Genomic DNA, 72,089 nt, shown 5'->3' with positions numbered 1-72,089 from the left:
GGATGAAAGGCTGGAAGAAGATTTACCAAGCCAATGGCCCCCGAAAACAAGCAGGAGTAGCAATACTTATCTCTGACAAAGTAGACTTCAAACCTACATTGATCAAACGAGATAAAGAAGGACATTCCATACTAATAAAAGGGGAAATAGACCAAAAGGAAATAATAATCATCAATCTGTATGCACCCAATGTCAACGCACCCAATTTCATCAAACATACCCTGAAAGACCTAAAGGCATATATAAACGCCAACACAGTGGTTGTGGGAGACTTTAACACTCCATTATCATCAATAGACAGGTCATCCAAACAAAAACTCAATAAAGAAATCCAAGATCTAAAATATGCAATAGATCAAGTGGACCTAGTAGATGTCTACAGAACATTTCATCCAACCTCTACACAATATACATTCTTCTCAGCAGCCCATGGAACCTTCTCCAAAATAGATCATATCCTAGGGCACAAAGCAAGCCTCAGCAAATATAAGAAAATAGAAATAATACCATGCATACTATCTGATCACAATGCAGTAAAAGTAGAACTCAACAACAAAAGTAAAGACAAAAAACATGCAAACAGCTGGAAACTAAATAACTCATTACTTAATGAAGAATGGATCATTGATGCAATAAAAGAGGAAATTAAAAAGTTCCTAGAAGTCAATGAAAATGAAAACACAACCTACCGGAACCTATGGGACACAGTTAAGGCAGTCTTGAGAGGAAAGTTTATAGCCATGAGTGCATATATTAAAAAGATTGAAAGATCCCAAATCAATGACCTAATGATACATCTCAAACTCCTAGAAAAACAAGAACAAGCAAATCCCAAAACAAATAGAAGGAGAGAAATAATAAAAATAAGAGCTGAAATCAACGAAATAGAAACCAAAAAAACCATACAAAGAATTAATGAAACAAAAAGTTGGTTCTTTGAAAAAATAAACAAGATCGATAGACCCCTGGCAAACCTGACTAAAATGAGGAGAGAAAAAACCCAAATTAGTAGAATTAGGAATGCAAAAGGGGAGATAACAACAAACACCGTGGAAGTCCAGGAAATCATCAGAGACTACTTTGAGAACCTATATTCAAATAAATTTGAAAATCTAAAAGAAATGGACAGATTTCTAGATACATATGATCATCCAAAACTGAACCAAGAGGAAATTAATCACCTGAATAGACCTATAACACAAAATGAAATTGAAGCAGCAATCAAGAGTCTCCCCAAAAAGAAAAGTCCAGGACCTGATGGATTCTCTGCTGAATTCTATCAGACCTTTAAAGAAGAACTGATACCAACCCTCCTTAAACTGTTCCATGAAATAGAAAGGGAAGGAAAACTGCCAAACACATTTTATGAAGCCAGTATTACACTTATCCCAAAACCAGGCAAAGACACCTCCAAAAAGGAGAACTATAGGCCAATCTCCTTAATGAACATTGATGCAAAAATCCTCAACAAAATAATGGCAAATCGAATTCAGCAACACATCAAAAAGATTATTCACCAAGACCAGGTAGGCTTCATCCCAGGGATGCAGGGGTGGTTCAACATATGAAAATCAATAAACGTAATAAAGCACATTAACAGAAGCAAAGACAAAAACCACTTGATCATCTCAATAGATGCAGAAAAAGCCTTTGATAAGATCCAACATCATTTCATGATAAAAGCTCTAAGAAAACTAGGAATAGAAGGAAGGTTTCTCAACATTATAAAAGCTATATATGACAAACCTACAGCCAGCATTATACTTAACGGAGAAAAATTAAAACCATTCCCTCTAAAATCAGGAACCAGACAAGGATGCCCACTATCTCCACTCCTATTCCACATAGTACTGGAATTCCTAGCCAGAGCAATTAGGCAAGAAGAAGGAATAAAAGGAATACAAATAGGTAAAGAAACTGTCAAAATATCCCTATTTGCAGACAACATGATCCTATACCTTAAAGACCCAAAAAACTCTACTCACAAGCTTCTAGACATCATCAATAGCTATAGCAAGGTAGCAGGATATAAAATCAACATAGAAAAATCATTAGCATTTCTATACACTAACAATGAGCAAATGGAAAAAGAATGTATGAAAACAATTCCATTTACAATAGCCTCAAACAAAATCAAATACCTAGGTGTAAACCTAACAAAAGATGTGAAAGACCTCTACAAGGAAAACTATACACTTCTGAAGAAAGAGATTGAGGAAGACTATAGAAAGTGGAGAGATCTCCCATGCTCATGGATTGGTAGAATCAACATAGTAAAAATGTCGATACTCCCCAAAGTAATCTACATGTTTAATGCAATTCCCATCAAAATTCCAATGACATTCATTAAAGAGATTGAAAAATCTACTGTGAAATTTATATGGAAACACAAGAGGCCACGAATAGCCAAGGCAATACTCAGTCAAAAGAACAATGCAGGAGGTATCACAATACCTGACTTCAAACTATATTACAAAGCAGTAGCAATAAAAACAGCATGGTACTGGCACAAAAACAGACATGAAGACCAGTGGAACAGAATAGAGGACCCAGATATGAAGCCACACAACTATGAGCAACTTATCTTTGACAAAGGAGCTAAAAATATACGATGGAGAAATAGCAGCCTCTTCAACAAAAACTGCTGGGAAAACTGGTTAGCAGTCTGCAAAAAACTGAAACTAGATCCATGTATATCACCCTATACCAAGATTAACTCAAAATGGATCAAGGATCTTAATATCAGACCCCAAACTCTTAAGTTGATACAAGAAAGAGTAGGAAATACTCTGGAGTTAGTAGGTATAGGTAAGAACTTTCTCAATGAAACCCCAGCAGCATAGCAACTAAGAGATAGCATAGATAAATGGGACCTCATAAAACTAAAAAGCTTCTGTTCATCAAAAGAAATGGTCTCTAAACTGAAGAGAACACCCACAGAGTGGGAGAAAATATTTGCCAATTATACATCAGACAAAGGACTGATAACCAGAATATACAGGGAACTTAAAAAACTAAATTCTCCCAAAACTAATGAACCAATAAAGAAATGGGCAAGTGAACTAAACAGAACTTTCTCAAAAGAAGAAATTCAAATGGCCAGAAAACACATGAAAAAATGCTCACCATCTCTAGCAATAAAGGAAATGCAAATTAAAACCACACTAAGATTCCACCTCACCCCTGTTAGAATAGCCATCATCAGCAACACCACCAACAACAGGTGTTGGCGAGGATGCGGGGAAAAAGGAACCCTCTTACACTGTTGGTGTGAATGTAGACTAGTACAACCACTCTGGAAAAAAATTTGGAGGCTACTTAAAAAGCTGGACATCGATCTACCATTTGATCCAGCAATACCACTCTTGGGGATATACCGAAAAGACTGTTACTCCAGAGGCACCTGCACATCCATGTTTATTGCGGCACTATTCACAATTGCCAAGTTATGGAAACAGCCAAGATGCCCCAGCACTGATGAATGGATTAAGAAAATGTGGTATCTATACACAATGGAATGTTATGCAGCCATGAAGAAGAACGAAATGTTATCATTCGCTGGTAAATGGATGGAATTGGAGAACATCATTCTGAGTGAGGTTAGCCTGGCCCAAAAGACCAAAAGTCGTATGTTCTCCCTCATATGTGGACATTAGATCAAGGGCAAACACAACAAGGGGATTGGACTATGAGCACATGATAAAAGTGAGAGCACACAAGGAAGGGGTGAGGATAGGTAAGGCACCTAAAAACTAGCTAGCATTTGTTGCCCTTAATGCACAGAAACCAAAGCAGATACCTTAAAGCAACTGAGGCCAATAGGAAAAGGGGACCAGGACCTAGAGAAAAGGTTAGATCAAAAAGAATTAACCTAGAAGGTAACACCCACGCACAGAAATCAATGTGAGTCAATGCCCTGTATAGCTATCCTTATCTCAACCAGCAAAACCCCTTGTTCCTTCCTATTATTGCTTATACTCTCTCTACAACAAAATTAGAAATAAGGGCAAAATAGTTTCTGCTGGGTATTGAGTGGGGGGAGCAGGAGGAGGTGGAGTGGGTGGTAAGGGAGGGGGTGGGGGCAGGGGGGAGAAATGAACCAAGCCTTGTATGCACATATGAATAATAAAAGAAAAATGAAAAAATAAAAAAGAAACCACTGTAAGAAAACATAGGGAAAATTCTGAAAGATATAGGCATAGATAATTAGTTTCTGAATAAGACTCCCGGGCGGGGGGGGGGAAAGATTGAGAATTGACAAATGGGACAGCATCAAATTAAAAAGTTTCTGCACATCAAAAGACACAATTAGCAGAATCAAGAGACAGCCCACAGAATGGGAAAAAACCTTCACTAGCTACTCAAAGGCAAAGGAATTAATATGCAGAATATAAGAAGAACAAACAAATTAAGCAACAAATGTACAAATAATCCATTTAATAAATAAATGGATAAATGAATTGAATGGATGGTTCTCAGAAGAAGAAATGCAAATGGCTAATAAACACGTGAAGAAATGTTCAGCACCCTTGGCCATAAAAGAAATGCATTTTGAAACTACACTAAGATTCCATTTCACCCATCAGAATGGCCATCATCAAGCAAACAAACAAAAACAAATACTGGCTAGGATGCGGGGGAAATAAAGGAACCCTCATACCTCGTTGGTGGGAATGCAAACTTGTGCAACCACTACGGAAATCAGTATGGAGTTTCCTTAAAAAACAAAAAATAGGATTACCTCATGACCTTGCCATACCATTCTCAGTATATACCCAGAGTGTAAACCAATATAGAAGAGAGATATTTGGATATCTATGTGTATTACTGCTCTGTTCACAATAGCTCAACTGTGGAATTAGTTGAGGTGTCCAACAAAGAGTGAATGGAAAAAGAAAATATGATATATGCATACTATGGAGTATTATTCAGCCATAAAGAAAAATGAAATTATGTTGTTTACAGAAAAATGGATGGAACTAGTGATCATCATGTTGAGCAAGATACACCAAGCACAAAAAAGCCAAATCTTTCGTATTGTCTTTCATTTGTGAAATCTAGACCTGAAATGATAATGATGAGAATAATATTAATAATAATAATTATTATGGGACATGAATGTAAAAGGGGACTATCAGCAAGAGTGGAGAGGGTAAAAGGAAAGAACACTGAGGGGTGAAGACAAAGTACATTTTATATATACTTTTTTTATATATACATATATATACAGCATAATCAAACACTTTGAAAAGGGGGGAGGAGGAAGGGTGGGTACTGGAAAATAATAGAGGGGGTGAACTTATTCAAAGTATACTGTATGCATGAGTGTAATTATCACAATGAAACTCCCCCTTGTGTTACTATTTTATGCTAATTCAAAAATAAATAAAATTTAAAGAAAGAACATAGAAAAAAAAAAAGAATTTGGAGACACACTTGGGTAACTCTAACTGTTTCTAGCTAAAATAACTTCTGTTACAATAGGTGCTGGAAAAAATTCAAAGAATGACTCACAAATCAGCCTTTAATTGCACCTAACATCTGTGACCTGCTGCACAGCCAGCAAGGCAGGTCTAGCCCTGCGGAATCCCTCCTTCCTCTTGGTGATTATTTTTCTTCTTTTCTTTTTTCTTTCTTTCTCTTCTACTTCCTGCATCAAGTGAAAATAAAACACCAACCAGAATCAAACTTTTGACACCCTGAGCCCCTAGCCCATGGAGAGCCTCCTCATGTGATGTCACACAGAAAATTTGGAGCCATTTCTCAGTGCTGTCACCATGACTGCTGCTGCCACTGCTGCCACTGCCACCACAACCACTGCCTCAGCTGGCTCCAAACCTGCCTGGTGATCATTTGACAGAACAAAAAGGTGAACACCACACACCATGCAGAACTTCCCCAGCCACCCCCAGGAATATATACCAGTTCAGAACCTGGGCAGACTGGTCCCCCTCAACAAAACTGAATAGCAAACAGTGGACTATAATCTAACACAACAGCAGAGGGTTAAGTGGAACACTGAAAGTGCACCAGAGAAAGTGCACCAAGGAGCTAATCTCACCACGAACTATCAGTAAACAAACACTGGAAAGGTAGTGAAGACTGAGACTGGGGGAGCAGGGTAATAAATCATTCCCTGAAGCAAGGCATGTAGTGGGTCACAGAGTTCATCTCCTGAGCCAGAGAACAGCATCCACAACCTAATTACCCTAGCTCGCTGGAGGTAACTGTGTTAACCCAAACAGCTGCAGCTGAAGTGTAACACAGCTATGAGCTGGTGAAATCAATAGCTCTGATTACCCTGCATGATCACCTCACAATTTCAATTATACTATTAAACAGAAGAACAAAGCACTACTCACAGCCAATCACCTGGTGAGACCACATCAGGCTTCTGCTTATATGCCAATACCAGGACTGAATGCCGGAAGAGTAACCCCAGAACATAAATGAAGATTAAAATTCAATTGTTCCTGAACCTGGCCTTTTGTTTGTTTATTTCTTTGTCTCCTGTTTTTTGTTTGTTTGTTTTGCTATTGTGGGTTTTCTGTTTTTATTTCTACTCCTATTATCTTTTTTTCTTTCTATACCACAAAAATCAGCAGCCCTCACACTGTTTCCTCACTCAACCATCCCACTTCCCACCTCCCCTTTTAGTGCCACCCTATCCAACGCCCCAAAATTTTATAGCTAGCCTAATAAACATTAACCTGCCAACTCCCACAGTTTATAGATACTACCACCATGGGGTCATCTATATAATTATAAATGTATGGTTGCATATTGAACCTGTTAATTAGTTATTGCTAAATTACACACAGACCAGGGACACAAATAGCACACCAACCTAGCTAAAAACCAAGACAGCACAAAACAAAAATAAAGGGAAAGAAAACAGGTGACTAAAACTATGAACTAGCCTATCGAGAACATAGTTGCACAGCACCAAGTAGAGTGATGGAAAGAAGATAAAGGGATGGAAATTACTCTCCTCAAAACAAAAAAAAATTAGAATAGGAGAAGGGGACCAGGAACTAGAGAAAAGTTTAGATCAAAAAGAATTAACCTAGAAGGTAACAATTCACTGTATTGCTAACCTTATCTCAACCAGCAAAAGCACTTGCTCCTTCCTATTATTGCTTATACTTTCTCTTCAACAAAATTAGAGGTAAGGGCAAAACAGTTTCTGCCAGGTATTGAGGGGGTGGAGGAGACAGAGAGGAGGTACAGTGGGTGGTAAGGGAGGGGGTGGGGACAGGAGGGAGAAATGACCCAAGCCTTGTATGGACATATGAATAATAAAACAATAAAAAAAATTAATACAAGATTCAGAGGGAAATGAAGAAAATGGATACGCAGTTCCTAATCCCAATAAAACAAAGATAAACAACACTAAGGAACTTAGCAATGCCCACAAAAACATCCTTAAAAAAGAAATCCTGTAAGTAAACACTGAGAATTTCATGGAGAAGATATGAGACACAGTTAACCAAATGTACAAGATTCACTCAAGAAATTTCAAGACACCAAAAGTAAAGAATATGAGAAGACACAGTAACAAATGAGTAAACTAATAGGAGCCCTAAATAAACACCAAAGTGAAACAGAGAATACTATAAATAGAGAGGTAAATGAATTAAAGATGAAAATAGAAAATTATAAAGAAGAAGTGACCCAAGATATGGAAAAACTTGGAAGAAAGAATCAAACAGAAACACAAAACAGTTGAAATCCACTCCAGCTGACTAGAAGAAGTGGTAGACAGACTCACAGAACTCAAAGATAAAATAGAAATTAAAGAAAAAAACTAAAGAACTGTTAGTCAAACAACTCAAGACCTGTGAAAGGACTATACAAGAATTCACTGACTCCATCAAAAGACCAAATCTGAGAATCATAGGCAATGAAGAAGGAGAAGAGGTCCAAGCAAAAGGTATTCATAATATATTCAATAGAATAATAATAGAAAATTTCCCAAATATTGAGAAAGTTATGCCCATTCAAGTACAGGATGCCTCCAGGACACCAAAGAGACTTGACCAAAATAGAGCCTACACATGATATATTATCATAAAAAAACAAGCACAGAGAATACAGAAAGAATATTGAACATGTAAGAGAGAAAAAACAAATAACATAAAGGTAAGCCCACCAAATCACACCAGATTTCTCAACAGAAACCTTAAAAGCAAGAAGAACATGGACTGAGGTATCTGGGGCACTGAATGAAAGTAACTTCAACCTTAGGAAACTCTACCCAGAAAAACTATGTTTCAAAATAGATAGAGCAATATAAGTCTTCCATGATAAGCAGAAACTAAAACAATATATGACCACCAAGCCACCACTACAAATGATCCTCCAAGGAAATCTGCACATAGAAGATGAAAGCAAACAAAACCACAAGAGGATGGGCAGTATCCAACCACAGGATAAGAAAAGACAAGGAATCAGAGAGTAGCACTGATTCAGCTACACACAATCAAATCATTAACAAAAACAACTAAATGGCAGAAATCATCACATATCTGTCAATATTAACACTGAATGTCAATGAACTCAACTCCCAAATCAAAAGACACTATTTGCCAAATTGTGTTAAAAAAGGATGATCCTACCATATGTTGTTTACAGGGACCCATCTCATTGACAGAAACAAACACTGGATTAAGGTGAAAGGCTGGAAGAAGATTTACCAAACCAGTGGCCCCTGAAAACAGGCAGGCATAGCAATAATTGCATCAGAGAACATAGACTCAAATGTACATTGGTTAAACAATATGAAGAAAGACACTTCATACTAATAAAAGGGGAGATACACCAAAAGGAAATAATTATCAACCTATATGCACCCAATGCCAATGCATCCAATTTCATCAAACATACCTTAAATGACTTTAAAGCACATATAGACTCCAACATAGTGAGTGAGAGGCTTCCAGGATTTCTTCTTTCAGGGTGTTCTTGTGGGCTTTGTTGGGTTCCTTGGTGTAGGTTATCTTTGTTTTGTTGGAGTCTGGGTCTGGGTATCTGTTTTCTTCATTTTGCTCTAAATCCTGTAGTACTTTATTTTTTGGGGGAGAATGGTTTCCATTCCTTTTTCAACTACCCATATTTCCACTAGGAACTGTTTCTGTCACTGGACTATGTGTAATTTAGTATTAGCTGGCTTACAATATTAATACTAACAAAACCAAGAGATGAGAAAAAAGAAAAAGAGAAGGAAAGATAAAAGAAAGAAAGAAGAGAAAAAAAAAAGTGAAAAAATGGGAGAGATTGTGGGTGATCAAACAGCAAACTGGACAGCTAAACCCTTAAAGAAGGGGAAAAAAACTCACCAGTTCTGGAACAGTAGAACTGCAGTCTCAGTTGTTCCGATGTTATTCCTTTAGCATCCAGTCCTGTCTGTCTATGTCTCTTAGGCAGGTTTGGAGCCCTCCTGTGGCAGCCTGAGCAGGAGCCTGGTGGAGAGGTTATCTGGAAAGCATGTAGAGCTGGGGCCCGGGTCAGCTTGAGGGGCGGGGAACCTGGCAGGGCATGGATCTGGTCATCCCATGTAGAGCTGGGGTAGCAGGGCCTGAGCGGTGGGGGGAAGCAAGGGGTGGGGATCCTGGCAGAGCATGGATCTGGTGTGGATCTGGGGCCTGGTGTGGCTTGAGGGGCAGAGAGCCTAGCAGAGTGGAGCAGTGGCTCCACAGGCCTATAGGGAGGGGACTTGGCAGGTTGGTTTTTCTTTTAGTAGATCATCGTGGTGAAGCCTTCCATGATCTAGGGGCTTAGAGTGCCATGCTTTCAGCTCTCCCTTGTGATTTACCTCAGCCAAGTGTGTCTCGAGCATCTCAGCAAAGTCCCTGGTTCATGGAGCTCATGCAGATTGCAGCTGTGTCCCAGTCGCCATCTTGTTTCTGAGTGGAGACTTAAATACCCCCCTATCACCAATAGATAGGCCATCCAAACAAAAAATTAATAAAAAAATTCTAAAACTAAATCACACCAAGAACGAATGGACCTAGCTGATGTCTACAGAATATTTCACCCAACATCTGCACAATATATATTCTTCTCAGTAGCCCATGGATCTTTCCCCAAAATTGATCATATCTTTGGGCAAAAAGCAAGCCTCAGAAAATATAAGAAAACAGAAATGATCCCCTGCATGCTATCTGATCACAATGCATTAAAAATAGAACTCAACAACAAAAACAACAGCAAAAAATATACAATCAATTGGAGGCTGAACAACACATTGCTCAATGATCAATGGGTCACTCATGAAATAAAAGAGGAAATTAAAAGTTTCCTGGAAGTTAATGAAAATGAGAACATGACCTACTGGAACCAATGGGACACATCAAAGTCAGTCCTAAGAGGAAAGATTATAGCCATGAGGCCAAAACAAGCAGAAAAGGAGAACTAATAAAAATAAGGGCCAAAATTAATGAAATAGAAACAAACAAAAAAATCTATACAAAAATCAATGAAACAAAAAGGTGGTTCTTTGAAAAAATAGACAAGATTGACAGACTCCTGGCAAATCTGACTAAAATGAGGAGGGAAAAAACCCAAATCAGCAATATCAGAAATAAAAAAGGTATATAACAACAAACACCAAAGCGACCCAGGAAATCTTCAGGGGCTACTTTGAGAACCTATCTTCCAATAAATTTGGAATCTATAGCACAAAATGAAATCAAAACAGCAATAGTCTCCCAAAAAAAGAAATGTCTAGGGCCTGACACATTCTCTGCTGAATTCTCTCAGAACCTTAAAGAAGAACTAATACCAACTCTCCTTAAACTTTTTTGTGAAATAGAAAAGAAAGGAATACTGCCTAACTCATTCTATGAAGCCAGTATTACACTCATCTCCAAACTCATTCAATGAAGCCAGTATTACACTCATCTCCAAATTCATTCTATGAAGCCAGTATTATACTTATCTCCAAACAGGATAAAGACATATCCAAAAAAGAAAACTATAGGCCAATCTCCTTAATGAACATTGATGCAAAAATCCTTAATAAAATAATGGCAAACTGAATCCAACAACATATCAGAAAAAAATCATTCACAATGATCAAGTCAGCTTCATCTCAGGGTTATAGGGTCATTTGACATATGAAAATCTGTAAATGTAATAAAGCACATTAATAGAAAGAAAGACAAAAAAAATCATCTCAATAGATGCAGAAAAAGCCTATGAAAAAGTTCAATACCACTTAATGATAAAAGCTCTGAGAAAACTAGGAATAGAAGGAATGTACCTCAACATTATAAAGGCTATATGACAAACCTATAACTAACATCATACTTAATGGAGAAAAACATTTTCCCTAAAATCAGGAAAGAAACAAGGGTGCCCACTTTCCCCACTCCTATTCAATATAGTCCTGGAATTCCTAGCCATAGCAATAAGGCAAGAAGGAGAAATAAAAGGAATACAAATAGGTAAAGAAACTGTCAGAGTATCCCTATTTGCAGACAACATGATTGTATACCTCAAAGACCCAAAAAACTCTTCCCCCAAACTCCTGGATACCATAAACAGCTTTAGTAATGTGGCAGAATACGAAATCAACTTACAAAAATCATTAGCTTTTCTATACACCAACAATGAACAAACTGAGAAAGAATATATGAAAACAATTCCATTTACAATAGCCTCAAAAAAAAATACCTAGGAGTAAAATTAAAAATGTATGTGAATGACCTCTACAAAGTAAACTACAAACCTCTGAAGAAAGAGACTGAGGAAGACTACAGAAGGTGCAAAGATCTCCCATGCTCATAGATTGGTAGAATCAACATAGTAAAAATGGCTACCAAAAGCAGTCTACATGTTCAACACACTACTCATCAAAATCCCAATGACATTCATCACAGAGATTGAAAAATCTACCCTAAAGTTCATTTGGAAACACAGAGACCATGAATAGCCAAAAAGTGCAATGCTGGAAGTATCACAATACCCAACATCAAATGATATTATAGAGCCACAACAATAAAAACAGTATGGTACTGGCACAAAAACAGACATGAAGACAAGTGGAACAGAATAGAGGACCTGGATATGAATCCACACAGCTATGCCCACCTTATAATGGACAAAGGTGCCAAAAACATCCGATGGAGAATAGACAGCATCTTTAATAAATGTTGCTGAGAAATGTGGTTATCTGCCAGCAGAAACTGGAGCTAGATCTATGTCTATCACCTTGTAGTAGTATCAACTCAAAGTGGATTAAAGACTTAACATAGACCCAAAACTCTGAAGTTAGTACAGGAAAGAGCAAGGAATACTCTGGAAGCAATAGGTGTAGGCAAGGAATTCCTAATAGAACTCCAGTAGCCCAGCAAGTAAGAGAAAGGATGGACAAATGGGATTACATGAAATTAAAAAGCTTTTGCAGAAAAAAAGAAATGGTCTCTAAACTGAAGAGACCACCTACAGAGTGGGAGAAAATATTCACTGGCTATACATCAGATAAAGGACTTATAACCTGAATATAGAGGGAGCTCAAAAAACTAAACTCCTCCAAAATCAATGAACCAATAAAGAAGTAGGCACCTGAACTAAACAGAACTTTTTCAAAGGAAGAACTCCAAATGGCAAAAAAACACATGAAAAAATGCTCACCATCCTGGGGCATAAAGGAAATGCAAATCAAAACCACACTAAGATTCCACCTCACTCTTGTTAGAATAGTTATCATCAAAAACACCACCAGCAGTAATTGTTGGTGAGGATGTGGGGAAAAACGAACCCTCATACACTGCTGATGGGAATATAAGCTAGCATAACCAATTTGGAAAATAATACGGAGGCTTCTTAAAAAACTAAACATAGATCTCCCATGTGATTCAACAATACCATTTCTAGGGAGATACCCAAATGAATGTGACTCAGGTTATTCCATAGGCACCTGCATACCCATGTTTATTGAGCACTATTCACAATAGTCAAGCTATGGAAACAGCCAAGATGACCCACTACCAAAGACTGGGTTAAGAAAATGTGGTATTTATACACAGTGGAATTTTACTCAGCCATAAAGAAGAATAAAATCTTGGCATTTGCAAGGAAATGGATGGAACTGGAGAACATCATCTTAAGTGAAATTAGCCAGGCTCAGAAGGCCAAAAATTGTAAGTTCTACCTCATGTGTGGACTTTAGACCTAAAACAAATGTAGTAATATTGAACATGGGTCACATGTTAAGGGGAGAAGGTATATAGGAGGAACAGGGAAAGGTAGGAAACCCAAAACTTGAAAGTGTTTGGTGTTCCCACTGTGGAGAAGCTAATATAGTAATCTTAAACTGACAGAGGCCACTATGGAAAGGTGACCAGGAAGTAGTGAACAGGTCTGGAATAGACGAACCAATTTGGGTTGTAATACATATGTGCATAGAAGCAATGCTGGGAATCTCTCTGTATCGCTATCCTTATCTCAACTAGCAAAAATGCCATGTCTTTCTTGTTATTGCTTATGTCATCTCCTCAACAAAATTGGAAAAGAGGGCAGAATAGGCTCTGCATGGAAGCAAGGGGGTGGGGGGAGTCAGAGGGGATGGGGAGGGGGGAGAGATGGCCCAAATGATGTATGCATCAAAATTAAAAAAAGAAATAAAAATAACTTCATGATTGAAAAGTTTCAAATTTTACTCTATATCCTTAAAAGAATTATCTTCTATTCAGTAAAATTAGAATAAAGAAAAATTCTGGGTTGTAGTTGACCGAACAAAGAGGGTACATGTACAAAATAACTGAAATAAGAAACACAAATAAATGTTTGTACTCCCAGGGTCATTTTAGTGATGGTCACAGTAGCCAAGATGTAGAAATTAGCTAAATGTTCATAGATAAACGAATACATTCAGAAAATGTGATCTGTACATGAAACATAATACTAGTCACAGCTACAAAAAGTTAATTCTACAATGAAAAATAATAGGAATGAAACTTAAAGACATTATTCTAGGTGAAATAAGATATTCACAGAACAAATATTGCATGATTGTGCTAATATGATGCATCTAAAATAGTTTCATAAATGATGTGTGGGCTGGTATTTGCCAGGGACTGAGGGAAGTGGGCAATGGACAGTTACTAATCAATGAACATACATTTTCAATTAATCAAGATATATAAACCCTAGAGATCTGTTGTAAAACATTGAACATTTAGTCAACACTATATTTTACTTAGAAATCTTTTCAATGCACACATCTTAACTGTTCTCTCAAAAAGAAAGAGTTAAGAAACATTAGTATATTATTATCAGTACAGTGAGCAGTGAAGACTTTATTTGCATTTGAATGCTCTTTGGTTTTTTTGGTTGTTATTTTGTTTGCCTTCTCCCCTCTTCTTCCTCATTAGCACCCTCTTTCTGTTCAGGATCCAATCAGAGTAACAGATTACATCTAGTAGTCATGTTTGCCCAACCTTCTTTGGTGTGTGATACTTTTCCCCTTCTTTTCTTTTTTGTCATGTTTTAGGCAGTATTAGGGAATACTGGCTAGGTATCCTAAAGAATATTTCTCAATCTGAATTGTCAGGTGATTTTCTCTTTTCTTAAGGTAGTCGTTGCCACAATTCTCCACTAAAAATTTAAATGTGAAATTTGAAATGCAGCTAAAACAAACCATTTCTGGATTTTTCTTATTATTTTTTTTCCTGCTTTTGAACTGTAATGTTCATATTTTCTTCAGTAAGGGAAGATGTAATATTTCAATAATTCAATATATAAAGACAGTTAATGTAAGGAATGTGGTAATGTAACCATATCTAATGCTCCAGAAGAAAACACATCTTCAACAGCAACACAAGTGACAGAGTTTCAACTAATTGTACATTGTAGAGCCCACTGAGGAAAACTCTAATTATAATTCTCTGATGTTTATGTTTCCATAGTGACAGTTACATAAATAAGGCCCGGACTTTAATGGATTTCAAACAGCTTTCAGATTTTTCTTTGTGCTCTAGGAGATTTCCTATGTTCCGGGAAAAAAAATCCCACTTTACTGGCATAAATATTGAAACACACTTCCACTTTTGTTCCAAACCTTAGTCCTATTTTATTTAAAAAAAATTGATTATAATGAATAAAAATGACTAAGGCTTATTAATGTGAAGAAGAAATTCACAGTAAATTAATCAAGAGGTTCTGGTTTCAGGTCAGTTAATTTATCTTTCATTGTCCTTTAGTTCAGGCGTAAGTCATGGGGTCCTGTTCATAGAGATTATTCTAAAAATCAAAAAGTCTCTTTTTATAGTCAGGGACATTTTGATTGTCACTAACAGGGCCTGAAGTTTTTTTTTAAATAAAAATTTTCATAATGTAGAAACTGGCATCAGTGCAACTACCAAGTAACAATGAAGAAAAGGCACAGAAAACTTATGGGCTATTTGTTGATTTTGAACTTTTCTAGACAAATTTTTAATTTGAGTAAAATACTAATTCTAACTCACTGCTATTTATAAAATTCATTGAATATTCATAGGACTGTAACACTAACTCTTTTTTTCTGAATATTTTTTTGTTACTGGTCTAGTAAATGTGCCACATTGGCAGAACAGATCTAATGAGTGTGGCTAGTAGTAGACTTTACCAGTAAGTTCAAATGTTGAAGGCAAATTCATGTATTGAAATAATGTCAATAGTAATGGATAAAGTGTGTCCACCCAGGTCTACTTCCTGTTGAAAATTATACATTAATAATGGATGCTCTACATCTGAAGTTGTTTGAAGTTCATGTAAAGGGCAGGGACTCACAGGGCTGGGTCTAGAGCTTGGCCCCTTTTCTAGGTAAAACTGAAAAAATGGAAAAAACTCAGAGATGCATTTCTATTAGATCCTCATATATTTCGTGATCTTATAGTTTTCATTTTCATGACTTTTCCAATTCTGTCTCATCATAAATCACGGATTATATTTTTGGTTAAGACAATGTGTCATTTTCATGACATAATTATCACAAAGTATATTTTATGTACAGAAATATTGCTGTTGATCAGAAGATTTTTCTATTCTCTACTATCTATATCTATCTATCTACCTATCTATCATCTATCTATCTATCTATATCTATCATCTATCTATTTCAAGTGAGATGACCTAAATAACATTAATAAGCAGATAATTAAAATGCAATTTTAAAACTATTTAATAAAACAATGAAACATGAACAACATTTCTATAATAGACCAATAAAATACTCCAAGAAGCAGTGTACATTGTTAGAAGTATGAGTGGAGGATGTGTGAACATCCCATAAATGAGATCCTAATGCAAAGTTTTTAAAATTAGGTAGAAGACATGGAGCATATACATTGTAGGAGTTTTTTAAACTTTAAAATTCTTTGATCAATTAATTGTGCACTATTCATAGAAAGGTGAAAAAATGCAATAAAAATTAATAATAATATTTTAGTTTCACCAATTGCAATGTCAAGCCATCTCTACGATCCTTAGTGTATTGTTCAAGCCATACAGTAGAAGGTACTCTGTGCTTCTGGTCTGCATTCCTTATTTCTCTTCATATAACTACCAAGTATCATAAATTCATATTTCACTACTAAAGCTGAATTTTAAATAAAATTGATAATTATATGTTTTTTCACGGTGACTTCACATTTTAGCATGTGACAAAATCCAAGAGAGGCTTAGTAAAATCACAAATTGTGGGTTTCATCCACATCTTTGATTAAGAAGGTTGAGGGTGGGGCAATATAAGAAATTCCCAGGTCTTATTGGTTGGTACCACACTTTGAGAAATGAAGTTCTATGTCATTCTTCATGGAAACATATGGTAAATTTTTGTCTGTTTTTCCTTTATTTTCATTCTGTTTTTCATAATAACTTTCTTTTATATCCATCAGGAATCACGATGTCATCTGAAGGAAATCAAAGCAGTGTACCCACTTTTATTCTCTTGGGTTTTTCAGAATATCCAGAACTCCAGGTTCCACTCTTTTTGGTTTTCTTGTCCATTTATACTGTCACTGTAGTGGGAAATTTGGGGATGATATTTATCATCCACATCAATCCAAAACTCCACATCATCATGCACTTTTTGCTTAGACACTTGTCCTGTGTAGATTTATGTTTTTCTACTGTAGTTCCACTGAAATTGTTGGAGAACTTGATTGTGGAAGACAGAACCATCTCTTTCTTTGGTTGTGTCATGCAATTTTCTTGTGCTTGCATTTTTGGAGTGACAGAAACTTTCATGTTAGCAGCAATGGCCTTTGACCATTTTGCAGCGGTTTGCAACCTTCTGCTCCACAACACTGTTATGTCTCAGCAGCTTTGTGCTGGTTTGGTGGTTGGATCTTACACCTGGAGCATAGTGTGTTCCCTGACACTCACATATTTTCTTCTTTCCCTGTCCTATTGTGAATCCAGCATCATAAATAATTTTGTCTGTGAATTTTCTGTAATTGTTTCCATGTCTTGTTCAGACCCCTATATCAGCCAGATTCTGTGTTTTATTATTGCTGTATTCAATGAAGTGAGCAACCTTATGCTTATTCTTATGTCATATATGTTCATTTTCATCACTGTTATGAAGATACCTTCTGCAAATGGATGTCACAAAACCTTCTCCACCTGTTCCTCCCACCTGACTGCCATCACCATCTTCCATGGAACCATCCTTTTCCTTTACTGTGTTCCTAATACTAAAACTTCATGGCTCATAGTTAAAGTGGCTTCTGTGTTTTACACAGCGGTGATTCCCATGCTAAACCCATTGATTTATATAGCCTTAGGAACAAAGATGTGAAGAACACATTCAGAAAATTAGTAGTCACCAAGTGTCTTTGTCATTCAATTTCAGTATAATACTCTTAGATATATCATTTTATTTCTGAGAAATTGACATACAATAGTACAAATTCCCAAGCTCTTACAATTCAACTTATGATTCAAATTATTTAATTCATAAGGCTATTAGTTAATGCATCTATGGAAGTCCATTTTATGATAATTGGTTTTTCATGGATCCAACTTTAGGGAAGTTGCTTTAAATCATAAGTAAATCAAAAAAAATTTTAAAATACTCGAACAATCTGTTGTCATATTATAACTTATTTTAAGTACTTTGTAATGTAAAATATAATTTTATATGTATGCTTCTAAAGTAACACTAATTTCTAGCTTGTCAAATACATATGGATTCCAGTTGACTCCCTAAAATTGCAATCAGGAAAACCAAACTTCTGAGATGGCTTTAACAATGCTCTGGCTTATGGTCCTTTATAAAACAAGCGATGCATTATTTAGTGTGTGTGTTGAGTGGCAAAAATACTTTTTTACTAATAAAAAAATTTGATAAACAAATGAAACAATGTGTTGTTTATACATCTCAAGACACACACAGGATACAAAGCCAAAGACAGTACAGTGAATGCTAATGGTAGTTATCTTTTCACTTGTTTATCTTTTCTCTTGACCTCTACTCTGGCCACAATTTTTTCTAAGTCCATTTGTATATTTGCTACAGGTAAAATTTCTAAGATAAACTGATATGCTTGATGAAGCATTGGCTCCATAATTTATGAGAATCTACATTTTTGAAAAATGCCACAGAAGAAGGCATTTAATCTCATTTCTGAGTTTTAACAAGAGGATTACCTAGAGTCTAAGTCCCCAATGTCATAGGAGCATACATGAGCCTTTAATTTTCATTGTAGAAATGAGAATAAACTTCCACACTTCCCCAGGTTTGATAGTCTCTCCTATTTTTCTCCCTTGAGATTTTATGGATACTTTAAGTATATTCCTGGGAGATTACTAAATTTATCATAACTCATGATATGTTTACTAAATTCTAAAGGAAAGATTGATATTCATAAGTGACAATAAACAGCATATCATAACATTTTAATGTCCTGATAATAATGCCTGTGGGTAGACCAAGAATACAGAAGGTATTCCTCTATAAAAAAGGACCATTCCTTGATGATAACAATTTTCATCTAATTCCTTACATGGTACAAATGCTTCAATTAATGAGAAAAAAGAAACTATTCAAGTAAAAGATAAAGAAGATGAAGTAAACAAAGAGAAAGCTGAAAATATTTACATAATTTAAAAAATTGAATCCTGGGAATAGGATTTATATTTGCATTTGATAAATTTAGTAAGGGAGAGCAATTGAAGTTTTGAAGCCATCAACTTCCGTAAGCAGCACAGGATGAAGAATTAGGATGACATCATAGGCGTAGGAGCATTACAGGGAAGTTGGTTATGTCTCTGCTCCTGTTATCCACCAGAGAAATGGTTGCAGCTTGATAAATCTTCTACAGACACAAACCTGAAAGGAGAAAGAGAGAATCAGAAAGAACTATGTAATGACATGAAAGTAAAGCAGAAAATAGTGAAAATTTATTGAAGTATGTTTATTAATCAGTTTGGACTGAGAAGGAGAGGGAGCAAAAGAAGAGCATGATACAACACATGATAATCACATAAGTGATTATTATATTGTCAAAGGATTCACTCTTTGACAATATCTAGTGGCCAATCTTCCTGCCATAAGAAACTCTTAGGATAATTATCTAACCATTCATGACTAGTATTACATATCCCTACACAGTTGCAGGGCTGGGCAACCCGGGTCTAATCATGATCACCAGAGTCAATCCAAATTCCATACCACTGTGTGCTTTTTTCTGAGCCATTTGTCCCTTATTGACTTTTATTATTTCACTACAGTTCACTCAATCTGCTGAAAAGCTTGATTGTAGAAAAGATATTACCTCTTTCAGAGGATGTACCATGTAGCTCCTCTTGATTTGTGTATTTCCAATGGCAGAACTATGTATTAATGACCTATGAGCTACTTGTGGCAATTTATAACTCTCTTTTCTGCATATTTATCATGTCCACAAAGCTTTGAGCATCATTCTTTGCTGGTCACTACACCTGGGTAAAGTCTATTCCTTTGTATTCATTTATTTTCTCTTGGCATGATCCATCATGTGTCTAACAACATCAGTCATTTGGCCTGTGAGCAATCTGTCATTTTCAGTGGTTCTTCCTCAGATCCCCCAATAGTCAAGTGCTTTGTTTTTCATCACCATATTCAGTTATGTGAACAGCCTGGTCATCATCCTCACTGCTCATATATTTGCTAGTGTCATAAAATGCCTTCTACTTGTGTTAAAAAGTTTTCTAGGTCTGTGTCTCCCACCTGACAACCATCACCATTTTCTACTGCACTGTCTGGTTCCTCTTCTGTGTTCCCAGCTCCAGATAGTCAAAGGAGGTTCTTTATTTTACACAATTTTCATCCTTTTACTAAAGCTTCTGATCTATAGTCTCAAGAACAAAGATGTGAAGGAGAGTTTCAGGAAGTTAATTAATCACCCAAAACAATTCTGTTGAGGTTTTATATAAATAAATGAATTCTATTTACTAATTGAAGATATTTCAATGTTTCTAGTAGTTAGTACAAATTTTTTAGTTAATCCCTCAGACTTTTAAATTAATCATAATAAACCAGTTATTTGGTCATTTGCTCTGTGTTCACTTCAGTGCTAATCAAAACAGCTGAGAACGAAAGGTGAAGTAAGACAAGTGTTATGAGTTGAACAGTGTTATCTAAAACACACACATCCACTTAGAACCTCAGAGTGGCATTATTCGGAAATAGAATATTTGCAAACACAATTAAGATAGAGATCAAAATGTGATCATAGAAATTTTAGGGAATTTAGGATTCCCTCAATCCAGGGCGCTGTCCTTTAAAGAGAAATAAAAGGACACCCAGATACACACAGGGAGAAAGGGACATGAAGGTAGAAGCAAATTGTTTTTTTTGTTGTTGTTTCTTTGTTTTTTTTTCCTGCAATGAACTAGGAGGCAAAGAAGTATTCTCCCCTGGCACCTTTTGAGGAAACACAGTTCTGTTACTACCTTGATTTTAAACTCCTGTTCTCAAGAACTGTGAGAAAATAAATTCATGCGGTTTAAAGCCACATCAGATTTGTTGTGAATTCTTGTAGAGCCCTAGAAATTTTATGCAATAAATAAATGTCAGAGCACAAAACCTAACCTTATTGACTTACATATTGATATGATAACTCAGTTTTCTAAAGTATTCATTAATTCCATTTTATTGATGAGAATGTCAGGATTACAGAGGAAATATGAACATATGAAAGAAACCACATACAGCTGAGTAGGAGAGGGCTCATGGGAGAGTTACTGATGGAGGTATGGGCACAGTCTTTCAAATCCTATCAACTCTTTTGTTTCTTTCTCTGCAATAGATTCTTGGAATTTTATTACAGTTTGGGAAGTGGTCTTGACTCTGAATAGCAAGGAATACATTGATTTTTCTGTGATCCTCTTGAAAAATTATCAAGTGGTCAAAAAATGAAAACTTCAGTTATTCTCACAAACTTACAAATCTCACAGACTGATATGTTGAATTTGATTCTGTAAATTCTTAACACAGTGGATATCATGATCACTTTCAGAAGTACCTTGTTTAATTCTTTTTTTGGATTTTTCACGTTGACTACACATTTAACCTTCAGGGAAAAGTTTTGTTATGGCAAGGTTGTACCTATTCTTATCAAATGTCCTCTAAATTGATTATTCGTGTGTGTGGCTTAAACCAGTGACTGACAGATTTAGGAAAAAATGTCAAAGTTCTACATTTCTTTGACTCTCTTTAAGCACAGTTATGTCACATAAGGTTTCCTAGGAACTGTCCTGTGTAGACAACTAATATTACACTCCACATGATTTTAATATTTAAACATTTTTCTCAAGTGTAATTGTGTTTATCTCAAATAAATCTCTAAACCTCAACTTCTTCTATAAAAATATACCACCAAATCTAGTCTTCAAAATTTAAGTGTGTAGATATATATAAAAAAATCAACAAGTATTTTTCTTAATTTTTTTTCTTAGTGGGCATTCACAGATGACAAAATTTCACCATAATTCCGGTCAGTTACTATCATACAGGTCACACATTTTGAAGATAAACAACTGAAAATTTTTCCACTTTGATAAATAAAACAAAACTTTCTATTTTAATTATACCATGAACTATTGTGTGTCTTTGTGGGTATATGGTGATAGCAGTATATTATGAAATATTGCAAAATATGTACTCCAACTTCTAAGACATTTATGAAAAATTAAACAATACCAATTATTATCCTTGAGAATGAACCAGTGTATAACATATTTTGTGCCACATTGGTTTGTATATGGAAGAATAATGAATTTCCTTTCACCTTGTGAAGGTGATAAAGGACAGTGTAAGAAAAGGTCAGAGACAATGGCTGTGTATATTTAATTTTAATTCAAGAAAAAGTCTTAACAAATGCCCTGAATTTCTATCAGATCAAAAGTAATCATACTAGTAATTTCTGGCAAGGAGCAGTGGTACACCCTGTAATCTCAGCAACTTGGGAAGTAGACATCAGGAGGAGGCCAGCCTTTCAAAAAGTTAGTGAGACCCTATCTCAGTTAATAAGGTAGAAGTTGTGGCACATACTAGTCATCCTTGCAATATGGGATGGTTGCAGTCTGAGGCAAAATGTGAGACTCTTTCTGAAAAATAACTAAACAAACAAAAAAGGACTGGAGGCATGGCTTAAGTGGAAGAGTAACTTCCTAGCAAGTAGGATACTCTGAATTCAAACCCTAGAATTGAAAAAAAAAGTCAAATAATTTCCAAATAAATAAATCATTCATGTATTAAAAACATCTTTCTACTGTTATGAAAGAATACAATTTAGGTAAGAGAGTATGAAGGGGCTATCATGTTTTTAAGGAAAGATTCTGTTAAAATTTGATATTGAATAGAAATGTACTTTATTTCATAGAAATATATTTCTCCAATTTCATTTACTGGTATAATATTTTGAAGTCTACCACCTTCCACACAGGCTATCTAACCTTTTATACCTGTTGTTATAAGTCTGAGAGTTCAACACTGCTAAAAGCACAGTAATAAACGGAGCCAGTTTTCCCAATACCTTATGAAGTTTTGGACCTTTCACACTGAGGACAAAAAGGGTGATCATGAGGTCAGAGACATCAGTGGAGAAGACTGTATTGCCAAGAAGTAGTATATTTCTTTAAGTTAGAGTTGAAAACGAAATATGAGATGTGATGACAATGAGCTTTCTTCATTACCAAACTGGCTACTGTTACAAAATATTCACCTGAGCAATATGAACAGGATGAAAAAATTGAACAGATAATTAATAAAAACACACTAACCATGATGAATCTACAATATGCAATGAAGAGAGTATTAGATCTGAGTATCAGATGCCCAGGTGTTCCATTCAGCCAGATGGATAAATCACAGACAGTTCTAAGATGTGATAACTTAGTAAACATGAGCATAAACTGAGACATTGGCTAAGCTATCAGCTGAAGAGAATAAGAGAAGATTGCTACAGACAATCAGGAAACTTGGATGAAACAAGGAGTATCTTCTCCTCCCCGTTCCAGGACATTAGTATTTTAAAAACAACTCTGCTATCTTAGACTGACCTACCCCTAGGAAAAGTATGAAAGAATTGGAGAGTGATTACCTTGTTGCCAAGTATAATTTGTTGCTTTATAGAAAAAATGTACATTGCAACTGAGCTTATAAATGACTAGGCTAATTGAATTTACAGTGTCAAATATACTTAAATTGCTTTTTGATGAGGGAGAAAAATACACAAAACCTAGTAAGTAAAAGCAAGTTATTTCTCAGCATCCTGAGAGTGGAGTGGGAGGATCCTTTACCAGTCTTATGTGGGTTCCTTTTGCAACAATTTTAAAGAAATTAATGCTAAAGCTTCCACTCCAAGATGGCCTCACCCACTTTTTAGGTGATTTGCTTCCAGTTTTTGGCTGTGGTATTTCAATACTTTCTCAAGGAGTATCTGACTTATAAGTTTTCCTAGTTTCCTTATATAGTAGTTTTTCACACTGTTTGAAAAGAGAGAAAGTAGAGTAATGGGTAGCAGAGCCACTACCAATGACTTTGTGCCCACAAATGCTTAATCTCATAAATTACTGGGTAAACAACAATGAACATTGGTTGTAGATTCTGAACATATAGACAAAGGGGGATCAAATGTTCCCAACACACTTTATAAATATCTAAGTAGTAGTGGAAAAATTCTTATTTACTGCTGTCTTGCATGCCAACCTCAGAACAGGATTATAGTGCTACAAATATCTGCTTTTTTGTGTGACACCATATTGTAAGTAATCATCTGAAAATAAGACCTCAATGCTCTCCTCCATATTCAAGTTGTCATAGGGAATACTTCATGAGGCTCTAGGTCCAAGTTGAACAAGAGGAAGACATAAAGTAATAATATGGACCACAGACATCTGTACCCATTCTCATGTGATTTACTTGTGTGTTTAAGATAGTACTGCAGCTAACTTTTGTGCATGCCTAGTTTTATAGATTGGTTGGCTAGACAACAATTTATTCATGATGGGAAATGAAGATCCTATGGCAACTTGATGGGCTATTGCCAATCTCTAGTTTCTAGCAGACTCTTAAAATTTCAGAGACTGTTCTTCAAAATGTGTGTACTTATTTACAGAGGAAGTTATTATGTCCTAAAATCCTAAAACTTCTGTCTATAATTGAATTTATGGCTTTTCCAAAGGTCATACCCATCTCAAGGAGTGGGTTATGTGTTCCAAACAGCACAGGAATTTTCTTGGCAAACTAGAGTTGTTAACAGAATGTTTTCTCATTTTTAGATCCTCTCAAAATAGACAACTTTTGGGTAATTTTATAAATTAGTTATAATAACTTGCCTAAAATCAGTGTATGTTGACTTCAAAATCCCAAGAGACTCATTGAATTTTTGAGTACAGAGAAATTATTTGATTTTCATTTTAATGTTAATTATAGGGATAATTTTAATTATATGTTAACAAAGACTCATCATCATTTTCACACTGCAATTTTTCTGTGTAATTTAAAGGAAATTCAAATCATTAAAGATGATATGATATGGGAAGCCTGACATTTGCCTTAATTGTCTATTTTGATGCTTGCAATTTTCTGGTTATTCTCAAGAGTTTGAGTCCCCAGGGCAATAGAGTTAGTTATAAAACTGCCTTGGAATACCAGTCACACCCAGCCTACAGAGAAACAGGAGGGTGGAGGCCTGTTTCTCTGTAGCAGGTAAGTGTATTCTGATTTCCCCTGTAACTGTGAAAATACCCATTCTCCTTTTATTGTCACTAGGATTGTCTTTGATCTTTCCCTCTCTGTTAAGCCACTGTAAATGTTACCTAACTCTGTGACAAATAACGAAGTTTATATGCATAGAAATGTTTTTGTCAGGTCCTTTTACAAACAGCTCAGAAAGGAAAGAAGTAATTTAATCAAAAGTAGGCTTTTGTCCTCCACGATGGCTCGGTAACTAACACATTCAATGAAAGAAGTAAAAGTTACCAAAATGCAATTGTTACACTTTTCTTAAATTTCTCTAATATTTATTTAAGTATCTGAATGGAAAAATCATATTTTAATGATTTGAAATAATTGAGATGCATTAGCAAAATGCAGTAGCAATGTGCATTGCATTTTAGAGCAAAGATTTAATTTCTCTTTCTTTTTGTTGGTAGTGCTAGAGTTTGAATTCGTGACATAACACTTGCTAGACAGGCATTCTACCACCTAAGCCATGTTTCCAGCTCTTTTTTTTCCTTTAAAAAATTTTTTAGATAGAGTCTCATATTTTTGCCCAGGCCCTGCCACAGGCCATACGCCTACCTAAGGCTTCCCAGGAAGCTGGTACTCCAGGCATACACCACAATACATGGTTTATTGATTGCGGTGGGGTCTTGCTAACTTTTTCCTGGGCTGACCTTTAACTGTGCTACTCCCAATCTCTGCCTCCCAAATATCTGGTATTACAGATGTGAGCCACTGTATACAGTCATATTTTACATTTTTAAGAGTCTTCACTTCTTTATGTACTTATGTGCAAATAGTAGAAAGTTAACTATCACTTATGTGCCTATTATGCTCATAGAAAGTCAGGACATAATTGTCTTTTACTCCTATAAACTATTTTTTTCAGGGGTCATCTTCTTCAAGCTCATTGTCCCATTAAAAGGAATTATGCAGATGACTGCAAGAAATCTGAGTATGGAGACAACCTTCACCCTCTTAGGCTTCACAGATTACCCAGAGCTTCAGGTTCCTCTCTTCCTTGTGTTTCTGATTATGTACATTATCACTATAACAGGAAACCTTGGGATGATAGTAATCATTACGAGTAACCCAAAGTTTCACAATCCCATGTACTTTTTCCTCAGTCACCTTTCCTTTGTAGACTTTTGTTACTCTTCCATCATCACACCCAAGCTGCTTGAGAACCTGGTCATGGCAGATAAAAGCATCTTCTACTTCAGCTGCATGCTGCAGTACTTCCTGTCCTGCACAGCAGTGGTGACTGAGTCCTTCTTGCTAGCTGTTATGGCCTATGACCGCTTTGTGGCCATCTGTAATCCCCTGCTGTATACAGTGGCTATGTCACAGAGGCTATGCTCCCTGCTAGTAGCTGGATCATATCTCTGGGGTACGTTTTCTCCCTTGGTACTGCTTTGCTATGCTCTCCAGCTAAAGTTTTCTGGACATAATGTAATCAACCACTTTTTCTGTGAATACACTGCTCTCATTGCTGTCTTGACCTCTGACATTCACATCCCCCACCTGCTGCTCTTTGCCTTTGCTACCTTCAATGAGGTTATAGTCGGAGACAAGGCTCCCTTTGTGAGCCATTCTGTCTTGACCTTGCCCACGGTTGTTTGTCCCAACTTCTCCACCTCCAGCACAAGATGGCGCCGTCCCCGCTTCTCTTCCGGGAGTTTACCCTGCCGCCGGCGCGAACGTGCACCCTATCAGAAGTCCTATAGCAGAACCAGCCAACCAGCCTGCACCTCGTCGTACCCCTCACTCCCTCAGCACATAAATACCCCTGTGTGAACAATAAAATTTTGCAGCTTGATCAGAACCCTTGTCTTGCTGTCTCCTTCGTGTCTCTTGTCCCTTCATTCTTCCCCTTCTAGGTTCGCTACCCACGCTGATGTGTCCTGCAGGACGGGACTTCTGGTGCCCAACGTGGGGCTGTAGCTATTCCTGTGATTGCGGGGAGAACACCGTCCTCCGGAAAGGCTTGGCGCCAAGCAGAGTTCACGATCGGCTTGGCTAACGCAACCGAGAGACAGATCCAGGAGGAGAGTGAGGACGGTGAATGGTGAGTGACCCACCATGGGACAAGCAGTGTCGTCACATGATTTGTTTCTTTCAGGCCTCAAGGAGGCCCTCAAGACACGAGGGGCGCATGTTAGGAAAAAAGATTTGAGGTCATTTTTTTGTTACATAGGAGATTTATGTCCTTGGTTTCCTCTCGAAGGAACCATTGATGGTAAGAGATGGCTCCGGGTCGGAGACTGTTTAAAAGACTATTATGAATCTTTTGGCCCCGAAAAAGTCCCTGTGACAGCCTTTTCTTATTGGAACTTGATTAATGAAATACTCAAAAGTGCTCCCTTTGATAATGGTACCTTAAGACTTGTTAAAATCGGGCAAAATGCTATGCAGATGGATTCCCGCCCTCCTTCCAGGTGTCCTTCCATTTCTATTGATATAGATTCTTCACAATCTAACTCAAAATCTGATAACCCTGCCCCACCCCAGGACCCAAAGGATAAAGAAATTACCCACCTCTACCCAGTCCTAAACCCTGACAATGCCTTAACTGCTGAAGAACAGGCTACCCTTGAGGAAACAGCTGCCCGTTACCGTTCAGAGCAAGACCCATCCTTGACGGACCCCCCTTTATACACTCCTCCTGACTTTTGTGCTCCGGCCCTGCAAGGGCCTACTGCCCCTCCAGACATTTTCTCTCCGCTTCCCTTACCTAACTTAGCCCCCTTACGCGAGTCCCTCCAACACAGACGAGAGCAAATTAAACTTTTAAAAGAATTAAGGTCTCTTGACCTTGACCTTCGCTCATTAGCTCTAGACACAGAATCTATACGTCCCAGCCCAAAACAGTCTAAAATAAAAGCTAAGCCACACCATTGGGCTGTTCTCGCCTTTCCGGTCACTCACAGCCAAACAGAGACAGAGCTTTCCCATACGGAGAATAGGGAAAATGATGATAGGGACTCAGACTCAGATGAGGAGGAACACTACAATGCAGGAGAGGAACAAGAGGAAACAGGACAAAAACAAGGTTCAGAGGATGAGGAGCCCACCTCTAGGCAGGATGAAACCCAAAATGCCTATAAAAAATTAAGTCTACGCTTTCTCGAAAAACTTAAAAAGGCTTGTGCTCAATATGGCCCCACTGCGCCTTATACATTGGCTTTATTAGAAAATCAAAGCACACAATGGCTTACTCCAAATGATTGGAAATTTCTAGCCCGAGCTACTCTCAGTGCTGGAGATTTCCTGCTATGGAATGCAGATTTTAAAGAGCACTGTCGGGAAACTGCTCAAAAAAAATCGGACTAAAACCTCTTCTAAATCCTGGACCTATGCCAAATTGGTGGGTAACGCACCATATGACACCAACTCTAGACAAGCATGTCTCCCTGCGGGGGTTTTGGTGCAAATTCAAACAGCTGGCTTACATGCTTGGAGACGCCTCCCTCAAAAGGGCTCGGCTACCACCTCCTTGGCAAAAATTCGACAAGGGCCCGATGAGCCTTATAGTGACTTTGTTGCCCGGCTCAATTTAGCTGCAGAGCGCTTACTTGGTCCAAGCGAAAGCGAAAGTGCCTTTGTTAAACATCTTGCCTTTGAAAATGCCAACCCAGCTTGTCAGGATGTTCTTCGACCACATAAGACTAAAGGAGAACTTTCTGACTTTATTAGACTTTGTCCTGGGGTAGGTACGGCCCATGCCATGGGCCTAGCCATAGGTGCTGCCTTTACCAAGGCTCTCCATAACCCTGGCTCACGGACTTGCTTTAATTGTAATCAGCCTGGCCATTTTGCACGTAAATGCCCAAAGGCAATAACCCCCCAGATCGGGGCTCAAACCGAGGCTAAACCACCCACCACTCTCTGCCCTCGTTGCTGCAAGGGCCGTCACTGGGCTAATGAATGCAGGTCTAAGACTAATGCTCTTGGACAGCCTATTTTTCCCCGCTTGTCAGAAAACTCCTCGCGGGGCCAGCCCCTGGCCCCGATATCCCCCAGGACAAACCCAGGGGCAATAAGGTTTGTCCCTTCCCAAGCCCCCAACCTTCCTCAAAACCCTTCTCCACTGTCTCTTCCCTCCAAAGAGCCACCCCAGGCAGTGCAGGATTGGACCTCTGTGCCACCACCGATACAATATTAGATTCAATGCAGGGACCCCAGATAATACCTACTGGAGTTGTGGGTCCCCCTCCATCTCACATGTGTGCTCTTATTCTTGGAAGAGCCTCCACCACCTTACAGGGTGTACAAGTCTTCCCTGGCATTGTTGATAATGATTTTACTGGAGAGATACAAATATTAGCCACAGCTATTAATGGGGTTGCAGCCATTCCAGCAGGAACAAGGCTTGCACAATTACTTCTCCTCCCCCTACACTCAGGAGGCACCTCCACTGCCCAGAGCCTACCACGGAGGACTGCCTCCTTGGGGTCCTCTGATATCTACTGGGTACAACCCATCTCTCAGGAAAGGCCCTCCCTTACCCTAGTTATTGAAGGAAAAGAGTTTCAAGGAGTTTTAGATACCGGGGCCAACGCCACCATTATATCCCAACAATATTGGCCCCCGGGCTGGCCCCTCACCCCATCCTTAACTGACCTCAAAGGAATAGGACAATCAAAAAACCCCCTAGTCAGTTCTAAGGTTCTTCACTGGTCTGATAGGGAAGGCAACAAAGGAACTGTCACTCCCTTTGTTATCCCTGGTCTCCCAGTTAACTTATGGGGCCGAGATATCCTAAGCCAGATGGAAGTTATTTTGGCCAGCCCTAACTCCATAGTTACCCATCAAATGCTCCGTATGGACTTTGTCCCAGGCACGGGCCTTGGTAAACAGAGACAAGGAATAACTAAACCCATACTAGCCACACAAAAAACCAATACACAGGGGCTTGGGTATTTGGATTTTTAGTGTCGGCCCCTGACCCTCCTGTACCCCATGCAGATAAAATTATTTGGGAAACTCAAATTCCTGTGTGGGTGGATCAGTGGCCCCTTACCCAAGAAAAATTAAAGGCTGCTTCCATGTTAGTACAGGAACAGCTAGCAGCCGACCATGTAGAGCCCTCAACCTCACCATGGAATACTCCTATTTTTGTTATCAAAAAAAAATCAGGCAAATGGCACCTTTTACAAGATTTGCGTGCCATCAATAGAGTCATGCGCCCCATGGGAGCACTACAGCCAGGTACTCCTACACCAGTAGCTATCCCCAAAGACTATTATAAAATGGTTATTGACTTAAAAGATTGCTTTTTCACCATCCCTTTACATCCTGAGGATAGACCCTATTTTGCCTTTAGTCTCCCTCGCATCAATTTTCAGGGTCCTATGCAGAGATTTCAATGGAAGGTACTTCCCCAAGGTATGGCCAACAGCCCTAGTCTTTGTCAAAAATATGTCACACAGGCAGTTGACCCTGTGAGAAAACGATGGCCACAAATTTACATCTTACATTACATGGATGATTTGTTGATTGCTGCACCTGATACTCATAATCTTAATGGTTGCTACCTGGATCTCTATAAAACCCTCACTACCTTGGGATTACAAATAGCACCTGATAAGGTTCAAACACAAGACCCTTATACCTATTTGGGCCTTCAACTCCAAGGCAACCAAATCCAAACTCCCAAGATACAATTACGTGTAGATCATCTTCACACCCTTAATGATTTTCAAAAATTAATGGGAGACATTCAATGGCTAAGACCGTATTTAAAATTACCCACTTGTGTACTCTTACCCCTTAATGATATTTTAAAAGGTGACTCCCACCCCACCTCCCCTCGAAAACTCACCCCCGAGGCTCAACAGGCATTAAACCAAGTCACAAAAGCCATTATCCAACAGTTTGTTACACAAATTTCTTATAACCTCCCCCTGATCCTGGTCATTCTACATACTCCCCACACACCTACAGGAATTATTTTGCAAAGGGATCCACATTTTAAAAATAAAGGTTGCCCCTTGTTCTGGGTCCATTTACCCACCACATTCTCCAAGGTTATTACTGTTTATCCTGCTCAGGTAGCTTCTGTTATTGTCAAAGGTCGTTTACTCTCTCGACAACACTTTGGCAAGGACCCTGATAAAATCTTAATCCCGTACACTAAAGACCAAACCCAATTTTTATTACAGACAGAAGATGAATGGAGCATTGCTCTATCAGGGTTTTTAGGAACAATTGATAATCACCTCCCAAGTGACCCCCTTTTACATTTTGCCCAATTACATCCCTTTATTTTTCCCAAAATTACTCAAAAGGCTCCCATTCCTCAAGCCCTCACTGTTTTCACAGATGGCTCCAGTAATGGCTGTGTGGTCTTTGTTGTCAGTAATCAAACTACTACCTTCGAGACTGCCTATCAGTCAGCACAGCTTGTGGAACTGTTTGCCATAGCACAAGTTTTTATAACCTTTCTCGATAAACCTGTTAATATTTATACAGACAGTGCCTACATTGCTCATTCTGTGCCCCTGCTGGAGATTTCACCCGCCATTAAGGCCTCTTCCAATGCGGCCTTTCTGTTTCATCAGCTTCAACAGCTAATCCAGACCAGACGCCACCCATTTTTCTTAGGCCATATCAGAGCACACTCTGACCTTCCCGGTCCCCTTACACAGGGAAACGCCCAAGCTGATGCAGCTACGCGCTCTATCTTTCCAATCTTTGCCGGCTCCATCCAAAGAGCCACCGAGTTACACACTCTTCACCATCTAAATTCCCAAAGCCTTCGATTGTTTTGTAAAATTACCAGACAACAGGCACGAGAGATAGTTAAGGCATGCCCTGCCTGCACTGTCTCCCTTCCCATTCAACATTTGGGAGTCAATCCCCGAGGATTACTACCCAACCAGGTGTGGCAAATGGATGTTACTCATTTTCCCGAATTCGGAAAAACCAAATATATACATGTTACTATAGATACCTTCAGTGGCTTTATTTTTGCATCTCCACACTCTGGGGAAGCTACCAAAGATGCCCTTTCTCATCTTGTTTCAGCCTTCACCATTATGGGTAAACCTACACACATTAAGACAGATAATGGCCCTGCATATACCAGTTCTAAGTTTAAACAGTTCTGTTCTACTCTACAAATTTCCCATAGTACTGGGATTCCTTATAATCCCCAGGGTCAGGGCATCGTAGAACATGCCCACCTCACTCTGAAAACTTGGCTGACCCGTCTTAAAGCCTCTACCCTTGCCTTTACCACTCCCAGAGATCACCTAAACCATACATTATTTACCCTCAACTTTCTCACCCTAGACAGCGACGGCCACTCGGCCGCGGACAGACACTGGCACCCCTTCTCTAACACTGTCCGCCCACCCGTCATGTGGCGCGATCCTCTTATGTATAAATGGAAAGGCCCAGATCCTGTCCTCATTTGGGGCCGAGGCTCAGCTTGTGTTTTGGATCAAGAACAGGCTGCCCCTAGATGGTTACCAGAACGCCTAATAAAACAGGTTAATGACTTAACAAAACCCAGGGAGAAAGACCCTCTCCCTGAGGACGCATTATCTTCTCTTACAGATGCTGTTCACACGCTGGATGAAGATTCTACTTGCGATACTCCTGCTAAACAGGTTTGCTGATGGAGGATTTCGGGACCCTGGCTTAGCTGCTCAAGAGCTTTTTGGTGCCCCCTGTGAATGCAGGGGAGGACACTTGTCCATAGCCCCCACCAGCTATGCCCTGACCGTGGATTGCATAACTAAGGTGGCTTATCAGCGTACAGAGCAAAACTCATACACTGGGGGATTTTGGCAGCCTTCTTGGGTATGTGTTAATAAACCAAAAGTCTCCACCGCTTCAAAAGAAATTAAAAATTGTTCAGCTACCTGTCACCACACTTCAGCAGTGCATAGCTCTTGCTATGCCCAAGCCTCTCTCTGCCGCAGCAAAAACGGACAACAGTTTTTTGAGGCCATTCTTATTGCTGGCTCTGAACAAGGGGTCATAGGGGGAGGTAGCGCCGACTCTGTCGTGCAGATACCCGGCTTTCTCGGCCAAACCCAATATACTGTTCACCTCTCCGGCAAATTGGCTGGATGTGAGGGCAGCGCTGGCAAACCCTCCTGCTGGCCCCTTAAGGCCCCTACAGGGGTCTCTGACGGTGGAGGACCCACGGATGCTGTCAAACATCTTCAAGTGATTGAGCTTTTAAAACCCCAAATCCCCGAACTCACATATCACCCCTTAATGTTGCCTAAATCTCAGATTCCAGATTTAGATCCCAATACATTAGATATTTTGGGAAGTACCTTCTCCTTGCTTAACACTTCCAACCCCACCCTTGCTAAGGATTGCTGGCTTTGCATGACCACAGGAGCAGTAATGCCCATGGCAATACCTGTCAACTCCACCATAAATAATCAGGATACCTGTCAATCTGGACTTCCCTTTAAAGTACAGCCTATGGATGCACCTACAGTATGCCTTCAAGGCAGGATGCAAAATAATTCTTATGATATTGATGTTGGGGTTAGTTCTTTTGGAAATTGCTCATCAGTTCTAAATTATTCCTCACCCACCCCAATTCTTTGTCCCCCCAACGGTACAGTTTTTTTGTGTGGAGGAAACTCAGCCTTCCCCAGGCTTCCAGCAAATTGGACTGGTGGCTGTGTTGTTGCCTTATTACTCCCAGACATTACTGTTATTTCAGGAGATGAACCTTTGCCCATTCCTAGCTTAGACACCTTAATTAAAAGACATAAACGGGCAATACAAGCCTTGCCGCTCCTTGCCAGCCTTGGAATAACAGCAGCTATAGGCACAGGTACAGCTGGCTTAGGCACGGCTGTACACTCTTACCGTCGCCTATCTCAACAACTTATAGATGATGTACAAACTCTATCTGGAACCATTAAGGATTTACAGGACCAAATAGACTCACTGGCAGAAGTAGTCCTTCAGAACAGGCGAGGCTTAGACCTGCTAACAGCCAACCAGGGAGGTATCTGCTTGGTCTTAGGGGAAAGATGCTGCTTTTATGCCAATAAATCAGGCATAGTACGCACCAAAATTAAACAGCTTCAAGAAAATTTAGAAAAGAGACGAAGGGAGCTATTTGAAAACCCCCTCTGGACTGGACTTAATGGAATTCTACCCTACCTTCTTCCACTATTAGGCCCCTTGCTAGGTCTACTTTTAATTGTGATCATAGGGCCCTGCATTATAAACAGGCTGATACAATTCATTAAAGAACAAATTAACACCTTAGCCTCTAAGCCTATACAGGTCCATTATCATCGTCTGGATATGGAAGACCGTGCTCCTGAGACCCTCCTTTCAATAAGAACTCACTAAATGCTCCATCTGGGTTTCCAAATTTTCTCTCTGCCACCCCCTCTTCTTATATAACATTCTTGACCACTCATCGCCCATTGGGCCCTCCTCCACTGGGCCCCTCTGCTTGGGGGAGGCAGCACCCAGGGAGAGTGATCATAAAGGCTTTTCTAAACGAGGGTGCATGTAAGACTGCAGGAGGGTGGATCCTAGGATCCCCAGACCCAAGACCTCTGTATGACATGCCCTGGTGCATGGCGGTTGGCATGCTACTAAAAAATCCGCCTCCTCAAAAAACATGCCGAGGAGATTCTCTTGAGAACTTAGCAAGGACGCTTGCTTACAAAGCAAAATGATCTCCACCCTGAGGAACTGGGCCTCTGTCATCCCCTGTCAATAAGCCGACATATTCTGGTCATGTTTGTATAAGAATAAAGGGGAAATGTCGGAGACAAGGCTCCCTTTGTGAGCCATTCTGTCTTGACCTTGCCCATGGTTGTTTGTCCCAACTTCTCCACCTCCAGCACAAGATGGCGCCGTCCCTGCTTCTCTTCCGGGAGTTTACCTTGCCGGCGCGAACGTGCACCCTATCAGAAGTCCTACAGCAGAACCAGCCAACCAGCCTGCACCTCGTCGTACCCCTCACTCCCTCAGCACATAAATACTCCTGTGTGAACAATAAAATTTTGCAGCTTGATCAGAACCCTTGTCTTGCTGTCTCCTTCGTGTCTCTTGTCCCTTCATTCTTCCCCTTCTAGGTTCGCTACCCACGCTGATGTGTCCTGCAGGACGGGACTGTTAGTACATTGCTAATCATCCTCAACTCCTATGTGTTTATTTTTGTGACTGTATCAAAAATATGCTCTGCCAGTGGACGTCACAAAGCCTTCTCCACCTGTGCCTCCCATCTGACTGCCATCACCATCTTCCATGGGACAGTACTTTCCTTGTATTGTGTGCCCAACTCCAAAAACTCTCGGCAAGCGGTCAAAGTGTTAGGGTCCGAGAATCCTATTCCTCTGAGTGACAGAGAGTCACACGTGAATGCAATCAACAAAGCAGACTTTATTGAGCTGGCAAGCCAGGGTCAAGCTCCCACACAGACACACAGGTCTGATTGGGCAGACAAGACCCCGAGCCTCTTTAGGGAAGATCTTATATAGGCCCCTACCGGCCGTTACAGCAAAAGCCCGCACAGTACATAGCCAATGAGTTTGTAACACCACATACATTTCCAGCCTATCCATTTAAGAGTACATTACTTCTTAGCCTATAGATTCAAGGGTCAGTATTCCCGCACATGGTTACATTTAGCAAGCAAGCAGGGCACATCTTGCACGTACTTCTAGTCATCTTTCACAATCTGCTCACATTCCTCACATTCCACCTGCCCCCATCCTGTTTATCTTATCCTGCACGGGGCATCCTGTGCTGGCTTTACTGGTTTCTGCTATGGGGATCTGCTGGGGCAAAGGGCACATCCTTTCAAAAGTTGCTTCTATCTTCTACACAGTGGTCAACCCCATGCTGAACCCTCTGATCTACAGCCTGAGGAACAAGGATGTGAAAGCTGCCTTCTGGAAATTAATGAGTACAAAAGTTCTACTCCACTGAGCCAATATCTAGAGATTTTTCCTATCCTAATGAATAATAAAGACAGACTAAAATGCTGAAAATGTGTAGAATATATTTGAATGAAGTTTCTGTTGGGGTCTCTGATGTTTGAACTGGTAAATTCAAATCCCTTGAAGAAGTAAAAGAACTGACTACTGGGATGAATTCCCCAAGTTTTTTTTTTTATTTCAAAAACATTTATTTCTTTGAATGTTGTAATAACACTCACAAAGAAACACTAAAAACACAGTAGATGGTGCAGTGTTTAAAATATTGTTACTAAAAGAAGAATGGTTATCCAGCACAGAAAACACTTTTCTGATTGTTAATGTGTATGTATGACAGTGATGTCCTGGAAGTTAAAGTTATTTGCACTGGATCACTGAAGTACTGTGCCTTTCTTGGGAGATGCAAATGGTTATAATGCATGATAAAAGAGAGAAGAGCTGTTTTGTGATATCTTTGTACCTTGCATTCTATGACTTCTGTAGATAGAAATCCTTGCACTTTAAGCAGTGATTTTGGTTTGTGAAGCACACAGCATGAAGTTAATCACATCTCCTGGGTAGAAGATGACACAGACTTCTAAGGAAATAGTTGAGAGATGATTGTTAGGACTTGAGAGCTAAGCTCTACTGACTATAGATACAGCAACCTCTTTCTGCAGTACTTCTCAGGTTCTATCAGGGAAGGTCACAGAATTTAATTTTATCTTTCAGAAAGGACAAACATTGAAGTCATTTCAGTATTCGTAGATAGTAGTTGATTATTATCAGCCAAAAGTTTGTATTTCCCAAACCATCAGTTTGGAGCTGCATTTCCAGCCATTTTGCTTGTATTTTGCTTAGGAGATAGGGTCTCACTACTTTACATTGGTTGGTCTCAAATTCGTTATTCTCCTGCCTTTTTCACCTAAGGCTTAAATCACTCCTCCCAATCTTAATATATCTTTTTTTTTTCTGTCACTACTAAGGTTTGAACGTAGAGCCTCATGCTTGTTACAGGCACTTTACTATTTGAGCCACTCCTCCAGCCCTGGGATGATTTTTTTCAAGATAAAATCTCATAAACTATTTGCCCAGGCTGGCTTTGAACCTTGATCCTCCTGATCTTCTGTCTGAGTAGCTAGGATTAGGGACATGAGTCCTTTTGCTTTGTTTTCTTTTTTTTATGAATTTCATTTCAGAGTCACCTAACAATTCATGAAAGGAGGGAGTTTAGAATCTTCCCAATTTCTGGCTCCAAAATAAGCTGGGGTTGCAAAGATGGGTCACCATGCCTGGCTTTGTTTGACTCTTGATTCAAACTAACTGGAAAATGACACCTTTGAAATAACTGCAGAAATTTAATCATGGATTAGGTATTGAATGATATAAAGAGTACATTTTTTTGTCATTGGCAATATTGTTACAAGAGTTTAATCAAATTATCATTTACAAACGGTCATAAATGATCAATTTAAAAAACTGATTGAGAAATAGAATATTCTACATATGTTATTTTGTTTTAAATAACTCATTTTTATAGGAGTTGAAGTCAGGATCTCACTATCCCTATCTGTGTCCTGATACTTCAGGACCATGCACAATCCACATACATGTGTCTTTCAGGCTGTACACATGTTTATTTAGCCAATAAATATATTTAAGAAAACACATTTACAGAAAAAATGACAATGACCCAGTGCAGTTCTTGCATTTATTTGTTTTGAGGCATGCAAATTTTGCAGAAGTATTTTATTATTGTTGTTTCCTTGAAAGACTTCAAAAGCACTTAAAGATTTTAAATAACATTTATAAATCTCCTAGTTTTACAATTTCAGATTATTTCAGAACATTTGAAATTATCTATCTGTACCTCAAATGTACTCCACAAATGTCATTTTGTATTTCCTTATCATAAAAAGGAATCAAGTTAGGGGCATAAGTACAGCTTTGAATTAAATATAGATACGAGTAGACAAACTTTTTTATCTTTGTTGTTGTTTTGTTTCTTGGCAGCATTGGGGTAGGAAATTTGGGTCTCATGATTGCTACGCAGGCTCTCTTACTGTCTGAGTCAGTCCTCCAGCCCCCACTTCTTTTTTCCTTTGTACAATAACTAATGTCATTCTTTGTAATTCTTGTTACATTGTCATAAGGGGATTCAGAAAGTACATATCCCCACATATTGTGGAATTATGTAAAATAAATGTTTTTTCTCCCTTTGTGACAAACTCAACACACTTCTCCCAGTCACTTGCATGGCTCATTCCTTACTTCACAAGTGCACCTTACTGTGGCCTTACCTGACTTCTCTGCTTAAAATTACAATTCCACTTACAGCCCTTTGCTTTACTAGAAAATCATTATAACCTTAATTTTGTGTATTGTCCCCTTTAAACACAAATTTGAGCAACAAAGGAATATTCTCGCTCCTGTGTCATAACTCCTGAGGTAATACCAGGCTCAGGGTAATCCTGTTACAAATTTTTGTGAAATGAATAAATAAATGAGCAATTATGTATGCTCCTATGTATTTAATCTACTTTATGGTGTTCCAGAATTAGACAGCAATATTCATAAAGTAATAACTTTTAAAATTATGGTTACTGAGTCCTACCTTTCTTTTTTTATTGTTATGCTGGGGATACATTGTGTCATTTGCAAAAGTTCTTACAATATATCAAATATAGCATGCTTGAATTCACCCCTCCATCATTGTCTTTTATCTCCCCTCCTCCCAGAGCCTGGCCATTCTAAAAGTCTATGTTCAACATTGCTGCTTATTACAACAGAAAGATTAGGTATCTTTTTAGAGGGTTATTTTAAAGAGATTAATTTTTATAATATTATCATATTAGTAACTTTGGATGTAGTTGGCATGAAAAAATGTTTGCTCAATAAATGAGCATGATAAAACATTATGAATCTACTTTTAAGATTTTTCTAAAGGAGTTAAACATGGTGGCTTACGCCTGTAATACCAGCTACTCAGGAGCAGAGATTGGGGAGATGAAAGTTCAAGGCCAGTCCAGGCAAAAAGTTAGCAAGATTTCATGTCCTCTAACAAGCCAATACTGTTGATGTGCATCTGTAATTCTAGCTATAGGGAGGCTAGACACGGATAAAAATGTAACACCCTACCTGAAGAATAACTAAAGCAACAAGGACTCAGGGTGTGGTTCAAGGGGTAGAGCACCTGCCTAACAACACAAGGTCTGAGTTCAAACTACCCAACCCACTCCCCTCGAAAAAAAAGATTTTCTAAAGGAGGAATTGAGACATTTGTTTTCATTTATATTCAATTTTACTATGTTATAGTTTATTTTGAAAAATCCTTTTTTTAAAAAAAATTTTGAGGTGCTAAGGTTTTGAACTTGGCCTCATGCTTTCCTACATTTGATCTACTTCTCCAGCCGTTTTGAGCTTTAGTTATTTATTTTTTCAGGTAGGGTTTTATGTTTATTATGAGTCCTGGCACCAGCCTCAGACTTCAATCCTCCTTTTGTTAGCCTCCTGAATATCTGGTGTCATAGGCATGCACAACTATGCTGGGCTTCGTGATTCAGATAGGATTAAATTAGCTAGGAAACTCAGCAAGAGACTTTGTAGGGACTACATCACTTATGCATTTGAATGTTTGCTTTATCTAAAAATTTCTGTTTTAAGTGTCAGTGAATTATGGTGACCTGAAAGCTGGATATTCAACCTCCACCAGTGCAGTCAGAGTGTGTGATATGCAGGCAAAGCAATTGATTGAGAGTCAATCCATCAATATGCAATATTAGTGATCTTTATAATTGCATATATTTTTATAATTGGGGGAGTCTAAGGGGTTGAGGAAGTTGGCATTAATATACAATTTATTTTACATAAAATGTTCCTGATGTTGATATAATTTATCCCCAGGTTTTCTAGCATATTAGAATTGCATCATATTGAGGTGATTAAATTTAATTGCTTACTTTGAGACTTCTAGAGGAGAGGGTTTTAGATAGTCTCTAGGGTCCATGTCTCCAATGTTGTAGTTACAGATAAAATAACTCATGTTCTTCTCCCAACCAGGAGAGGTCCTGCCTTTGCCATCATCAGGTTTGTTTTAAAATCATAGACAGATGGGAATCAGCTTTAATCTGAAAAACATCTTTAGAGGAAGAAAACTCACCGTTTAGAACCTGATGTTTCTTGTAAAGCATTGTGAATGAGCAAGGATTAGGAAGTGCACTCTTTCAGTTAAACTTTGTATTTGGGGCTTGGCTCAGCTAAGTGTTCCATGAAAAAGCAAATACCAGTGTGAGGGAGCAGAAGATCTCTCAGGATTTGGGCTTTATATTATCTGAATTTTATATACTTTCAGGGGAGAAATAAAAATAGAATTGACAAATGTTTAAGAAAAATAAACAGAGACTGAATAGACTAGTAAAAACTGGGGGATAGCTTTAATTAAGATTATAGAAACAGGACATACATGTGACCCTTAATAGCAAATATATATATATATATATCATTGAGAGAAAAAAGCTCTCTGGGAGAATACCTCACTTATCTTTTTTTTTTTTTCTTTTTTTAACCCTGTACTCAAAAGACATAGAAACATTCACTAAGAATTTAATGTTAGCATTTAGGAGCAGTTACACAAAATGTAACATAGTAAAAATAAAAATTGAAAAAACCTTAGATATGTGAAGTGTGATGCTAAAAAAAGCATGATAGTTTTGTCTGACTTTTGATGGATTTTTGAAGTTACTTTAATGGGAAAACATGAGCTGTGGAAAAAACAGGGCCACTGAATTTTTCAGTCTTGCCTGTCATATGACATATATAATCATGGGCTATCAGAAAAGTACTTTTTTACAGAAAAAATAGGAAAAGAAATTCCTGGCATGGTAGCATGTAAATGCTATTGGGATATAATGAGCAAAATTTAAGTTTTTAGATCCTCTTTTTAAAAGTAACATCTTCATACTGCAGTACTTCCTAAAATAGCTCCTCTTTCAAAGGTAGCATTGGGACAGAACCAATATACTAGGTGTATAAAGAGATAAAAGATAGAGATACTAGTAAAGATAGAGATAAGAGATAGCAAAACAGGTGAGACAAAAGAGAGAGAAGGGGGGGAGAGAGAGAGAGAGAGAGAGGAGGAAGGGAAGTTTCTGTCAGAGTACTTGTTACAGTTACTAATTCCTGATTGAGAAAATTCCTCAAGTCCCTTTCATATGTGTTTCATCTAGATGCTGGTTTCTCATATGTATTTGCACAATATATGCTCTCACTGTATTATTTACCATACGATAAGAATCTCTAGTTTGCTCACTAATTGAAAATATAACTATTATTAACATAAAATGCTAATATCTAGACCCAGAATAAGAAACAGAGACTTGTAGTCAAGAAAAGAATATATCATTAGTTGTCAGGGTATCAGAGTTCAGTCACAGAAATGGAGGTTGGCCTTTATTTGCATATAATGGGAAGTCAAAGTTTCTCTGCTCTAGAATAATGAAGTAAATGAGAATATTTTTTATAATCTGTTGTTATTTTATTATTACTCAGACAATAAGGAAAATTTTAAATTGTTAATTTTTAAAATTTTAAAATTTTTAACATTTTTAATGTTTAATTCAAACTTGTAGAACTTACTCTGAAAAAAATTTTTTTTTGTATTACTATTATTGGTTCAGATAGTCAAATAGATTTAAGTGTTTTATGGAATTAAAAATAAAGGCACACCCCAGCACCACAAAAATAAGATAGGATTGTTAATAGTAAAAGATATAATTTGCCCTTGGGATATACCCAAAGGAATGCAACACAGGTTACTCCAGAGGCACTTGCACACCCATGTTTATCACAGTGCTATTCACAATAACCAAGTTATGGAAACAGCCAAGATGCCCCACTACTGACAAATGGATTAAGAAAATATGATATTTATATACAATGGAATTTTTCTCAGCCATGAAGAGGAATGAAATCTTAGCATTCTCAAGTAAATGGATGGAACTGGAGAACATCATTCTGAGTGAGGTTAGCCAGGCTCAGAAGACCAAAAATCATATGTTCTCCCTCATATGCAGACTTTAGATCTAAGGCAAATAGAGCAATGTTGTTGGGCTTGGGTCACATGATAAGGGGAGAGCACATGCGGGAGGTGTGGGGATAGATAAGAAACCCAAAACATGAAAGTGCTTGATGTCCCCACTGCAGAGGAACTAATACAGAAACCTTAAAGCAACAGAGGTCAACATGGGAAGGGGATCAGGAACTAGTGTAAAGATCAATTAAAGATGAATCAACTTGAGTTGTAACACATTTTTACATGAAATCATTGCTAGGAATCTCTCTGTAGAGCTATCCTTATCTCAACTAGCAAAAATGCTTTGTCTTTCTTACTATTGCTTATGTTTTCTCTTCAACAAAATGAGAGATAAGGGCAGAACAGGTTCTGCCTGGAAAGGGGGGGAGAGGGATGGGGGGCAGGGGGGCAAAACAGCCCAATCTATGCACATATGAATAAATGAATAAAATAAAAAAGAAGTTTGACCTTTCAAAAAAAAGATATAGTGTGAATATATAGTATATGATTGTATTTAATTATACATAATTAACTATACAATTGATTATTAAATAATTAATAATTTGTTTTGAAATTTCTCAATATTATTACTGATTATAGGACTGAAGTTAGCAGTCATGATATTATGTTAGGCCAATATTCTGTGAAATTTCAATGTTCAATGTGAACTTTAATATAAATATTTGATGTAAAATATTTATGAATATTTTGCTATCAATTTATAGTATTTCATGGCTATTACATATATGTAAATTTTTAATTTATATCTGTGTACATTAAAAGTATAAAGTAGTTGTTTAATTTTGATATTTCCACTATAGGAATATAATGATCAAGTTCACCTACTCTATTACTCTTTCAAATCCCCCATTTGATTTTAAAACAATTGTAATGTGTCACATTATTATTTTTTCATATTATATTTGAGAAATCATAATTTGATTCAATATTTTCTTTCTTCTTCACAAGCTTTAAAAAATGATTATGCAGGGTGCAGGGGGTAGTGGGAGAAATGACCCAAACATTGTATGAACGTATGAATAAATGAAAAAAAATGGTTATGCCTGTTAAAAAATTTAGACATGTAGTCTTTCTTGTTCAATAAAGTCCTAGGTTCTGAAAGACCTGTAAGGAGAATGAACCAAGCTTCCTTTTTTTACTCTCATTACTTTTGTTTTCAGGACTTTAAGTTTGTGACAAACAGAAACCATGCTACTCTCAGATAGAAATAAAAGTGAGGCAACGTTCACCCTTTTGGGCTTTTCAGATTATCCAGATCTGGAAATCCCACTCTTCTTGATTTTCCTGGCCATTTACAGTATCACTGTGGTAGGGAATATTGGAATGATTGTCATAATCAAAATTAACCCCAAATTGCACATCCCCATGTACTTCATCCTCAGCCATCTCTCCTTTGTGGATTTCTGCTATTCCTCCATTGTTGCTCCCAAGATGCTGGTGAACCTACTTGCAAAAGACAGAAGTATTTCACTTTCAGGATGCATGATACAATTCTTTTTCTTTTGTACATTTGTGGTAACTGAATCCTTTTTATTAGCAGTGATGGCCTATGACCGCTTTGTGGCCATTTGCAACCCTCTACTCTACAAAGTCTCCATGTCCCAGGAGCTCTGTGCCATGCAACTGCTGGGGTCATACGCATGGGGTGTCTCATGCTCCCTGATACTGACATGCTCTGCCTTAAAATTATCTTTTCATGGTTTTAGCACTATCAATCACTTTTTCTGTGAATTCTCTTCATTGCTTTCCCTCTCGTGCTCTGATACTTACATCAACCTTTTGCTGCTTTCCATTCTTGCCACGTTTAATGAAGTGACCACATTGCTTATCATTCTGCTCTCCTATGTGGTCATTTTTGTTACCATTCTCAAGATGCATTCAGCCAGTGGGCGCCGCAAAGCCTTCTCCACCTGTGCTGCACACCTGACGGCCATCACCATCTTCCATGGAACCATCTTATTCCTATACTGTGTGCCCAACTCTAAAAACTCTCAGAACACTGTGAAAGTGGCCTCTGTGTTTTACACAGTGGTGATTCCTATGTTGAATCCCCTGATCTATAGTCTGAGAAACAAGGATGTCAAGGATACAGTTGGAAAAATATTGGACACTAAAGTTATTTCTTATTAAGAATGATATTTTAGTTTATTTACTTTATATAAATTTTGTCCATAAAATTTTATTTCAAAGATATTATTAACATTAGTAGAATTAAATAGTAACTAAGCTATAGAAACAGCCAAGATGTCCTGGTACTGATGAATGGATTAAGAAAATGTGGCATTTACACACAATGGGATTTTACTCATCCACAAAGAAGAATGAAATTTTGTTATTCTCAGGTAAACGGATGGAACTGGACAACATCATCTGAAGTGAAGTTAGTCAGCCTTAGAAGACCAACAGCTGCATGTTCTCCCTCATAGGTCAATTATAGACTTAAAACAAATGCAGCAATATCATGGGACACAGGTCACACTAAGAGAAGGCCTTGCATGGGAGGGATAGGACAAGGGAAGGAAACTAAAAACTTGAAAGTGGTTGATGTGGACACTGTACAGTAATGAATATAGAAATTTTAAACTGGCCAGGGCCACCATGGAAAGTAAACAAGTGAGGAGTGAAGAGGACTAAAGAGATGAACTAATTGGGTTGTACTACAGATATGCATGGAAACAACACAAGGAAACTCCCTGTGCAGCTATCTTTATCTCAAACTAACAAAAATGCCATGTTTCTCATTTTATCTTTTCATGTTTTTTATTCTATAAAATTGGAGAACAGGAGGGTGGAACAGATTCTGCCTGGGAGGAGGGATAGTAAGGCACCAGAGTAGGAGCTAAGGTGGCAGTGAAATGGGTAGGAGGAAGAATAAAATGCAAATAATCTATATACATGTATATAAATGCAAAAATGATAACTGTTGAAACTAATCCGGGAATCAGGGGAGGGGAAATGAAAGAGAACAGTGGAGGGGGTAAATTAAAGTATGATGTATTTGATATATTGTAAGAACCTTTTTAAATGCTACACTGTACCTTCACTCAGCACAACAATAAAAAATATTGCACAATAGAATGGAGACAGATTTTGATATCAAATGAATAAATGTGGCCCTGTGTTTTGTTGTTGGAAAACACCAGCAATTTGTCATCTGTAATATTACATGTATAATTTTGAAATATGAGATAACTCGTAGACTGATTACGAAGCATAAAGGATAACATATGTATCATAACAGATAATTTACATAAGTAAAGTAATATTATTCCCATCCCTCTTCCTTATATTATTCCTGGAGTAAAGTAAGCTCTTGATAAATAAAAAAAATTGAAGTACCATTTTAAATGGAAGGAAATGAAAGTATTGCAGAGAGTATGACAGAAGAGAAATCCATTAGGTAAATGAGAATGATGCTTTCCTAAACTTGATATAATTTGAACTTGCCCTGAAAAATGAGAATGGACAAAAATTTTGGGAAATATATTTTTGAGAAAAAAGTTTTATTACAGAAAAAACAGAAGTAATAAAATCAAGGAGGTCAGAATATAATACTGAATCAAAATTATAACTACTATTTTCTTGAGCTAAAGTGATGCACGTTTTCTGTGTATATGTGCCTATCTGTTGTATGGTGTATACAAGGTACACTTGAAGTGGTTTAGTATGCAATCATTACAGTCATTGACTTTCTCAACTTCTGGGAAAGTTGCTGCACAGATCTTCCAAATTACAGTTAAGTAGGAGGAAGAAGTTTTGTATTCTGTGGCACAACAGTTTCAGTATGATTGAAAGTAAAGTATTATATATCTCAAAATGGCTAGAAGAGAGAATTTTGAATGCACTCTCTTCTAAGGAAATCCTAAAAGTTTACGATGATGGATATGAAAATTAATCTATGTTTATCTTTCACCAAAATACATATGAATCAAAATACACTGTACTTATAAATATCTACAAATGTTTTGTAAATAAAAAATGAAATATGATTAAAAATTTTAAGTTTTTATGTTAATATATGATTCAATTTATGTATAGTGACTATGAAAATATTTGCATGAATGTTTAATATTGGGTCAGGCATGGTGCCCCACAAAGTAATTACAACTACTTGAAAGTTAGACATAAAAAGATGATGATTCAAAACCAGCCAGGTTAAAAACTAGCAAAACTTTATCTCAACAAGCTGAGAGTGATGATGCATGCCTACATCCCAGCTATGTGAGAGGTGGAGGTAGGAATATCCTGGACTGAGTCAGCCAAGGCAAAAATTCTGTGTTAAAGGGCTAGGTGTTTGTCTCAAGTGGTAGAACACTTCCCTAGAAAGTGCAAGGCCCACCTTTTTCTGGTATTTGAGGATCTCTGATTTGGCTTCTGATCCTACATCCTACATAAAAGAGCTGTTGAGTGTGTGACTAATTTTATAAGACCAATTCACACTTTATTTTTGTTTTTATTTTGTTTTATCATTTTTACATTTACCAATGTGTGTTTGCATTCTTTGCCCCCCTCCCCCCCATGCAGAACCTGTTCCATCCTCTTGTTCTCTGGTTTTGTTGAAGAGAAAATATAAAAGATAATGAGAAAGACATAGCACTTTGCAACTTTAAGATAAAGTAGCTATATGGATAGATTCCTAGCATTGCTTTCATGCACATGTATATTACAACCCATATTGATTCATCTCTACCAGATATAACTACTTCCTAGTCCCCTTCTCATAGTGGCCTCTGCCAATTTAAGATTACTATATTCACTCCTCTACAGTGAGCACATCAACCACATTCAAGTCTTAGGTTTCCTTCCCTTTCCCTATTCCTCCTATGAGCATTCTCCCCTTGGTATGTGACCCATGTCCAATAATATTACTGCATTTGCTTTAGTAATATAACCACACATGAGGGAGAATATGAGATTTTTGGTCTTCTGAGCCTGGCTAATTTTGCTTAAGATGATGTTCTCCAGTTCTATCCATTTACTTGCAAATGACATAATCTCATTCTTCTTTGTGACTGAATAAAATTACATTGTATATAAATACCACATTTTTTAATCTACTCATCAGTAGTGGGTCATCTTGGCTGTTTCCATTGCTTGGCTGTTGTGACCAGTGCTACAATAAATATGGTGTGCAAGTGTCTTTGTAATAATCTGAGTCACATTCCTTTGGGTATATCCCTAGGAGTGGGATTGCTGGATCATGTGGCAAATCTATGTTTAGTTTTTTAAAAAGCCTCCATATTGTTTTCCAAAGTGGTTGTCCTAGCTTACATTCCCACCAACAGTGTATGAAGGTTCTTTTTTCCCAGCATTATCAACAACATTTGTTGTTAGTGGTGTTCTTGATACTATCTATTCTAATAGGAGTGAGATGGAATCTTAGTGTGGTTTTGATTTGCATTTCCTTTAGGGGCAGGGATGCGGAGCATTTTTCATGTGTTTTTTTGGCCACTTGGACTTCCTCCTTTGAAAAAGTTCTATTTATTTCAGTTGCCCACTTCCATATTGGTTCACTGACTTTTGGGAGGTTTAGTTTTTTGAGCTCCTTGTATATTTTGGTTATAAGTCCTTTGTCTGATGTATAGAAGGAAAAATTTTATTCCACTCTGTGGGTAGTATCTTCAATTTACAGACAATTTCTTTTGTTGTGCAGGAGCTTTTTAATTTCATGTAGTCCCCTTTTTCCATCTTTCCTCTTACTTTCTCTGCTGCTGGAGTTCTACTAAGGAAGTCCTTGACTATACCTATTGCTTCCAGAGTATTTCCAGCTCTTTCGTGTACTAACTTCAGAGTTTCAGCTCTGATGCCTTAAAGTCCTTAATCCACTGTGACTTGATACTAGTATGGAGCAATAAGCATGGATCTAGGTTCAGTTTTCTGCAAGCAGATACCTAATTTTCCCAGCAATATTTTTAAAAAGGGTCTGTTTTTTTCCTTCATATGTTTTTGGCAGCTTTGTGAAAATAAGATGGGCATAGATGAGTGGATTCATATCTGGGTCCTCTATTCTTGTCCCCTGGTTATCGTATCTGTTATTGTGCTAGTACCCTGCTATTTTTATTGTTATGGCTCTGTGGTATTGTGATACCTCCACCTTTGCTCTTTGTGCTCAGTATTGCCTTGATTATTCATAGTCTTTGGTGCTTCCAAATGAACTTTAGGATAGATTTTTCAATCTTTATGAGAATTTCATTGGTATTTTCATGGGAATTGCATTGCACATGTAGATTGCTTTTGGTAGTATAGCTATTTTTACTATGTTGTTTCTGTCAATCCATGAAATTGGAAGATCTTTCTACCTTCTGTAATCTTCTTTGATCTCTTTCTTCAGTGATTTATAGTACTCCTTGTAGAGGTCATTTACATCTTTGTTAAGTTTATTCCTAGGTATTTGATTTTTTTTTGAGGCTATTGTAAACAGAATTGTTTACTTATATTTTTTCTCAACTTCTTAGTTTTTGGTATGTAGAAAGGCTACTGATTTTTGTAAGTTGATTTTGTATAATGCTATATTGCTGAAGCTGTTTATAGTGTTTAGTTGTGTTAAGGTGGAGATTTTTGGGTCTTTGAGGTATAGGATCATGTTGGCTGCAAATAGGGATACTTTGACTATTTCTTTACTGGGATCATGGGATCACTACTGTGTAAACCACAGAGGCCATTTTCACTGTGAGTCTGGAGCTTTGGGAATTGGGCACACAGTACACGAACAAGGTGGTGTTGTGGAAGATGGTGATGGCATCAGCTGTGAAGCACAGGTGGAGAAGGCTTTGCAGCACTCACTGGAGGAACACATCTTCAGGATGGTAGCAATAATGAGCAAGTAAGATAGGAGAACGGCAAGCAGTGTGATGACAACATTAAATGCAGAAAAAAATGAGCATCAGTAGCTGATTGACAAAAGTGTCAGAGCAGCAGAGGGGAAGAAATGATGAGAACTCACAAAAAAAGCAATCAATGGTGCTGAAACCACTGAAAGATAACTGTAGAGCACAGCGTTTAAAAATCAAGGATCAGACCTTTCCTCATGCAGAGGACCCCAGCATCAGCATGGCACAGAGCTTCTAGGACAGGACAACTGTGTAGAGCAGAGGGTTGCAGATGGCCACCAAACAGTCATAAGACATTGCTATTAACAAAAAGGCTTCAGTTACCACAAAGGTAGCAAAGAAATAGTATTGTAGCACACATTCTGTAAATGAAACAGCTCTGTCTTCAGCAACTATGTTCTCCAGCATCTCAGGAGCAACGGTGCAGGAATAGAAGAAATCCATAAATGAGAGGTGGCTGAGGAAGAAGTACATGGGGTGTGCAGTTTGCCATTAATTTTATTTATGAGGATCATCCCAATATTCCATACCACAGTGACTCTGTAGATGGCCAGAAAAATAAAGAAGCGTGGGACTTGCAAATATATGAAAGTTAAATTACAACCTCTATGTTTATTTTAAATTGATTTTCACATAGACTGTAAAGTCTAATTTTATAAGTTCAGAAAACATAATACTAACACAATAATTATGACAGACCTCTATTAGTAACAAAACCCCAAATTTCTAAACAAATTAATATTTATAACATATTTACTCAATAAGACTAAGCACCAACAATGATAAAAACTATTTTTTTGCCTATATAGTTAATTTCATATTGCACTTTACTCTGTTTCTTTGTCTTACCCAGTAAATCTAAATTCAAAATAAGTCTTTTTTTTTTCACATAGCATGTTCTTTACCTCTGGGATTACTAATTATCAGTCTTTCCACCCTGCCACAGGTAATAATAAAATTAGGAGAGGTTATATAGGAATTATAGTTTATTTCCTCATTTTAGAGATGAAAATTAGTAGCCAGAGAAGTCTTGAAGTTTTCAATGACCTGTTATGCAGACCAATGTACGCATCTATGTCTAGAGCTCTGATTGTCAGACTCCTAACAATGTATCCATTTCTAACTCCAGACTCTCTATATTCAGATATTAACATTTCCATTATTAATTATTACATTTTCAATTAGTGAGAAAACTAGAGATTGCAGACCTCTATGAAATATTCCAATGACAGTGTAAATGTCACAGAGATATACTAGAACACAACATGAAGATAAAACAAATGTGAAATGTTTCTAGTGAAATTTCCACTCAACAATAACTGACTGTAGCAAAGACTGACATATAAACATTCTCATGATACTCAGTAGCAGTCTAGTTCTAATGAAGTAGGGTTCCTTCTTCCTGAGATGATTTCAGGATTGAAATTAGTGCCACTCTTTCTCTTATATATGAAAATAAAGCTGCTGATGGCAAAGTTATGATCTCTCCTGGTTGTGAGTGACACATGCAATCTTATGTCTATATTTACAACCCTGGGACAGGATCCCTGGAGAGTATGTACTGCCCCATTCTCTAGAGGTAACAAAACAAATAATTAAAATTAATCACCTTTATCTGATGTAATGTTTTTAAAATTACAAAGGTATACATTTTAATTAACATATTAACTCAGTATTACTATGGAACACCTTTTAACATTTCAACACACTTATAGGATATGTAATGATCAGATTAGGGTAACTGGTATACATATTACCTCAGAAATTTATTATTTTTTCTTGCTTGGAATATTCAAAATCTTTTCCATTAGGTAGTGAAAAATATTCATTAATTATTGTCAACCTAGTTCTCATAGAGAACATCAGCTATTATTTATCCTTTCCAACTACACTTCTGTACTCCCTACAATGTTTCCTTATACATCCCCAGGTTCTGAGAACCATTCTAGACTACTCAGGATTAATTTTGTCTTCCACATATAGATGAGAAACTGCTGTGGTTTTCTTTCTGTGCCTGTCTTATGTCACTTAATATACTGTTCTGTCTTTGTTGTTCTAATGACAGTATTTTATAATTTCATTTTTGGGGGCTAAATAATACTTATTATATATTACCACATTTTCTTTATCCACTCATCTATCAATGGGCATGAATTTTGATTTCATATCACAAATGTGGTGAATAGTACTGATGTCTTTTCCAAATACAGATATATTCATATACATATAGATCTAAATATAAATGTAAAATACAAACCTATGGAATATATGAAAAGGGGATTATTAAATTTATGTTTCTTTTAAATCAATGTTCAGATAAACTTCAAGGTCTAATTTTCTAAGTTCAGAAAACATAATATTAACTTGATAACTGATTATGACAGTCCTATATCAGTAATAAACCCCCCAAATTTCTAAACAAATTAATATTTATAGCATATTCACTCAATGATATTAAGCATAAACAATAATAATATTAATTTTTTTGCGTATATAGTTAATTCCATATTGTACTTTAATCTGTTTCTCTGCCTTAACCCTGTAACTCTAAATTCAAAATAAGTCATAATTTTTTTTCACATGGCATGCTCTTAAACTCTGGAATTTCTAATTCTCAGTCTTTCCACTCGGCCTCAGGGAATAATAAAATACATTATGTATATATATTTAAATCTTTAGGAGTGGGACAGCTCCTTACATGGTACTTTTATGTTTTTTTATTTTAATATGATAGAGGGCTTTAGTGTTCTGTCCTGGCTGTTCTTGAGCTTGTGATCATACACAATCCCTTTGATTAAAGGTATGTACTGTAATGATGTTTTATTTATAATTTTGTGAAGAACTCTATGCTGTTATATTTAATGGTGATATTAATTTACATTCACTGCAACATTGTATGAGAGCATCCCTCTCTGACTAAATGAAGCCACAGAACAAATGGATTTAACAGGAATTTGTAGAACAATTCATTTAACATTTGAGAACTGCACATCTTTCTCATCTACACACAAAGCAAACTATAAAGACAGATCATAAATCAGGCCACAAAACAAGTGTCAAAAATTTCAAAATCATTGATATAGCAAATATGATCCAATAGTATGTGAAAGAGATTACATACTCATGAACAAATTTTATCCTAGGATGCAGTGGTACTTCACTATAATATTATACAAATCAATAAATGTAATACCCCACATCAACAGAAAAAAGAATGAAAATTATAATAATCTCAATAGATGTATAAAAAGATTGTGATAATATTTCATACTCTTTCATGATTTAAAAAAATCTTAGGAAGTGGAGTTTTACTCAGCCATGAAGAAGAAAGATAATATATTATTTGATGGAAAATTGATGGAATTGGAGATTATCATGTAAAGTGAAATAAGCAAGACAAATAGCACCTTTTCTCTCATTGTTGGAGCTAGGGAAAAAAAACAGGAGTGAGGTTATCATATGCTGCTGGTAAGAATGTAAATTAGTACAACCAATATGGAAAACAGTATGGAGGTTTCTTTAAAAAAAAATTAAAAATAGACCTGCCATATAATCTAGCACTACCACACTTAGGAATAAATCTGAAGGAATTTAAGTCAGGTTATGAGAAAGGCACCTGCACACGCATGTTTTTTGCAGCATTATCCACATTGGTTAAGCTATGGAAACAGCCAAGATGCCCCATTACTGATGAATGGGTTAAGAAAATGTGGTATTTATACACAATGGAATTTTATTCAGCCACAAAAAGAATGAAATGTTGTCATTTTCAGGTAAATGGATGGAACTGGAGAACATCATCTAAAGAGAAGTTAGTCAGGTTCAGAAGTTCAAAAACCTCATGTTTTCTCTCATGTGTGTAATATAGACCTAATACAAATACAGCAATATTAGGAAAAATAGGTCACACTAAGTAGAGGTCACTTATGAGAGGGGTAGGGTAAAAGAAGGAAATTATGAAGTTGAATATGGTTGATGTGTTCTCTACACATGAATGAATATAGAATTTTTAAACCAGCTGAAAGCATCATAAAAAAAGAGGCTAAGGTAGAATGAAGAAAAATGGAGGAGATTGGAAATGTTAGAAGAAAACTGTTTGTAGCTATTTTAAATAAACAAAAATGTCATTTTTTTTTCTTTTTCTCAGAGAACAGGAGCGCAAAACAGATCCTCCGGGGTATGGAGGTGTACCAGTGGAATAGGTAGGGTGCAGGAAAGAGTATAGGGGAGTGAATATAGTGCAAATATTGTGCACATATATACATCGAAAATTGATACCTGTTGAAACTAATCCAGGAATAGGGGTAAAGGGCGATATAGGAGAACCATTGAGGAGGTGAATTCAAGTATGATATATTTGATACATTGAAAAACTTTTGAAAATTCTGCAATGTACTCCCACTCAGCACAACAATAAAAAACAAACAAACAAAAAGGAACAATGAAAGAACATGAAAATAAAAATGAGGCGGTGGAAGGGTAAAGGAATAGGAGCAGATGAGAAAGAGAGCTAAGGTGTGAACATGATCAAATTACATTTTATGCACATTTGGAAATACTCCAGTCAAGTCCCTTACTTTGGATAATTAATACATGCTAAAAAATGAAGTAAAAAACATAAACTAGAAAAATGTCAGTTATGTCATGTCAATAATCTAGATAAGAATATGGGAAATCCTTGTGAATAAGCAGCATTCAAGAAAAAATCATGAGTTTACTTTCAGGTGCTAGTTTTTTGTTGTTTTAATACATGTTTTACATTTCCTTAGCAATTTTCCTCTATCTTTTTGACTATTTTAATAAGTGATGTCAAATTTTATTTAGACCTTCATTTTAACTGTATATATCTTTCACAGAAAACAGGATATATAATAAAATTTCGAGGATAATCACGTTGAGATTCATCATCTTAAATTATTTTTTAGTATTTTGTGTTTTATACATTTAAAAATATTCTATATTTACATCTGGAAATATTATTTTTAAAAATGTCTCTAAGGATCAAATATATAAATGAGTTTATTCCAATGTTTTAAGGACCTGTATAGTGAACAGCATACTAATATTCAGATGTCACTACTATTTTGTCCTTTCTCTAGCTTCAACTTCATTTTACCTACATTATCACAGAACAGAGTATAGGTTTGATATTGCACATGATATAAATTATTTGTTTAAAGATAACTATGGCTTAGAATTAAAGTTGTAAATAAAAAGCCCACCAACTCTTTTTTTAACCAAGAACTGGCAGATTTCAGTAGTAAAAAATAGAAATAGGGATGAAAGAAAGCAATAAATCAATATGTCATTTAGGAAGGGAACTTGGTTCAGGTAAGACCGTTTCTGAAGTACAGCAATTGACTGTGGATATGTAAGTGCTTTCATGAAGTGTTTCACACATCTGGTCCCTTGTGAATAGAGGTTACATAAACTCTAGTATCCTGGGGGAGAAGAACTCACCCAGGGAACAATGTTTCCTTTTCTCTGGATATCATTTAAAAGCTTGATGGGGGAAACACCCACCACCATGCTCAGATGATTGTTGGCAAGATTAAGTTTTTCAGCAACACATTAAAAAGATTATTCACCATGACCAAGTAGGCTTCATCCCAGGGATGCAGGGGTGGTTCAACATACGAAAATCAATAAACGTAATAAACCACATTAACAGAAGCAAAGACAAAAACCACTTCATCATCTCAATAGATGCAGAAAAAGCCTTTGATAAGATCCAACATCATTTCATGATAAAAGCTCTAAGAAAACTAGGAATAGAAGGAAAGTTCCTCAACATTATAAAAGCTATATATGACAAACTTACAGCCAGCATTATACTTAACAGAGAAAAACTGAAACCATTCCCTCTAAAATCAGGAACCAGACAAGGATGCCCACTATCTCCACTCCTATTCAACATAGTACTGGAATTCCTAGCCAGAGCAATTAGGCAAGAAGAAGGAATAAAAGGAATACAAATAGGTAAAGAAACTGTCAAAATATCCCTATTTGCAGATGACATGATCCTATACCTTAAAGTTTTTCAAGAGCTCTTTTATGTGGACCTTACTGTCTATAATATTGGATGAAAGATGGCTCATATCCTTGCAAAATGGTTTACTTAAAATTATTCATCTTTATTTATTTATTTATTTATTTTTTAAGGGAGGAAGTTTTATTTTTGCTCAGTTTTTCAGTTCATCATGACAAAGCAGAAATTAACATCCTGGCAAGCAGGAAGCAGAGAGGAGAAAAATATAGGAAGTGGTCAGGGAAAAATATATCCTAAGGACTCACCTCCAGTGACCTACTTTCTCCAACCAGACCTCATCTCCTACCTTCCATCATCACCCAGTAACGCCATCATGTTATCAATACATCAAGTTATGAATACATTCATTTGGTTGAGTCCCCATGATCTAATATTTCTGGAAATGCCATCACAGACAACCACAGTGGTGTATTTAACTAACCTCTTAGGCATTTCTTAATCCAATAAAGTTGACAATTGACCATTACAAGTATCAGAGATGATATACTTGATAGCATTTCCCAAAGTTGATCACCAAACCATATTTTCAAAGCATCTCTTATGGGAAGGTTTCCCAGTACAGACTCAGCTAAGTGCTATAGTATGGTGTCTGGGGTTATGTATCTGAAGGAGAAAGGGATTGTCACTTCTGCTTGCTAGAGAGCACCTAGTACAAGGTGGCAGAGACAATTTATTTTTAGGTTGGCCTACAGGACTCAAGTTATTGTGGTTTTTGGTTAAAAACTCTTTGCACATGTGAGTCTCCCAAACTTTCCCACTTACATGATAGTAATCTAAATTTCTGTCAAAGACAGATTGAGCTTCCCATTGTGCTTTAAGAAATAGAATTTGCATTTACATTTATACTGCATCAAACATTTTATATAAGTTATGTATGAACTATCTTACTTGATTTTCAGAAGACTCCTAACAGTTGAGCATGTTGTATAGGAGATGATAGTCATAACTCTGACCGAAATACACATATTCTTGTTCCCATTAAACTGTGATTCAGGGAGCTTAAATAACAGAATGGCTAACAAGAATAGGAATCACGGAGATAACCCTAAGTCTCTTTCTGTTGAAGTGCCAAGGATAATTTAACTTTTTTCTTAGTTTTTTTCTTAGGAAAGATTCATTAAAGTAAGGTGGACTTCAGTAAATACCCAATTTATCAATGTATTTCTGGTACCTTTTGAAGATACAACTTTTGGTATCTTCTTAGCCAGTTAAGGAAAAATGAAAGTTGTTAAAATTGATGAAACATTTCATGCTGTGGTCTGGGAACAATCTTGCCTACATAGGGAACTGCAGAGTTTCTTACCTGCCAGTACCATCATGTCTGGCTTTCCAACATTGATGACACACAATGCTATGAAATAGTTTTGGAACTTATATTCAGTCACTGTCAGCCTGAGAGTATTTTTGTCCAGCCAGACTCCTTGCAGGAAGTGTAGCAGTCTAAGTCCCAAGGTTGTCAACCTATGTTCCACAAAAGATAGCCTTGAATAAAGTTCATTCTCAGTCCCATTCTTTCTCAGCTTTGTACTCAGGCAATGTTAGCTCCAGTTTTGTGCATTATTTCATTTTTCCTTCATTAACTCATTTGATTCTTCTACCATCTAACATGGTGCATTATACTTATTTACTTATACATATACATTTGTGTGTTGTATTTGTGACTATATACATCTTTTATCATTTATTGACTTGTTTCAAGAATTTGGAATGTGGTGTATGAAAAAGATAATGATAAGTTTAGTAGTATACATCCTGATTTTGGTAGAAATGCTTGTAGTGATGTATATGAAATTTTATGAAGTAGGAATCAAGTTTTCATGAGTATAGTGCTTTCCCATGAGTTCAGATAACTGAATTTTACTGTACTCTCAGGTAACAAATTGAGAGGGTAAATGACATTGGACAAATTTTCCTATAACATTTGTACTCAGCAAAATTGTAGTCCTCTTTCTTATTAACTCATAAGATTCTTATAAATGAATATCTACCTAAGATAAAAAAAAGAGACATTTTGAAAAGCATGATTTAGGAAAAATTTGAAGTGTAAACTGTGTTTAGACACAGTTCTGATATGTAGTATTAGCTCTCTTATATTTTATGTTTAAATTAATTGTGAAATGCATCAATACTATTTTTTAGCTGAGAATTCTACACAGTAAGAAAGCACAGACTACAATAAAGAGGGGAGTACATTTTTCCTGGTTATTAGCAATTTGCAAGACCCAGTGTCAAAATGAGTGGGGGTAGAGGAAGGAGAGAGTGGTGTGGTTTCATGAAGTACCCTAATTTGAGATAATTACTGGATTACTTTCTTATTATTTTTGATTTGTATATTGTAAAATGTTTGCTTTGTGCTTAGCATGAGGCTTATAAAACTATCTTTTAAGGTTAAGAAGTTACTTTGATATAATGCCAACACAACCTGATCACAAATATAAGACCAGAACAAAAAAAGAAAGGAAAATGTACTGATAAAAATTTAAACTTACACTGCATGTCTTCTCATGATCAAAATCTTGGATATCCCATTTTGGTTATTGCTATATTACCTAACTCATAAGACAGTAATGTGATTATCATTTTAAAATTCTATCATATTTTGTCTTTGTACTAAATGTATGGGTGTTTTATGTACTATGCTTACAGTATCAGAGCATTCTAATATGCAATGTGTAATCCTGAGCTTGGCCCCTGAATTCTAACTTCAGGAACATTAGGTTTGTGGCTTATTAATAAACCATGAGCAAATTTTATCATGGTAGTAAGTTGAAATACTCTGCTCACATAATTAACTACAAGTTCCAAGTTATTTGATATGTTACAAGCAAAAGCAGTTGGTTGAATTCATTCCCTCTTTCCCAGATATGTACCTCATGGATTCTTGATCTAGTTCCTTGTACTGATATCAGCTCAAGAAGCATAGACTTAAAAAAAGAAGACATATACAAAGAATTTTGAGTACAAATGCTGAATTTTTTACCAGTGCTAGAAAATAAATGTAAAATTATTGAACAAGAAGTAAAAGTGTTTACTAAGAATAAAGCAAGAGGATTAGTGAATTGACTTGAAATATTTGCAAATCTATGTTATGAGAGGGGATAAAGCAATATTGTTTGTTTTTCAGATAATCAAAAGGAATTCTGTTAAGACCTGTATGTTATGAGAAAAGCCAGTAGTAATAAAGCATATCTTAAAATAAGATATCCTTAAAAACAAGACATCCTAAAAAACAGAATTGACTACAATTATTAATGCAATAGTTTGCTTCAATGACAAGGATTAAAGAGTTATTAGATGTGTTTTAGTGTAAAACATTGAAAGTAAAAATATTGTTAATAAAACTGAATACAAATCATGCTAAAATTGTCAGGAATTCTTCCCTTTAAAAAACCATCGTGTCTTGTTTTCATCTTGGCATAAAGATTTTTAGGACAGTAATTTAGTTACTATTTGGCTGAATATACTTTAACTATTCCAGAATTATTTCTCTAAGCTAAATTGTAAACAAGTTTATTAATATAGTCATTTGCATTAGTAGCACAATATGTATAAAAAGTCTTAATGTGTGTGGTTTTGTCCAATACAGGTAAATGACTTTTGAATATGAAAAGAATTATTTTCCCAAGATTTGTGACCAACATTCACAAAAGTTTGCCTAATCTCCTACAGAAGAGTGTGATTTTGTAGCTGATGCTCTGTGCCTAAGACTAGTTGTGGCAAGTTTCATGGGAGTCTCAGTTGCACCAGGCGAGGCTAAAATTCATGTCAGTTCTCAGATGTGTTCATAATGGTCAATCATATTCATTATGTCTCTTCATCCATTTCCATAATCTATCATGTACTTAAAAATTAATCACATGAAATTTCCCAAACTCAGATTTCTCAGTATTCAGACTCTTTTTTAGAAAAGCAGAAAGTTTATATCAGTAAGTCTTACATATTTCTTTCATTCTTATTTGGGCACCACTCCTAAGTTTGTTACAGGAAGAAAGTATTTTTTTACTTATTTTGCAAGACATGCTACATTTCATAGTACTATAGTTTAATAGATGTTAGTTACTGATAAGTAACTGGTTATTTTTTTGTATTTAATACAATATGTACTAGAAACAGAATACACAGCAAGGAGAAGATAGTCAATATGGAATGCTTAAGAGTATCTCCGTATACTTCTTTATAAGATCATGTCCTCTTGAACATTTTAAGTTTTGAAGATTGCCATGTGGTAGAAAAAATAGTTGCAACAAAATAATCAGTGTATTCTCATACAACCAACTTAAAATAATCATATATATATATGATCATATATACATATATATATGATCATATATAAATCATATATAAATGTTTTATGATCCTTCACAATAGGATATACCAATTATAGGTAAATATTCTTTATACCCACACAGAAATGTGAACAACTGATTCAAGACATGTCCCCCAAATAATTTGACAGTTATCTTATTTATACATTAATGATATTTAATCTTCAGAAACATTACCATGATGTGAAGTTTAGATCTAAGGACTATGGTAAATGTTTGCCTGATTTTACTACAAGTCTACCATGTGGTAGTATAATTACATATTACTATGGGGAATTCTACTTATAAACATTTACAGGTAATTTACATAAAATAATATTGATAGCTATTACATTTTATTCACAATAAGCAAACTATAGTCAAATAGGCAAATTTAGCTATCTATAATCAAATATTCAAAGTGCAGATGAAATAAGAATAAAATGTTAAGCACAACAGTCCTGAGTACAAGGTGACCATACTTGTTTGTATTCATTGGTTTACGTTGAACCACACTTGTGTTATTGCCAAGTAAAATTCCCATGTTTCTAGACTATGGTGTTATGATGCTTGATTTAGGAAACTACAGCTCTATGACCACATTTTTGCTTTTGGGATTCTCAGTATACCCACACCTACAGATACCTTCTTCCTCATGTTCTTTTCCATCTCTTTATTTATTCTGGTGGAAAACTTGGGCATATGTGTTGTCAAAAGTATCATTCTCAAGCTTTATATACCCATGTGCCTTTTCCTCAGCTCTCTTTCACCTTTTGATATTGTTATTCTATTGTATTTATACCAAAACTGTTAAAGATCTTATTTGTAGAAGACAGAATTCTCTCTTTTGAGTGATGCATGACCCTATTTGTTTTTGGATGCATATCTGTGATGACAGAAATGTTTCTGTTAGCATTGATTTCCTATAATGGACTTGTGACTCTTGGTAACCCTCTGCTATACATATATGTTCAGTGTCTTAAGCTCAGTGGTTTAGTTATAGCAGGAAATTTTAGATGGGATAGATTATGTTTCTTGACACACCCATATAGTGTATGCTCTAACATTTAAATCTTCTAGACTTCTGAAAACTAGAAAACTCATGTATTTCTCCAAGGCCTTCTTTTTTAATCAAATGCAATATAACTTTCAATGGTCTCTAACTTCTACCTAGGATACTGTGAGTCTTCTTTCAGTAAAGAACTGACTCATTAATGTTTGCCCTCTAATTAGCCTGGCCCCTGCCCCTGGTACACCTGGCATCTAATGAAGATATTACACCAAATGGTCAGCCCTTAACTGCCCAGTATAGTGGCAGTCAAAACAGTTAAAAATAGCTATAAGTATAAAAACCTATAGGAAAAGTAACCATAAGACTCTCTGTCATTTTTCAAAATAAAAATTTGTATCTTAATCCTTTCTGCGGTACCTAGCATGGCCCCTTCTGATGCTCCTATCATTGTTAATATTTGGGTCATTCCTTCCAAGCCAGATTTATCTCTTACAGAATAAAAGCCTTTAAGTCTCAAATCACTTGGCAACAGAGCTATTCATCTGTATAGATGAAGGAGATCTCAATGAGCAACCTAGATCTCCATCACTTTACAGGACAATCAGACACCTGGCTCCCAAATAATTAGCCATGCTTGGCTCAGGAGCTGCCCTCACCTGGCTGGGTATCACCCATGCCTTTCCCCACTCATTGATTACTAGGTTGGAATCACCTGGTTCTCCACTTCCCATAGCTTTCTGTATGTTTCAAAAGCACCTGAAGAGCAGAACAGAAGCACGCTCTCTTGGCTTCCAGCTTCCACCTGGGACCTACCATACTCCCCTTTGTATTTCCCTTCCCTAAATTTAATAAACTGCATTTACACCCACATGTCCTGCCATGGATTTTTTCCACAAAGGAACAAAGAATTTGGAAGTCTTCTGATCACAGACTGCACCAGAACCATCAACAATTGTGCTTTAAATTGAGGAAATAATTACTGTTACAGTGGGAACAGATATTTCATTGAAGGTATTAAATTATTGTATAAGTAAATGCAAGGAATAACAATAGAGTACACATATGTATTAAATCACAAATTAACAAATATGGGTATTGAGACACAAGTGCTCATGTAGGAGGCACTCAAACTGCTTTGGCTGAAAAGCACTGAAACCTTCCTGGACCCACAAATAAGCTAATAACAGGAGAAAACTATGTCACCTGTCCTATATTTTGTATCTGTCTTTGCTCTAAGCCATCCTCTTTGCAGTCACTTTTAAATCACCTTGAATTTCAGGAAAGACATTTGATAACATCTCCATGACAAGGGACAGAAAGAAATTCCTTTGCATTCACTACCTGCCTGTTTCCAGATAACATCTCTGGAGTCTTTCCCAGAACAAGGACTGAGATAATGACCAGACCACACATGCGGCTCAACTGTTTAGCTATGATAACTTTTTTCACCTACCCCCCAGTTATTTTTGTCGATTTAAGCTGATAGCTTACGTCTATTCCTCAGAACATGGTTGAAGATGAGCTGAGTGCTTACTCTGCCTCCTCCCATGGCATGTCCTGAACTGTGTAATAAATCTCCTTTCTTTGCCTTCAGCATGCCTCTTTATTTGGCATTTAGGAACTGGTGGCTGGACCCGGTACATGGATCTCAGGTGTTTGCTTTGGGTCCAAAACTCTAATATTAGTACAAAAATAATTGAAAAAAAAAAAAAAACAGAAAGAAAAGAAAAGGGATTTGGGGGGAGCCAGAGGAGACAGTGAAAAAAAAAAAAGAGGACAAAATAATGTGCTGATTGTGACACTGAAAGAAATTTGGATGTGTGATCTAAGGAATTATTAGAATGAAACCAAGGGAGAACATTACTATTAGGGTGAAATAAGGCAGTTATGTTAGGACAGGAGTCCCCCTCACCTTGTAGGTAACTTACTAGAAACTCCCCATCCAGCCCTAAAGAATAACAAACATTCACTTTTAGTCTTTACTAGAAATTCCACACCCACACTTAAGTCATTATCTTGGGACAGTTAGAGAACCCATTGTGGATTTTCTACCCAGGGACCTTCTCCCATATAGACTCCTACCCAATGAATTGAGTTGTCTCCTCACCTATCTATCTCTCCATGTCTATTTCAGTCTAATTATTACTTTTACCGTATCTCTGCCAAAATGTTTCTAGTCCTTGTTCCCTATTGAGCCAGTCATGATTTCTGAATTAATAACTGGTGCTTATACTAGATCTTTGCCCATATTATAAACTCTAAGAAAATTAATAAAAGAAATATTAGAGAATAAAAAATAAACTGTTTTGTGATCATTATAATGTAGAATAAAGTTCCACATGCTCTAAAATTATCTACTTGAAACATCACTGGTTGCAGCTAATATCAGTAATTATATTAATGAGTATTTAATATGGATAGGGTCACTATATTGTGGAGGTAAGGAGCTGAGGTGCGGAGCTTAACAACTTTTCAGAATTGCTTGTTAATAGATGACTGGGGCAAAATATCAACTCGTGTTGACCTGATCCACGGTCAAGATCATTCCAAAGTATCTTATGCATCCTCTAGAAAGCATAGTAAATGACCTATAACAAAGCCTAACTACTTAGCAAAGTTGTTTTTACTATATTAGATTTATTTGTATGATAGAAAGAGATTAAGACTTGAATGAGCCAATTAAATGAAGAAAGGGGAAGGAGAAATATCCAAGACATAATAGTGCTTCGAATGCAATAGGAATAAATGTAAAATCTTAAAATCTTACAAAAGTAAAATTACATTTTTTTGAAAACACAATTCATATATACTAGAATTCCCAACTGTAGGCAATTCTGGCTTAGATATGACAGTGAACTGAACATTACTTATTTCTCATACATATTACAAGTGAGTTTATGAGAGGAAGAATATATTTGGTTCTGAAACCACATTTTAGTTCAAATAGGCCAGTGTACACAACAGACATTAAGAGTTTAAAGTCAGTCCAAATGAACTAGCAATCTTTTTATAGATTTGTGAGAAAGCAGAAGGTAGTCTAGGTATTCTAAGACTGTAAAAGATTAGAGGAATAAGTATTTTTTGTTCTTGGAAAAAAAAATACTGGATGAATTATTATGTAAAGTGACAGGACCTTTTCTATGCAACCATAATGAATAGAATCCATACCAGATAGATCTCTAAAAACATGAGGTTTATTATAAACAAAAAGGTGAAATACCAATATGGAGGATTCAGTAAGACACTGAAGAACCATAAAGATTAGTCTAGATCTAAAGACTAAAAGCCAATTACTAAACCTTCCCAAACAAGATGAAAACTCTTTAAAAATTACAGAAAATCCCTGACATTAACCTTAGAAGAGAATTGAGATTCTAGAGCCCTTACCTGTGGTTGTATGGCAAAAGCATTATTGAGAAACTTCAAGATGACTGAAAGTTTTAGATGTCTAGCTAAAAAATTCTATGCAGATTTGAATATAGCATATTTTAAAATAGTAACATTAAAATAATCTTATAAAATTGGGAATGACTTCACAGTATTGATTTAACTGGAGAAATGCACTACCATATTTTTCTCCTGATTTCAGAAATGCCTGGGTGGGAAGAAACTGTTAAGATAAAGGATGTCAGGCTCTTTTGAATCATCTGTCATGGTATGCCCTGCCATGAATTAAGATATATTCCTCTCTCTCTCTCTCTCTCTCTCTCTGTCTCTCTCTTTTTCTTAACGCCTATTTTTCTTCTTTACTCAACCTCCAAGGAGGAATATTCTAATTTTGCCCAACAAGAAGGAACCAAAAGCAGAATAAGAGAAATCAAAGTATAGGGTTCACTTTTGTTCTTTTCAGATTCTGAGAATACTCACACTTACAGGTGCCTCAATTATTGGTGTTCTTGATCATTTATTGTGTTTTTGTATTGGAAAACCTATATATGATTTTGATTATCAAGGTTGACACCAAATTCCACACTTCCGTGTACTTCTTCCCCAGTCATTTATCCTTTGTTGACTTTTGATATACATCTGTAATTGCACCAAAATTGCTAGACCTGTGCTAATGGAAGACAGGTCTATGTCCTTGAAAGGATGCAGTACCCAATTTTTTTTATGGCTTCATATGTGTGATTACACAAATGTTTATGTTAGCAGTGATGGCCTATGACAGATTTCTAGCTGTGTGTAACCCACTTTTCTACACAGTTGCTACGTCTCTTAAGCTCTGTGATCTCCCAGAAGTTATCTGTAGGGTGGACTCTCTTCCTTGAAGCTCACATATTTTATTTTGGTACTATATTACTGTGGTTCTGGCATCAAAATTCACTTTTGCTGTGAGTCCTCTGCCATCCTTTCTGCAGCCTGCTCTCATACCTTTTCCAGTTAGCTGGCCTGTTTAATCATATATACATTGTGTGAGACTTGTAGCCTTTTCATCATCATTGCCTCCTATACTATAATATTTGTCACTGTCATCAGGATCCCTTCTAAGGGGGTGCTCCAAAAAGCTTTATCCACCTGTGCTTCCCACCTGACTGATATCTGCTTCTGCCATGAGGTCATCCTTCTCTTCAACTGTGTGCTCACATCTAAAAGTTCATTGCTCCTGACCAAAGTAGATACTGTGTTTTACAGCATGGTGGTCCCAACACTAAGTCCTCTTATCTACAGCCTATGAAACAAGGACAAAGGAGAGCATCAGAAGGTTAATCCACATGAAGTTGCTTTCTCACTTATTTTAGACATATATACACACTCAAACACACACACATACATATATACACAAACACATACTTCACTCTCAGTTTGTAAAAATATGCTTTACACATTGTTTTAATGATTTTTATGTTTGTTCTAAAAAATTATTCATAGAATTAGTGAGATAATGTAGATACATATATGATTATTAAATCATATTATGCCTTTAAAATAACTTGTGAGTAAACTGCAAAAAAAGGAAAGAAGGTCTGTTCTTGTCCCAGCTTCACTTGTGAAGAACCCCATTGCGGAACATGTCATAACTTTTCCCTTTTAGCTATATTCTCCATGTATAGATTCCAAGAGAATACATTTTAATTTTCCCCATGTCTGAAATTCATACGTAAGTACTGAACCTTATAGTTTTCATTTTATTGTTTCTGAGTTTCTTTTCAGGATTTTGTTCCAACAAGATTTATGTTATCTATAAAAAATGGTTTTATATTGGTCTTGAGGTTTCCATCAAATGAATATAGCACAACATGCATGCAGATAGTAGTTATAGTACTAATTCCGTCTTGCACGACTGCCTTTTGGAAATGTGGCTATGTACATTTGTGTAGATGTCTTCTGTTGATACCTGTTTCACCATAGCAGTACAAACATTAAATGTACTTAGAGAAATATGATGTTTTTGCTAGTTTGTGATAAAGATAGCTATACAGGGAGATTCCTTGTGTTGTTTCCATGCATATATATTACAATCTCAACTGGTTCATCTCTACCAGTTCTCTTCACTCTCCCCTAGTCTGCTTCCCATAGTGGCTTTGGCCAGTTTAAGATTTCTATATTCATTCCTGTAGAGTGAGCACATCAAACACATTCAAGTTTTTAGTTTCCTTCCCTTGCCCTATCCCTCTTAAGTGACCCATGTCGCATAATACCGCTGCATTTGTTGTAGGTCTATAATCTGCATATGAGGGAGAACATGCAGCTTTTGGCCTTCCGAGCCTGACTAATGTGACTTAAAATAATGTTCTTCAGTTCCATCCATTTACCTGTGAATGACAAAATTTCACTCTTCTTCATAACTGAATAAAATTCCATTGTGGATAAGTACCACATTTTCTTACTCAATTTGTCAGTAGTGGGGTATCTTTGCTTTGATGCATGGCAAAATTTTTCTTTAGTGCATTGTTGGTGATTATACAAATGCTTATGTTAACAGTGATGGATTATGATTGGTTTGTGGTCATTTGCAACCCTCTGTTCTATACAGCTGTTAGGTTTTATAAGCTCTGTGCCTCCTGGTGGCTGGAATCTACAAATGGGATAGAATGTGTTCCTCAACACTCACATATTTTCTTGGTCAATACTCACTTTTGCTATGAGCACTCTAACATATTCTCTGTAATCTGCTCTGATGCCACTTTCTATCATCTGGCATGCTTAATCATTTCCATATTCAATGAATTTTGTAGCCACCTGACCATCCTTACTTCTTATCTCTTCACAGTTGTCCCTGTCATCAAAACGTCCTTTAAGGGAGCACTCTAAAAATCCCTCTCATCTTTATCCCCTACCTGGTCAACATCTGCCTCTTCCACAAGGTCGTTTTTCTACTTTAATAGGTGCTCAAATCTATAAGTTCTTTGCTCCTTGTGAAAGTAGCCACTATGCACTGTTTTACAGCACAGTTATCCCCATGTTACATCCCCACTACAGTGTAAGAAGTAATGATATTGGGGAGACCACCAGAAAGTTAACCTCCATAAGTTTTTTCTCATTCAATATAATCATTCACAGCCACACACACAAAATTCATTTTTTAAAATCTATAATCTGTACATGTCCTTGACTTGTGACTAATAGATATTTCTCCAAATAATTAGTCAAAATTTATTAAGATTAGTTGCACATCATTCTCTGGTAAATGGATGGAATTGGAGAACATCATTCTGAGTGAGATTAGCCTGGCCCAAAAGACAAAAAAATCATATGTTCTCCCACATATGTGACATTAGATCAAGGGCAAACACAACAAGGGGATTGGACTTTGAGCACATGATAAAAGCGAGAGCACACAAGGGAGGGGTGAGAATAGGCAAGACACCTAAAAAATTAGCTAGCATTTGTTGCCCTTAACGCAGAGAAACTAAAGCAGATACCTTAAAAGCAACTGAGGCCAATAGGAAAAGGGGACCAGGAACTAGAGAAAAGGTTAGATCAAGAAGAATTAACCTAGAAGGTAACACACACGCACAGGAAATTAATGTGAGTCAACTCCCTGTATAGCTATCCTTATCTCAACCAGCAAAAACCCTTGTTCCTTCCTATTATTGCTTATACTCTCTCTTCAACAAAATTAGAGATAAGGGCAAAATAGTTTCTGCTGGGCATTGAGGGGTTGGGGGGAAAGGAGGGGGCAGAGTGGGTGGTAAGAGAGGGGGTGAGGCAGGGGGGAGAAATGACCCAAGTCTTGTATGCACATATGAATAATAAAACAATAAAAAAAGATTAGTTACACAATTTATATATATCTGCTTTTATTAAATGTCACTGTTTTATTAAATGTCCATGTGTAAATAACATGGAAAAAGGGAAAGAAAATTTTCCTATGTTTCTCCCAGAATGTAGTAGATTAAGTAATAATATGAATTTTGATATGATCTGAAGAATTATATATTCTAATGAACTACCTGACTTCATCATTTTCATTAGCACATAAAGAGATGCTCACTCAAAAACACTGAATACCTAAAAGGACCATCATTTTACATCTGTTTAATTCTACATAGACTAGTTTGCTGTTGAAAAATGTACACAGCAAATAAGAAACATACAAGAAATATATCTGTCCTTTAAAGTATGGAATCTGATATAATTTATTAATTACATTTTCTCTCTGTTTTATAACAATAATATGTTACATTTGTAAGTGAAATTCATTTGTATTTTACTTAGGTTAACATGAACTAGAAAACTGATTTTCTTTACTAAAAATAAGAGCAATATTTTCTGCATCATTTCTAAATAACCACAAGGCATTTGTTTTTGTACATTTGCTTAGAAATCAAGATAAGGGAGGAAATATGACCAGGAAAAAAATAGAAAGAAATCAGACAAGTCAGTCATTTGCACAGATGGTCTCTGGTTCTGTCTTTGCCATGAAACAAAATGTTTAACATTTACTTGCTGAAAATGTTACAAAAACTTAGGTTCAATAAAGGAATACAAAGGACATGCAAATAAGGAGCAACATGCCAGGCTCTTCCACTCAAACTTGAGCTATAACTTGAGAATGTTAGATTCATTTCTTTTTGCAGAAATAATAGAGATAGACATGAATTGTCTTATACAGTTTATTCTAAGATTATATAATACAACAAGAAGGACATTGATACTGATATAACACAAAGAATTTATTTTGCCATTAGTTATTTATACATTAAAAAGAATCACTCATAAACTCCAGTAGTATACATCAATGAATTGACCCTGGTGAACCAGTTGTGCTGCTCAGGCTTGGAGACTAGGCTGACTTGGTTAGCTGATCTTCAGTCTAGGTCTGCGTGTCTCTCATTTTGGTGAACCATTGCCTTCTGAATCAGAGCAAATCACTTGGTTGAGCCCCAAATCAAGAGAAAAGAAATTATCTTCCTCTTGTAGAATTACAGTCACAAGTCAACTGTTATTAGTGCAGAAAGAAGTGAAGTATAAATCTTAAAATCTGTACAATACTGAGGAAAACAATCGTATGTATGTGTATATATATATATATATATATATATATATATGATTATATACACCTTCCATAACCATCAATTTTAATTGTCTTGCAGTAATTAGAATTAATATGATCACTTTTTGTTGCTTGCAAGACCATGGGTTTAATTACCAGCACACATAAAAAAAGGAAAAGAAATATTTTGGCAGGCAGTGAAGATGAAGTTTCCTCTAATTATTTTCTTTTTAGCTCAGGGTTCTTCAGGCTTGGTGTCCCCAGAGTTAAGCAATTGCATACAAAACAAACAACATGATCATAGAACATAGTTTCAATGTATGACTATTCCTTAAGAGGTCTCTCCTCATTCTGAATTTTTCACAGTAGATAAAAATGTCATTTGTTGGTTCTTTCACTGAGCTCTATTTTTCAAAGTTCTTCACTGCTTTTAAAGGAATGGGATAATTTATATGAATGTTTTAATTTTGTGGTTGACTGTACACCATATTATTAGTGTAAGCAAGGAAGCCATCAATTAAAAACCTGTACATCATAAAATTTGACCACTTTTGACTTGCTTCACTGATGGATAGCTTTTCATTTTTATATGGAGTATCCTAAAATTCAGAAAACTTTTGTGAGCAAAAATCCTGTGAACATGGTAGAGTCACAGATACATAGTTGAGATAATGGTGCATATACAAGGTGGTAAACTGTACTTTCCCTGCTCTTACAATCATTTCACTAAACTTGAAATTATGCCCTTAAATATTATGCTGCATATAATAGAGGCTTGAAATGAAAAGTTAAATGTAGTTTTATCCTCATAAAATGTAATGAATTCAGGAAAGATGTTTAACACAGACTTAAATATACACATAAGAGAGTAAAATATGACAGTTTTGTAAAGCTATTGTGATAATACAGATGCAAGAAAAATTAGTGATCTGTGTGTAGTGAAAGAATTTTTTTCAAAGAGCTATGTTAGTAATTTAACACAGCAATAGTATATGGCTCAAAATAATAAAGGAAGAATGGAGGTATTAAAAAGAATCAGAAAAAATAAGAAAAGGGACTGGAGGCATGGCTCATGCAGTACAGTGCCTGCTTTGCAAGTGTAAAGTTCTTAGTTCAAATCCCAGTCTCACTAAATGAAAAAGAAAAACAAAAACCTCATGAGCACCAATATATTGAGGGTAGAGTCAGATTTAGATACCAGCTGTTAACTTAGTGTGCTAAAGTCCTAGAAGAAAAAACACTGACCTTATTCACTGGCTATGGGCCTCATGGTAGAGTTATCTAATTAGTGACATATTTCAGATAAATAAAGAAGAAATAAATGAGTGTACTCATAGGATAAAACTTTTTAATACTAATATAAATTAACCATTATATTTAGTAACAAATGATTTATTACTTGATGTAAATACTATAGGAACCCAAGTAAAATAGTTTCAATTTTATGCATTTGTAAGTGTTCAAAAACACTTATTGTATTCAAGACTAAAGTAGAAATGGATTAAGTAGTTTCATGGACTTTCAAGGATCCTTGCCTCTAAATGATAGTAAGTGACAGTAGAAATGAAGAAGAAGCATTTTGAAATTTCTGTTTTAAACTTTCCTAATTTGCTTTACAGTTTTTAATACCCTGAAATCATGAAAATATAGGTAGAAAGCAACAGACACTGATGGAAGAACAATAGGAAAATGAAGATTACTAATCATTGGAAATAGATCAGAATGACAGAAAAAATTAAAACTGAGTTTTAAATCAAAAACTAAAAACTCATAAAGTCCAGGGACATCTTTTTCCTAATACAATGAGCAGAGATTAGTAATGTTCCAGGTGCTTAGATTAGCTCCAATCAACACCATGGCCATTTTCACAAAATCACCATTGTAACATTATTTTTTGCAGTTAATTGTCTTGGGGGCAACTTTATTACTATTTGTTTCATTTGAAAACCACAAAGTATACAATGCAATCAAAATGATAAGGAAGCAACAGGCTTAAGTCTCCTGAATCCTTCGACATTGCTATGGCTCCTGGTACTTATTGCACTAAATTTATGTGATAAAAAACAACATAGGTATTCTTCTAGAATTAAAATAAAATAATGTTTAATTGTGATTTAACAGACTGGCCAAATCACAGTTTAAAGTCATAGTTAATGTACAATCCCAAATTCTGTGCTAAAAAATTAGCCATGTCACAGGAGTTTGTGGGTTTAGCAATAATCTATGGACAAAGTTGGCATAGTAGTGAATTCAGATAACAAGCTCCAATGATAGTCACAAGTTCTAAGTTGTTAGATATGGAGCAAGTGACAGCACCTTCCTGACCTCATCCACTGTATTCTGCACTGATATCCTTGGACTAGAGGGTCCAGTTATCTTAGGATCGCCATGTGTTCAGGAAGGTTCATGTTGTATTAACAATGGTGAGGAGACCTTCTGAATATTTTTCAATCAGAGTGATAAGTAAATGAAAAAGCAAACCAGTAAGCGAGGAAATGAGTAAAAATATCACCCATGCAAAAGCAAGAAAAATATCAGGAAATAGTTTATACAATATGTTGTGATAGAGAATAAATAGACAGTATTTTTCATTTGAATTCCAGAGATAGAAATATATCCATTGCAAAATAAAAATCAGAAAACGACCTACGACAATTGTTTAAATATAAAATTGACCCGCTGATTAGCAGGATGGTTTCTTTCAATGACTAGGTTAATAGAGGGGTGATTAGATGTGATACAGGAGATTTGGTGTAAGATAAGTACTGTTGAAATATTGCTAATGAAGACTGCACACAGGCATGTAAATGCAATCACAAACTTGCTTCTTTTGAAAGTGCCAAGTGTTTCAATCTTGGTTCCCTGTGTCTTCATAGTTGTCCCTATCATCAGATGCCTTCTAATGATGGGCTGCCCAAGCATTCTTGTCCATGTGTACCTCCCAATTGACTGCCTTGAGCATCATTTTTGGGGTCATCCTCCTCTATTGTGTGCCCAATTCCAAAAGTTCATGGCTCCTGGTCAAAGTAGCAACTATGCTTTATATCATCATGATCCCCATATTGAATCCCCTCATTAACAGCTTTAGGAACAAATATGTGAGGAGACAATCAGAAGGCTCATTAACTCCAATCTGCATCCTCACTCAAAGTAATTCAAATAAATAGCCATATCCAATTTTTCAAGTACATAATTGATTATATTTAGATTAAGTGAATACATGTTTTAAGTCAGTTCATTGTAGACTAT

General features: G+C 36.5%; 3 protein-coding genes and 1 pseudogene across 3 annotated transcripts; 3 read left to right on the top strand and 1 right to left on the bottom strand.

The window, feature by feature from the left end:
* The first annotated feature begins 16,888 nt into the window (after positions 1 to 16,888).
* Positions 16,889 to 17,785, top strand: LOC109677417 (olfactory receptor 5D13-like). Its single transcript, XM_074068565.1, has one exon. The coding sequence runs from the start codon at positions 16,889 to 16,891 to the stop codon at positions 17,783 to 17,785; it is 897 nt and encodes a 298-aa protein (XP_073924666.1).
* An 8,343-nt stretch (positions 17,786 to 26,128) lies between these two features.
* LOC109677419 (olfactory receptor 5D14-like) lies at positions 26,129 to 36,130 on the top strand. The gene is made up of 4 exons (XM_074045669.1): positions 26,129 to 26,755; positions 35,305 to 35,508; position 35,602; positions 36,009 to 36,130. Exons 1-4 carry the CDS (start codon positions 26,129 to 26,131, stop codon positions 36,128 to 36,130), a joined length of 954 nt encoding a protein of 317 aa, XP_073901770.1.
* Positions 36,131 to 43,396: 7,266 nt separating this feature from the next.
* LOC109677418 (olfactory receptor 5D18) lies at positions 43,397 to 44,338 on the top strand. The gene has a single exon (XM_020153289.2). The coding sequence runs from the start codon at positions 43,397 to 43,399 to the stop codon at positions 44,336 to 44,338; it is 942 nt and encodes a 313-aa protein (XP_020008878.2).
* A 4,496-nt stretch (positions 44,339 to 48,834) lies between these two features.
* Positions 48,835 to 49,512, bottom strand: LOC109676596 (olfactory receptor 5D18-like; annotated as a pseudogene).
* Between the last annotated feature and the right edge of the window lie 22,577 nt (positions 49,513 to 72,089).

This window comes from Castor canadensis, chromosome 1 (genome assembly GCF_047511655.1).
Source record: "Castor canadensis chromosome 1, mCasCan1.hap1v2, whole genome shotgun sequence".
Lineage (NCBI taxonomy): Eukaryota > Metazoa > Chordata > Mammalia > Rodentia > Castoridae > Castor > Castor canadensis.
The sequence above is the reverse complement of the archived record's forward strand: the minus strand, read 5'-3'. Positions and strand labels throughout refer to the sequence as shown.

Coding starts and splice junctions, on each gene's coding strand:
- LOC109677417 (XM_074068565.1), top strand. CDS start 16,889: ATGTCATCTGAAGGAAATCAAAGCAGTGTACCCACTTTTATTCTCTTG.
- LOC109677419 (XM_074045669.1), top strand. CDS start 26,129: ATGCAGATGACTGCAAGAAATCTGAGTATGGAGACAACCTTCACCCTC. Junction 26,756..35,304: donor CCTTTGCTACCTTCAATGAG/GTTATAGTCGGA, acceptor TGTGTCCTGCAG/GACGGGACTGTTAGTACATT.
- LOC109677418 (XM_020153289.2), top strand. CDS start 43,397: ATGCTACTCTCAGATAGAAATAAAAGTGAGGCAACGTTCACCCTTTTG.